Source organism: Cupressus sempervirens, chromosome 5 (assembly GCF_028749045.1).
Source record: "Cupressus sempervirens isolate cs-2001-9-10 chromosome 5, ASM2874904v1, whole genome shotgun sequence".
NCBI lineage: Eukaryota > Viridiplantae > Streptophyta > Pinopsida > Cupressales > Cupressaceae > Cupressus > Cupressus sempervirens.
This window is the reverse complement of record NC_143122.1, coordinates 528691364-528763452: the sequence shown is the minus strand read 5'-3', so window position 1 is coordinate 528763452 and position 72089 is coordinate 528691364. Positions and strand designations below refer to the sequence as shown.

Here is a 72089-nt window from a genome sequence, read left to right as displayed (position 1 = left end):
AATATCCAGTACTGCAACCACATGTAATTTATCTAACGTCATGCCACAGTTAGGGAGAAAAGCTAAAACATCTGAAAAGAGTTGACAAAAACTTAGCACTTCCTCCATTGACATATATCATAATGAACTAAAAAGTATGAGTCATCTACACCCTTCAAAAACAAGTCCTTAAGAAATTATGCTTCAACAAAGAGATCAATTCAAACATCCAAGTGACTTGGCACTATTTCGTAGAACATCAATGTCAAAGCAACTTCAATAAATCACTCAACCTTGTTACGAAACCAGTTTGAATTTCTTTCCCCATCATTTTCCACAGCATAGCTAATCAACAACATGCGTGCTTAGACAACGGAAAATACTCAAGTTGTAGTCTCCCTATGTGTGCTCCCACGAAGCACTCAGTCATTTCTCATCCACAGGTTTCAATACCCTCATTAGATCATCCACGTTCGAGATAATAATTGTGAAAGACTATAATGCTTAATAATTAATAAATATTATACAGATTATGGCAAAACTTAATAAATTTCTTGTGCTACTCTTTGTTTGAAGGAATTACATTGAGGGAGTGCTCACAAAGATGAAGCACCATGACTTGCTCAAAGGCTCAACCATTCCAGTACTACTCCAGCTCAAGAAGGCTTAACTATGGAGTTTGCTCCATGGTTTAGACCACTCTACTTGGAATCCCATTTGCAAAACCTACAACAAGTGTTGTGCCTTATGAACCATTCATTAGAAAGCCCCTTAAGCTCATCAATAGATAAGCCTAAGATATTTTTCCACAATAACTCAAATTGTGATATTGCTATCACGATTCAACTGTACATTTTTTGAGTCAAACCCATTGACCCATGAATATAATATATGACACAAGAAAGAGGGTGAAATTGTAAATGTAATGGACTATACATCCTTTCCTCCTACTACTAGATGACTAAAGGTGCTTGTGTGTTAATTGTACCCCCTTTTCTTGTAGTTATTTGCAATTTGTACCATCCGATCAGTATAGAAATTCGTCTTACAATTTGTTACAATTTGTACAAATGATCTAACACTCTCAGTGCTTCCAACTATGGAAGCTCATTTTTACTGTTAGAGGATCATTTTTACTGTCAGATTTAGACAATATCACTAGTTGATTGTCATAAAATAGTACTCCATATTTTAATGTATAGGTAGAGGTTATTGACTCTCCCATAACCAACACTCATAATTCCTCATCTTAGATATAGCCAACCTTAATATTTATAGGAATACTACTGGTAGCTACTAAAATTCCTTGCAATTTTACTAATTTAGGTAATTTTGATAGCAATGTTCCATAGGGATACATGATCCCTAAATCTCATCATTTCTAAGAGGAGGGGATCCTCAGAAGGCCAATATGCCAAGGAAATGCCATCTCCTCTCCTAGGATGTGTTCCTCAAAGAGGGGATATTTCTGAGGTGCCCTCTCCTAATGACAATATTCAAAAATAAATCAGCAATCAATATGATAATATAGTTGTTTTTGCAAGTGTGTAATACTGGTGCATGGAGCTAGATATGATGAGGAACAACAGAGAGCAAAGAATACTTAGGAAAGACTAGTGGAATGCTCAAAATACAAACAAATGAATACTTAGTGCACAAACTTCTTTAAATATAAGGTGCAGAAAAAAATCTAGATAGCTTGGAGTGTTCCATAGACCTAGAGAGCTTTGAGTGCATGTACATCATCTTGTACAGTGTTTTTGGTAGGAAATTTATATAATAGTAATACAAATTTATCATTTTTACTAACTATTATTATATATTGTAGATTATAATTTATTTATTTTATTATCATCATTACCATTATATATAGCAACTAGTAAGTTCTCTTATATATGACTCTACAGAGGTATGCTTACTCCAGGAGAGTCACTTATAGCAACTGGTAAGTTCTCTTTGATGTCAAAAAACAATATTGGAGAGGCTTCTCTATTATTACTCGAGATCCAGCTTGTAATTAGAATACGCTCTGTTGAAAATGATTGATTATACTGATTATATTGTGATGTGGAGCATGTACAACACAGTATTTAAATTTTTAAATTTGTGGAGCCACCTGAGCAGTCTGAGAAACAACCGCAGAAAAAAGTTAAAGACAAGTTCAATATTGTTAGTCTGAAAGTCAAGGACGGAGTGGAATATGATTTAGAGCTGGTAAACTTTTCTGTTTTCAAAGAAATAGAAGAAGGCACATAAATGATTGATAATGTAGAATCTGTTTGAAGCTGCTAGTTAGGTAGAAATATTCTTCATGGTCTAAACATTGATGTGAATTTATTACTAGATTACAAAATTTCTAATTTTGTGAATTTGGTGAGAAGTTTGAAGAGCAGAAGGAACTAGTAGCAGTAGAGCAAATATTGTGCATTGTTTATTTGGATCCACAACGTTCCACTCCTGTAAGTGAAAATTTTGAAGAATCATAAGTAGAAATCTATTAATTGGTTTAAAATAATCTCATGACATGATCACAGTTCAAAATTCTAAACATCCCCTGGTCATACAATAGATTAAGACCATTTTAACTTGGATTTTATGCATAAACACTCCTAGTGAAATGATTGATTAAGACTGTTTTAATTACATTTTGAAAATTAATGTACTGAATTGGTTATCCTCAATTTTGACATTTATAAAGGAGTTGGAAAAGCTCAAGAAGCAATTGGCTGAAGCTGAGGCTACAATTGAGGCATGAAAAAAACCTCCAGAAGATGCTACTCCACAAATTGTTGGTGAAGGGCTTGCCATAGATGAATGGGTATGTGGTCTGCTCTGACCTATTCTTCTCATGCCCTCTATATCCATGAAACTTTAGGATTGTGGATCATGGAAATATGATAATGTTAACTTTAAAAATACAATTTAATAAGGAACCGTTCTTGCTTTGTATCAGAAAGAGCGGAGGGAAAGGTATCTGGCACAGCAACAGCTAGAAGGAGACGATTCCCTTTGACATTCCTACCTTTTTAATGGTTTGATGATCTTTTCTTTCAAAAGTGTGCTTTAATTTTCTCATATTTGTAGAAGCATCTATCAATTTAAAAGATAATCTTACTACTAATTGTCAGAGGCTGGAGCATACAAGTTATTTGTGTGCATGTCCACAAATTGTTAAAGAGAGATATATCTGGTAGATGCCAACTATAGGATATTTACCTTAGCAGTTTATGCCTGAGAAACTGACATTGCCATTGAGATAATGTCATTTTCAATTTATTGTGTGCAGATGAGAAAATGTCTTTAACAGATGTTTCAAGCAAGTTACTAGTGCGCAGTTTTTGCTTATGGTCTTGAATTGATTTTTGTATCTGGGCTTGACATGTTTCGAGGATGTTGTCGAGCTCTTGGTCTCATCATTCTGTAAATAGGCTGAAATACAAATCATCCATGCTCTTAACTCTGTAAAGAGAGGTGGTGGACCATACTAGTCAATCGTAGAAATCTAAAACTTGAAATATGGGGGAGCTGAAGTTAGATAAATATGGTAATTATGAGTTTATTTCTTGCTAGAAAAATTTCTCCAAAGATTTCATGGCCAAATATTAGCACTGTATGCCAACTCTTTGAATTTAGACCATCATGATTGGGCTACTTAAAATGGATGACACTCTATGTTTATATATATATATATATCGATCGCTGGAGACTGTCATCAATAACAAAAGGTAATGCATTAGTCTCAGCAGCAATCATATCTACAACACAATTTGTCTACATTCAATTTAGTTACATAATATAAATTATAGTTTGGAAGTAAAAGATAATATAGAATACCTTGAGTATTCATATAACTGTCATATATTAGAAGTCTGAAATTATTTCAATCTTCCATAAGAGTTACATTTCAGTGTCTTCTCTTTCATATTAATATTAAAAGGATATCACTATATCTCTATCAAAGATCCTATTAAACTTTTACACCTTCTAGTGTAGGCTTATATAAGAAATATAGGCTATGCAGCATAGCCTCCTCAAGTACCTAAATGCCTTTTAACTGCTAGAGGTCAAAATGACACAATTTACAAACAAGAAGCTAAATGGGGATTTGAATTTCTCAAATATATACAACTGGAGAAAAACCCTCCAGCACTGATTGGTCCTTCACAATGGGCAAGGACACCATAGGCAGGAATGAGGACAAACAAGAACTGTAAAGCATAGACAACCAAATAAATGCTATAAACAAAAAAATGTGTAATGGGATGATTGTGTACAGATACTTCCTTTTAGATAGTACTTAACAAGCTATACCATTGCTAATAGTGTTGTCCATATGAAAACAAATACCACAATGGATTTTTGCATTCTAGTCCCCCTCTAGATAGTTCATAACAAGCTATACAACTATTAATAGTGTTGTCTGTATTAAGACAAATATCACAATGGAGTTTGGCATTCTGGCCGTCCTTAAGGGAGCGACCTTTTCTTTTATACTTCTAACAAAGTTAATGGCCCACTGCTCATAACTGAAAACAAAAAAGAAATTAGATATTAAAGTTTATATAGAATATAACAACTTCCACGACCAAGAGCAAAACAATAAATACACCAAGGCAGCTATGTAATGTACCTCTCATGTTTACATTATATTTGTGGAGCATAAGTATTGTGTGCCAATTTGTGTCCATCTACAAACTTTATCCATCAAAATCATCATGAGAGATGTATCCAACAGCCACCTCAAATGAATGAATGCCTCCCAGTCATTCCATTTCAAATTTCAAGCAATTTGTGAACATGAGCAAACTAGATACATCGGTTAGACTGGAAGCAAAAAAGAAGTAGAAGCCTTCTTAAGGAGATACCACAAATTTAAAACTGAAAAAATGTCTTTATGGGTAATGTTAAAATATTTCACACTATCAACATAACTCTAAAGGAGTGCTTATATCAACCTCTCACATATGCAAGTTTAACACATATGTTTTGTCAATGTTCTATTGATCAAAAAATAATCCCATGGTAACTGGTTTTGGGTTCCCTTCAAGTGTAGGATTATATGAGTGATATGGGTTGTGCAACATAGCTTCCTCAAGTACCTAAATGACTTTTATAATAACTGCTAGAGGTCAGAATGACACTCTTTGCAAAAAAGAAGCTAAATGGGGATTTGAATTCCTCAGATATATGCAACTAGAGAAAAACCCTCCAGTACTGATTGGTCCTTCAAAATGGGCATAGACACCACAGGCATGAATGAAGGCAAAGAAGAACCATAAAGCATATACATATAAATAAATTCTATAAACAAAAAAAATGTGCAATGGGGTCATTGTAGGGGGTAGGGGGAGAAGATTGGCTAGTGCCCCAAATGGAGGAAGGTTCCAACACCAATAGAAGGTGGGTTCTCGTTGCATTAAATGAAACTTCAAAAAATTGATTTTGTTGAAGTAGTGAGCGTGCTTATGATGAACTTGCAATCCAAATTTTACTATTGAGTGTGCTTATGATGAACTTTCTTTACCTACTTCATGGTCAAATCTTAGGCAACAAAGACTATGCAAGAAAGGTATAATCACTAGTACACAATGGCTGCATACCAGAAAGAGTGGATACAAGCATAGACTATGACAAGCCAGATCATCATAAATGTCAATCCTTTAGGTTTCCCCATGAGCAATCAAACCCTAGATGAATATTTTTCAGAGTTGATAATTGATGTACTTTGTGCTCGCTTAATAAGATATCCAAAATAATTTTGCATTGTTGTGGAACTACGTTCATCCTAGATCATATAACCATTTTAAAGATTTTAGAAGAAAATAATTTTAAAAGGCAAGAAAGGACTGAACCACATCATATTCATCAAGAAGCTCCTAATGTGGTTCGTCCTTGAAAGACCAAGTGAGTTATCTCAAAAAAGGTTTCATAAATGAAGGAATATTACTGCAGTCCTTGATTTCACTAATCAGTCTTAAAATTTTCATTTTCTAGGTGTCCTAAACTTCAGTTCTATTTTGTATACCATCCTCTCGTTAGTTCTACTTTACGTTGCATTATCGCAAGCATGAATGATTGTATTTTGCACATGGTTCAGTAAATCGTTTAAGAGAACTATAAACACAGGTTAAGAAAAATGTTCAAATATGAAACTCATCATTCTTTAACACTGATCATAAACAACTCCCATGTTTTTTAAGACACAACTCGCAATAAAATAACTAGATAAAAAAACCAAATGCATCAATAGGTAGTGCTTATCATGGCACAAAATATACTGCTTTATTGAAGATTGAGTTAGTAGCAACCATTAAGGAAAACAAGGTCTGAAATCCAGCCAAAACAAATCCTAGACGAGGCTCCAATATGCAATTAAATACCACTGTAAATTAGTAAATTACACATGGATAAATTTAAGGGGATGTTGTGTAATCCATCAATGTGAAATTAAAAAATCTAGCATAGCTATGTTGTACAATAAATTGAGGGAGATACCTATAATCCACTATACTAAAGAGTAAATACCAAGCAATTCCACATAATTTTTGCCCAGAGTCCATTAAAATACTCACCAGAGTCCATTAAAATACTCATGAAATGAATATAATGCCCAAAATTTCACATCATACATGATGGAAAGGTAAGATATACATAAGTTGAATGCAAAATCAAAATCAAAATCAAGTTGAATGCAACAATTAGCTGAAATTCCACCAAAATTTTGGTATGACCATGCAATATTATTTGAAAATAATCCCTGAAGGTGCTGCTATTGGAAAAAATAGGCCAAAACTAGGAATTGGAAATCCAAAGGCCATCTATAACATTCATACATGAAAATCATGTTGCGGTACCATGGATTTTAGAAAAAATTAGCTGTACCACAGATTTTCTCCAAAACTTGCATTGTGGCTTCAAATGGATCTTCAGGTCACAAGAAGGTCAAGCTTAGGAGTGAACTCAATCGGAGGGAGGGGGAAACCTTTGCACAAAGCTAGATCAAATCATCAGAATGAAATTGGAGTGATAGTTCATTATACAAAAGAGGATAACTAGGGAACTGGGTCCAATTTTCCATAAATACATAAGTTTGGCAGTAGTGAAAGTTGCATCCATTTTCCTCAAAATTTGTGATCAAGCACAAGATAGTAATAAATAGACAGACAATGCATATATGGTGCTGATCATGTTATTGATAGTTATTGTCATTTTTAAAAGACAACTCAAATTTACTAATAGTAACAAACGGACAAACAATGCAGTTTTAGCACTGATTAAGTTCTTGAGTTATTGCCATTTTTTTAAGACAAAACTCAATTCAAAGATTTTTGACATTTGATTCTAATGTATGGTGAAGGATGACTAGCATTGAAATGGGTAATGGGTTATCAACACTTATCAGCAACCTTGTAAAGTTAAATGCAGTGAACGTGTGAAGGGTCTCTTTGCTCTTATGTATTGTATCGCTAATATGTAATTCAAGATTAAAATTCATTGATTAGTCTAAAAAACATAAACTTGACTCTTATAAGTGCAAGGTTAAGTAAGGACTTTGAAAGCTCACCGCATTACTGAATGAGGAAATAGCAGCCTCCATGTCAGCTTCTGATGGAAATGAAACAAATCCATAGCCACATGACTTTCTTGTTTGTGGTATACAAATGAATTATCCATCTAAAACATTCCCCTTCTCCGCAAATTTCTTTTTCAGGGTTTCAGTGGTTACAGTCTTTGTTAGATTACCAATGTATATTTTATATGGGCTTTCAATGAATGGGACTTCTTTTTTCAACCGATTTAAAGTGGATATATCCCACTGAATTGAGTTTACGGTGAGTTTACAAAGCAACTTGAGGTGAGTACTTGGCATCTATGTAGGAGAAATTCATGCATGCCAAATTAATTCCAAGATTTTACCAAGTTTTGAATGTAAATATTTTTTTAAGTTGCTGAGCCCAAGTCAATTTAGGTCAGCCAAATTTTTCCTGAGTCTTTGGGAACCATGATTTCCTCACAACTAAATGCTCTTATTTAATGTAGCACTTTTGGAATGTTTATTACTATTATCATTTGTGATATATTTTTTGCACAACATGTTCTGAATGCTCTATGTATGGCATAATAGAAGCTAAACAGGGATGACTGTAACAGAAACCCAGTAAATAAAATTGCCTGAAATAGAATAGTACATTATCTACATAAGACGTGTTGAACTCTTGAGAGATGGGTTCTTGTGAGATATGGACCCTAAGATCAATTCAAAGCTACATAGAAAGCCAAAATACCATATCATATAAGTTGATGCACTACAGAAACACCACGAGTAACATTTTAATTATTATATATGAACATCCATATCTGGCCTCGTGAGAGATTTTTTTTTGTCAAATATGACCCAAAACTCAAAACTACACAGATGAACCACAAAAAACGTGTCACAAAAGTTGATGAGTGCAGAAAAACCACCTATGTCATTTTTATTGTTATTATTATTTGGTCGTGTTACATGATCCCCTTGTTGAGTTTGTATTTTCAATATAGGGAATGATAATCCCTCTAACATTGTGTTTGACATTTCCAATTTGTAGTCATCTTATTTTTCTCCTCTTAAAAGGTTTGAGAATTTGCCATTAGCACACTTCCTTTGGGAAGACCACTAGCCAACTTTGACCTTCAAGTTGTCCCTTTCATCTTGTATTTCAATAAGTTCCATTTCTAACTACAGATGATATTTGGTATATAACACACTATATGCTTCAGTTCCCCCAACCTTTCCATTAAATCACATCCCTCAACTTTTCCAACAACCCACTTCATAGGTCAATTAAAATCGATTTTGCAGGTACTGATAGGTTATAGTTTTACGGTGTGACTTTTGTAACAAAGTTCCATTTTTGCACATATTGTTATGCGTCTCTAGTGTACTTTCATGAACCCTCACCTAGCAACGCCCTCTGGTAAAATGATCTCCAAGATGCTTATATCCCACTCCCCCACTCTCTCTCAACCCTTCAATCAATAGTAAGACACTCTCCCCACTCAACTAATTCCTAGCATACAACTCTGGCTTTTTCCATCTACAAAACTTGCAGTAAATTTTGAATTAGTGAGATGGAGAGATGTAAGGGCTGTAAATGGGCACAAGAGGATGCAGAGGGAAGAACGCTAGCGTACGAATTTGCCTGATCAACTAGATCGCTAATGGCAACTGTAGATGGTGTCATCTCCCCCTACTCTAGTGAAAACTTAGGTAGTTTATTCAATATCTGTTGCTTCAAAATGCATGAACAAGTCGAATGGGAAGGCCATAGCCATATGGTAATACATATCGGGACCTGGAGCAAATAGAAAAACCTTTTAACTCAACCAGTCAATGAGGTCCGTGTATAGATGATCAAGAGGAATCATTTCGATAGATTTAGAGCCGGATGCTAGAGATGGAGAGTCCAGTGTTCCAGATGAGGAGCCGGCGGCAGGAAAGCAAGGTTTTGTAGCTCCATCTCCTTCGTGCAACAATGAAATCAAAAATGATATTTCATTTTAAAGTTAAGCCCGTGTTGGTCAAAATTTTGACCAATATGGGTTGGTCAAAATTTTGACCAACATAGGCTTAGTTTTTTTTAATTCCTTCTACAATCTGACCAACCTAAACCATTTAATTGATGGTCAAAAATTTTGGTCGAAAAATGAGGTCAAATGTAGTAGTGATAGTTTGGTTGACCATGATCCTACACATACCCTAATGACACACTATATTTGTGTAAGGGGAAGTGTATCATATGCAATATATGTAATCATAGTATTTTATTTAATATTTAGTACTATTGGAAAAAAAACAAGTATGATAGAGATGTTTGCAAAGTGTTATACCTTATATGTTTACCTTAATACATGAGTTCGATGCTTATACTTTTAGCAATAGGGTGACCTTGTTTTATATTATTGACCTTGCACTTTCCAAGGAGAATTCTTATTATTTAATCCCTATCTCTGTGCCTATATGCCTTATATGGAAGCCATGTAGTTGCTTGATGAGTATGTGAGTGGAAATGCTTCTATTTGTTCCTTCTACTTTAATTTGTACTCCGTACTGGTGGGATGGATGGTGATGACTTGATGGGCCGATGATACACATTGCTTGTCTTATTGATCTTCCCTCCTTTTCTTTGATGTTCTTTGGTTTATTTACACTTGTCCATCCATATTATTTAAGCCCATATTAACGTGTTCTTCCATCGTGGAATCCATACAAGACACACGTTTGTAGTTATATATATATATTATATTTTTCCATATCCTTATTAAATTCCAAGTCATGGGGTTATATACCCTCCATATCGCTAATGTGAAGGGTCATGAAGTCACACATGACTATCTTTTCATTATATCTTTTAAAGTAGTTTTTAATTATTTTTTTATGTTCATTTGGATAGATAATATTATTATTGAATTATTAGTAGATAACTAATATTATTGATTTGTTCAACATGAATAAATATTCATATTATATAATTAATATCTAATAATCATTTTATTCTTTAATAATTTATTATTCAATTTTATACATACAAATCAATTTTTTATTCCATTTATAAATATCATTTTAATTCATTATAAATATGGTTCAATGTTACATTTCATTATTAGGGGATATTACAACTACATCACTGATTGGCCCATCGGGGGCACACTACATCCTTGACTAGTTACAACCAAGGCTTAGAACCTCTTGGATAGCTTTGAGATCCCAAAAAAAGTCCCAAATCACATACATTAAGCACAGACTTTGAGATATAGTCATTTTTGTGGGGAGAGTACATTCTAAGTAATTAAATGAAGGGAAGAGATGACTTAGTTGGATAGATCCTACCTTGAGCTTTATGCCATGAAAATGAGAGCTTTTAAAGAGGATATGTTAGGTTTTACCCTAATTCCACCTAGGAGAAAGGGCATAAAAGGGAAGAAAGAAGGAAAGGTACAAGGATATTGAAAATATCACATTAAATAGGTGGTAAACCTTCATTAAATTGGAGAGCTTCCAATTTAAGATGACACATTTAACCCCCAATTTAGTGAAAGTAGGGAATACATCTAGACTCTTAGTAAAGTAGAGCACAAAGCATAAGATACTCTCATTATAATAAGGAAGATAGATAATTCAAGTCCCCAAGGAATTGAGTCTTTGCTGACTCCTAGATCATAGTAAGATAGAAATCACTAACTAAGAAGAAAAGGAAAAGAGGAGTGATTATCTTACCCAGTAGAGTGCCCACCCTACTATGAATCACTGAAAGAGCTATTACAAAATATACCATTGAATGGTCTAATAGGGTGGTAACCCACTAGTCAACCCATCAAAAGACCCATCCATATATCAAAATTCTTTGTATCACTGTAACATGGTCCAATAAGACTATTTTACTCATGCATGAGACTTAGCAAATTGTTATGTAGTTGACAATAAATTGATACAGGTATGATAAATGTGTTTCAATCATTGTTTTGTCACTGATGTCAAACCTACTACATGCTGGTAAGACAATTGCTTATATGATTTAAGTACTATCATTTATTTGATTGATGAAGATGATTTGATTAATAAGAGGTAACAATAGCACCTAGAGGAAAGGTTGAGTTATGATATGAAAAAGTGTACAAGGATTAGTTAAGACAATGATATTATAGTGCATTTATATTTTACTTAAGGTTGCAAAGGTTGGTTACACTAAGTAAGTTCAGAAGAATAAGTTAAACAAAGTTTGTCTGCCAAGCTTGACCTTGTGGACAATAGGTGTCGAGCAAAGTTAGTATAAGCCAAGCAAAAAATCAGTTGGAGTTGGCCAAAGTCAATTTTAGTGTAAGTTGAGTAAAACCATGTGAGATGAGTAAAGATTAGTTGATGTCAAGCACTGATAAACTTTAGTTCATGTTGAGTGTTTTGATAGTGGATTCCAAGAAACACAGTATGTGCCAAGCATCAAAAGCTAGTTAATGCCGAGTGCTAGCATTGTAAGAAAGATCGAGAATTCAATGACTTTGAGCCAACAAGTTTTATTCTTGGATTGTGTGAACTATGTGGAAGATAAGATTGATGAGCTGGTGGCACAAAATTCAAGATGAACCATTTTGAGGTGAATTCAAAGAGGAATGAAGGAGACATTTCTAGAAGGGAATGAAATGAAATGAGGGATAGATTCATTGAATCCTATCTAATCCAACCTAATCCTAAAATGGAAAAGGGAAGTTGAAATGACAAAATATTTTAATTCTCTATTTATAGTGATGGCAGTCAGAAGCAAGAATTGATGTGCAAGAAGCTAAGGAAGACAAGGGGTCTAGGATATTTGCTTCATTAGTGATCTAAGAGAAGAGACTACATTGGCAAACAAAGAAAGAAGGCTTAAGGGTATGGATGCTTGAAGGTGAACAAGCTATCAAAGTTGAAGAGTGTGAAAGCCAAGAAGAATGGAGGACTAAAAAAAAGATCTATAATCTACAAATGAAGTTGTAAGTTGTTATAAGATCAAGCCTTACTGTTACTCTCTAATCATTGTATCAGTGTAGGGAAAATCCTTTGGATTAAGGTTGACCTAACAATCATTTGTAAATCCTTTAACTAGGTGACATTCTAGGTGAATGATCTAAAGTCCTCTAACAAGGCTCACTCCTAATAGGGTGATTAAAATCCTTTAATTGGGTCACATTTAACAGGGTGTATTGTAACCTTTAACTGGGTTGGCCTTTCAGAGGGCATTACTTCATAAGAGTGAGAATGGGTAGCATGTTACTAGTTGTTTTTCCCCAAATTAGGTTTTCACATTAAATCGTTATGTCAAATGTGTTATTAAATTTACCATGTTTCATTTTTACATTTTTGCAAATTGATTTGATAGCAATCTACAAGTTTAAGTGATTGCATAATCTATTGGATGCATGCATGATGAAAATGTTTTATGGATATGGGATCACTAAGTTGTGAAAAGTTTTAGTTGTACATCTAGACCTTGGATAATTGATTCACCTCCCCTCTCAGTTATTCTATAGAATTCCAAAAATTGGTATCAAAGCCATTTGCTTAAGAGGACTAGTTTGAAGGTACTAGAAGCACAAAGATCAAGATGTCAAAAAGAGTAGTACCTAAGCTTAATAGAGGTAAATTTAGTACATGGTAAAGTTTGATGAAGCTACACCTAGGAGGTCTTAGAAATCATGCACAGTCTACCATTGCTATTGAGCATACTAATCTTGCTGGAGCCCTAACCGCTGAAGATCTAAAAAAGAAAAAATAACACAACCAAGCAATATTGGAGATTGCCTCTGCCCTAAGCTATGCCAAGTTTGATGATATCAAGGGATGTGATAGTGCAAATAAAATGTTGGATGCTCTACACACTATCTATGGAGGTGACGAAAATGTTCTAAGAGCTAAAGTTGAAAGTCTTAGAGGTAAGTTTGATGATATGAGAATGCAAGAAAGTGAGAATATTGCTCAATAGTGTTCTAGGATAAAAGATGTTGATAATGAAATAAGAGGAGATATTGGTAAAATAGATGATGATATTGTACTAAGAAAAGTTTTGAGAACACTATTTCTCATCTATGCTATTAGAGTTTCTGCAATACAAGAATTAAGATGCATACTGAGGAATAATCTAACTCTTGAAGGTTTGGTAGGTAGGGTCACTGCTTTTGAGCTATCTAATTTTGATAATTACAAACCCAAATTTGATTTCAAAGCTAAGTTGTCATTGAAGGAACCCAATGAGAAGAAGAAGAAGTTAAAATATGTGTCTAGTGGCAGTGATACAAATGAGGAAGATATAGATCAACTTGAAGCACTACTGGCAAGGAGATTTTGCAGATGTAAAGGTAACTTTAAAGGTAAGCTACCTATCATCTGTTTCAATAGCAATGAGGTTGGTCATATTACTACTAGATGTCCTGAGAAGAAGAATTATAGAGGTGGCGACAAGTACAAAAGTAGAAAAGATGAAGACAACAAAGAATGCAAAGACAAATGCAAGAAGTCTTACTATATTGTTGAAGAGGAAACAAAAGATGGATTTGAAGATCATGATGATGAAGTGGTGTATGTTGCAATGAAGGATGAATCTGATGAAGATGAGGCAACTACACTAGTGTTTTGTGTGAACAAGAATGATCGATGGATCATTTAGCAATAGTAGATTTCCACAATCCATTTGTAATAAGTTATTTTTTGGATTTGATTATGTTTTTTTTTTTATCATCAACATTTCATATCACACTACATGATCCATCATAAGGATCATTGACAGTGGGTGTTCACATCACATGATCAGAGATAAAAGTAAGTTTATTACCTTGAATTATTATGATGGAAATAGTGTAAGGTTTGGTAATGATGCACCATGTCTGATTAAAGGAAAAGGTTCTATGAGGCTGACAAATTTTTTTTTATGTGACAATGCTTACTATGTTGAAGGACTTAACTATAGCTTGTTGAGTGTGTCACAACTAAATAATTTGGACTGTAAGGTTGAGTTTGAGAACAAAATTTCTAAGATATATGATATTGATGGAAAACTAATTGGAAAAGGTGATCAAACTAGAGGTAATCTATTCTACTTGTTTAGTTGTAGAATTTGATGATGTGTGGCTATGGAACAAGAGGTTATGCCATGTTAACTTGGTTAGTATTAGTAACATGAGAAGAGTCAGAGGTTTTCCTAAGTTGAAAAAGCTCGACAATATAATTTGCAAACAATGTTAGTTAGGAAAAATGAAAAAGTCAAGTTCTAAAAGTAAGACTCACACTTCTAAAGGAATATTAGAGATTGTTCATATTGACTTGTGTGGACCAATTGAAGTACAAAGCTACAAAGGAGATAAGTATATTATGATGCTTGTTGATGATTATTCTAGAATGATGATAGTTAAGTTTCTTAAATAGATATTTGATGCTTTCCAAATGTTTAAGTGGTACTTAACAAGAGTTGAGAAAAAAAAAGTAAAAGTTTGAAATGTTTGAGATCTAATAGAGGAGGAGAATTTATATCAAGTGAATTTGAGATGTTTTGTAATGATAGAGGAATCAAAAGACAAACATATGCTGCTAGAACCCCTCCACAAAATGGAATTGCTAAAAGGAAGAATAGATCTTTAATGGACTGTGCTAGGATACCCATGATGGAGAAAAATGTTGCTTCAAAATATTGGAGAGAAGTCATAAGTATAGTTGTCTATAACTTGAACCATATACAAGTCAAGAAAGGTACTCATTCAACACCTTTTGAACTATGGTATGGATACTCACCTAATGTAAAATATTTTAAGGAAATTTGGAAGCAAGTGTTATATTCTGAAAGATTTTAAGAATGGTAAACTAGATGCAAAAAGTGAAAAATGTATATTTCTTGGTTATTTGACAAGAAGTAAAGCTTATAAATGTTTAAATACTAACACTAAAAAAGTTGTGGAAAGTGCAAATGTAAAATTTGATAAATATACAGAAGTATATGAGGCTAAACATATGAAAAAAATAGAAGAATATAAATCATTTGTATGCTTTCACGAAGGTATGTCTATTGAAGAAGGTGTTATAAATCATGTTACAAATCAATGACAAGTTTCAATGACTGCCGAGTCACATACTATGAATGTCGAGTTGCATTCACGAACCAAGCTATATTCAGGTGCCGAGTTAGAGAATGAAGTTGGGGCACACTCTAATTCTGATATTAGTGTACATGAAAGAGATGTTGAACTACCTAATAGAGATGTACATAGTGATTCAAAAGTTGAGAGACCAAATGAATAAAATATAGTTGAACCAAGATTGTCTAAGTATGTTAAGAGACATTATCCTGTTGCACAAATCATTGGAGATAAAGATGCTAGACCAATGACAAGGAACAAGTTGAGAAATGATACATGTTTCCTGAGCATGCAAGAACCAAAAATAGTGAAATATGTCTTAGAAGATGTGGATTGGAGTAAGTCCATGGAAGAAGAGATTGAAAAAATTGAGAAAAATAAGACATGGACTCTAATTCCTAGACTAACAAAGAAAAATGTGATTGGTACCAAGTGGGTATAGAGAAAAAAGTTAGATAAAAATGGTGAAGGCACAAGGAACAAGACAAGATTAGTCTATAAAGGATATGCACAAAAAGAAAGGATAGATTATGGAGAGACATTCTCTCCTGTTGCAAGACTAGAAGGAGTAAGAACTCTACTTGATTATTCTACATATTGTTGATCTTAGATTGGTTTTGACAAGTGAGTGTCAACACACTTAAGTTATTTACTTAGTTCATGTTGAACAAGTAGTACATGCCAAGAACAAAATGTGTATTATAGAGCATGCTGAGTTCACAGTGAGTGCCAAACCACTTATGTGCTGAGTCACTCAAGTATCGAGTAGATAGTGTATGGTGAGTGATTTAGGAGCTAAGTAAATAATGTATACCAAGTAATACAGATGCCTTGTCATAGTAGAAATATTAGTATATGCTGAGTATCAGAGACTTTAGATACTAAATAAGACAATTTTTACATATTTGTTTGTAATGGCATAGGCAACTATGTAATCTATTCTTGGATCAACTTAAGGATGAATTATGATATTTTTGGAGATAATGACGAATCTTAAGTTGGATTCACAATGCAACTAAATACAACCAATTAGAAAAAGGGAAGGATTAAGTGGAAAAATGGATGAATCTCAATCATAGATTCATACCTAACCCTAAGTCACCAGTCTTATTAAGGAGGACAAACCCTAAACTCTCTATGAGCTAGTGTGTAAGGTGTTCAACCAGAGTACCGAGGATGTTGCATGCACAAATAGAACATTCATGGTGGCTAAGGAGTTATGATCTAAGACTACATTGCAAGAATTAGATAGACCAGAATAGCGGAAAGAGAAGAGTATGCAATAAAGAGACATCTGATCAAGAAGGATCAAGAAGACATTAGTTTAGAGGAGATCTATTATCAAGAAATCAAGTGCTAACTGTAGGATCAATGTTGAGACATTTTAACAGGTGATTTAAGTCAAAATCTCTTAACATAGTAGTCCTAATAGGTTGTATGAAATCCTCTAACAAGGTGCTTACTTGATTATGAGTTAAAGTCCTTTAGCAAGGAACACTTTCAATAGGGTGTTGAAATCCTTTAATAGGACCTAATAGTCTTTGTAAGCCTTTAACAAGGTAGACCTTTCATAGGGTAGATCATATTTCATGGTCACAACATTGTAACCTTCATTAGATACACTTTGTTACTGTAGTAGTGAAGATTTGTGGGTGTCATCTCCACCCTAGTTTTACCTTCTCACTTGGAGAGTTTTTGGGTAATCATATCTAGTGTTATATGTTTGTCATTATTTACTTGCTTACATGTTTTACATGTTATTTCAATTTATACATTGAATGTGTGGTGAAAATTTTATGGGTCCAAGTTTAAACTGCTGATTCACCCCCCCTCAGAAGTTTACCTTTACTATTGTAATTCCAACAATTGGTATCAGAGCCTTGTTCTCTAAAAGAGAAGCTTTGCAGCTTTGAGGAAAGATCTTGAAATGAAAGTCTAAAAATTAGGAAAGACTATTGAGAATTAGGAGATTCAAATACATCTCATTCTACATCAATTGAATGAAGCAAGAGAAGAATTAAAGAAATCCTTGAAGAGAAGGAAGTAAATTGATATTGTAGAGAATAACACACAATACAAAGAGATAGACACTACTAAGGTATTTGTAGATGGAGGCTCAAATGAATTTGATGTAGTAGTTGCAGATCTAATGGAAAAGAATAGAGCCCAAGATGAGGAAATCAAAAATCTCAAGTTAGAGCAAGAATCACAAGCCATACCGTATTATGTGAGGTGACTAAATAAAAGAAGAAATCTATGGAAGAAAAAGTCATGATTGAAGATGAAAAAAGAGTTTTGGATAAAAAATTTGAAGAGAAATTATCAAAGCTAACCAAGATCTCCAAAATGTAATTGGATACTCTAAGTAAAATTATGAATGCCAACTATGAATTGAATGTCAAGGACATTGAGATAACAACATTGAAGTTGCAGAATGAACAACTACAAAATGACCTAAAGAGGGAAAATTAATTTGATGAAAGTTTCAACAAACCAAATGAAGCCATCAAATACTTTGTGCAATTATTGAGATCCCCTAGCTCCAATAATGATACATCTGGACTGGGATACACAAGTACTGAAGAAGGAGAATCATCCAAAAGTGCAGAAGAAAGGGGCAACAAAGGTAAGAATTCCAAACCTACTTGTGATAATTGTGGTAAGAAATGATATACTACTATTGTGTGCAAGAGTAAGACTGCAAATCAGAATGTCAAGAACAAGAGCATGATTCACTATCAAAAATGCAACAAACAAGGTCATTAGGCACATGAATGTAGAATCAAGACCATGCACACAGAAAGATTTGAAGGATATTGTTATAACTATTAGAAGTATGGACATAGAGCTTTTGAGTGCAAATCCAAACCCATGTGTTAATCAAACAGGCAAAAAAAGGTAAGGAACAATGACAACTCTTATAACTAGGATTATAATACAAGGTATATCTATCATTATTGTCAAGAATATGGATATATTCCTAAGAATTGTATTAGGACACACTTCAAAGGTGACTACAAGAGGTGGTTGAGTCAAACCACATGTTTTAGTTGTTTGAAGATTGGTCACATCTTTTGTTATTATCCAACTAGGTCAAAGTCACTAAGATGTGAGTTTGATAAAGGCAAAGGCAAGGCAAATTTTGGAAATATTAGAAATGAAATGAAAAAGACATGGAAGAAGAAAGATGATTGCAGCACATCAAATGGAGAAGGGATCACTTCATCTAGTGGGTTAAGTGATCACACCTCATCAAACTAGGCAATCAAGAGGTATGTGGGACTAATATTCATAAGGTTATATCATTCATTAGTTCCAAAGGACTTAGTATTGAAAAGATTACATTAGCATGAATAAAGATGCAAGATCTTATTAGAAATCTAGGATAAATCTTTAAGTTTTTCATATTACTGCCGAGCATGAAATATTTCCTATGTGTGTTGAGTAAATGCTAGAAGATATCGAGCTATCAGACTGGATAGTTGATGCTGATCTCATAATGGATGTTGAGTGATTGAAATTTTAATAGATGTTGAGTGTGACTGAAGTTGGTTAATGTTGAGCTTATAGTTGTGTAAGTACTCAACTTTAATTATAGAGTTTCAAAGGGTATTTTATTGATTTTAGCTCATTTCACATCATCTAAAATTTGAGAAACAACAAGGAGAGCATAAGGCAATCTAGAAATCCATTCAAAGTAGTTGCAAAATATTTTAGTAGAAATTCTACACTAGTTTGTCAAATCTTATAAGGTATTTATCAAGAGTCGAGCTATAAAGTTTATATTTTAGTAAACCCTAATTTCACATTATGGCATCTAGTTTGAAGAATGTAGAGGGAAATGAATTTTTGAATGTTCAATGAGTGAGTAATGAAGTTAAGCAACCAATTTTCAAAGCTATTCCTGATATTTCTTACAAGAAAGTCCCTTCTGGTGTGTTATCCATGATACCACCAAATGTTTTAATGGTACAAGATGTTAGAAAATGCTATGGTAGCATTGGTGATATGGAGATTAGGGAAGCATACAACAGATTATGTGAGAATAGTGCGTTGAAAGAAGAATTCAAAATCATAGAGAAGAAAGGGTTAACATGAGCCATAGATTTCTCAAATGTATTCAAGACAAAATGGATTAGGATAGTGCTTAGTAGAATACATGATAGTTCATTAGGGGTCAATTTGCGATGTTAATTTGTGACAGTAAGAAAAGGTAAGGTGGTTTTGGCTTTTTTTTTTTCAATTTTAGCCCAATGTCGTTGCAATTGCGATGGCAGGCATCGCAATTGTGATGCCAACGAGATATAAGAGAAAATAAAAGGCCAAAAACCCTCATTTGAATGAAATCACGTGACACAGGGTTCTTCTGAAAGGAAAGGCGCATTGCGGGATAGCCTTTCGCATAACATTGGAAGTGAAGGTACATGGTCATACACAGGAAAGGAATTACCAAAATCTTCCAAGCAGGTTTTTTTAAATAAATATTTAGCTGTGCAAGAACCAGAGGAATCAAATTTGTGTTCAGAGGATGTTCCATTGGATAGGCATTGTGGCCATAGCTTTCTTGCAAAAAATTCGGAAAGTCTTGTAGATAGAATTAAAGAAGTAAAGCACCCCATGGTTCATAAGAAAAGCTCTCCTGCAAATGCAACAAAGTGACTTGCAAAAGAGATTATTGGAGTGGGAAGCCCTCGGACCCCTGATCGAGTTTTCCCACTCCCAGAGTAAAAATAGATTCTGTAAAGAAGGCACATCTTACTCAAGGCAGGCAATCTGTAAGTTCCAAATTCTTATTATTTCTACAATTTTATTTTGTTATCTTAACTGTAATGTTAACTTGAGTCATAAATTTGATAGCTACCCTACGGAGAACCTTCACCATGAGTTGTCTTGACACCAAAATTGGATGCTAAATATTCACACACAAAATAATCTCAACGTCCATCTTGTGTACCAGGTTTAACTCCAGGTATTTCTAGTCGTAGGGCCTCCCTGCCCCTACCAACAAAGCCATCAGTTTCACGGCCTACATTCATTACTAACATTCCTTAGAATGGAACACCTAAAGTAAAAGCTGTTAACAATGAATGTGTAACACCTAGGCCACGAAAATCTTCTTTTACTTCACGCTCATCAACATCTTCATTTGGAAGAATTGAAGCACTCACTGAGAGATCAAACCTTACTCCAGAAGATGCAACTACTGAGTCACCTTATGTTTCTAAAGCTACTACTTTGTGGTATTCTGACAGAAAAAAATATTCAGGGCTTCGAGCTATGTAGTCTCCTGATGTATCAGTTAATGCACCCAGACTTGATCGAATTGCGGAGTTCTCCATAGCCCCTTCTGAAAATTTTTTGCTCGTTGCAAAACAACGTGTTAAGGGTACTCGCTTAGACATTCCTAGAGAAGAAAGTTTTCATTTGAGAGAAGAGAGTAGCCCATATGGATTATGTTTAGAAAGGTCCACCTCATCAAGCTCAGGTTCAGATAGGGATGATGCAAACTATGATAGAACACAGGAAAAGTGCACGATCCAGATCAATGCAAAAGCTCCTGCTTCTGTTCATGTGAAACCAACCTTCAATGATGTTATTCATGTAATTAGACATAGTGCTTTTCAAGTTGGTACAGATCAAGCTGAGTCAGAGAGAGGAACTGTGAGCAGCTTGCTGCAAGGAAGAACAGATGTGAATTCATTTTTAGATGCAAACAATAATGATCTAGATGTCCTGTCAGTTCCTATGGGGACAACTGTTATTGGCCATCATATTGCAGATCAACACCTTAAGACAACCTCAACCTCCAACAGAGATTCTGATTATTCTCAAAAATGAGTAAAAGGAGGAATAGATCTTAAATCATATCAACAAAGAGCAAAAGCTCTTGAAGGCTTGCTAGAGCTTAGTGCACAATTACTCCAACAGCAGAGACTAGAAGAACTTGGCATAGTTTTGAGGCCTTTTGGATGTGGTAAAGTCTCCCCAAGAGAAACAACCATTTGGTTGACAAAAAGCCAGAAAGGAGCAATGAGTGATGTTCACTACATGGGTTGAGAAATATAGATATTTCAACATGGCACTTGTTTATATATGTTTTGTATCTAGTTTTTTGATGTGTAAATATTACTTGGCCCTCAATTTGGCTCCAAGTAGAACATTTCCTCTTTATATCCGACTTACACTGTCTCATCTATAGCATCTTTTTGTAGATAGATGGATGATGCCTATTTGTCCATATAGGATCTGATTTTTGGGTAGTCATTGATGGTGTTGTTGTATGCTTTTCGGTCGATGGTTGGTCTGACCACTTTCTTTAACTATGGGTTTGCTTGATGGCAACAACCCAATTGTTGAGAAAATTTGGGGGTAACCTAAAAGGGTCAAGAGGCAATGTCCCTTATAGGGATTTGGGGTTAGTACCCACAGTAAGATTGACAAGCAACATCCCTTTTTTAATACAAGCAACATCACACTACTATTTTTCACAGTGATAGGATGAAAATTGATTGTAAATCAGAGTAGATACAATTCAGACATGTCCTTCACAATTACATAATCATGAACGTTGGCAATTAATGATTCATCAAAAAATCACATTTTTTGGCTTCATCAACACATTCCTCGCAGCATCATATGAAGTTCCTTACACAGTTGGCAAATGTGGGCTTAGCAAAAACTTTGGTAAATTAAAAATTGCTTAAGTTTATTTAAAAACAATTTTCTGTTATACATAAAATTTTTTTGGCTATCCAAGATTTTACTTGATGTTGTTTCTAGAAGAGATTGTATATGTTTTTTGAATCACAATGTTTCAGATCTCACTCTATGACAATCATATGGGATCTAGTTATGATCCTCTATATTCATATTAGAGGCTTTGATGTTGAAATTGGCTTAGCAAATAATCATGACGATGACCATAGGGTCTCTTTGATAATTTGTTTGGTGACCAATCTATTTATGTTAAAGCAGGATGTATCAGCATTGACTGTAGCAGAAAAACAAGTTACACAGATGAAAACTTGCATTGTTGCACTTACAGCTGACATTTGACACTTGGAGTTGATATGCACGTTTCTTTGAGGTGGGTGATAACAAAGAGCTCATCAATTTTCACTGTGTTATCTTCTGGCTACAAGTCTACACCATTCTTCACTATTTTTTATTTATACCTAATACAATTTTATTTTTCAAAATGTTTATCACTGCCACAGTTTTTGATAGTTGGCTTCTTTGTATTAATGCCTATAAGGAGCCATTGGATATTAGAAGATAAAGGTTATAAATCTTAGGTAGTTTGTCTGCGAGATTTCTTTTGGATTTGGCTGTGTTACATGAAATGTTGAAGTAAGATGCACTGATTTCAACCCATTCTAATTGATTTGTACAAATTCTTATAACCAGTTCCATATATTTAATTACATTTAGACACTATCTTTTAATGCTTTATTTCAGTGTGCTACATATTCTATTTCATATTTGTGATATATGACGAAAGTATTATAACATATGGAGGAACAGTCCATGAGTGGCGTGGCCAGTTGAAATGGTTTTAGTTTCAATTTTACACCATTTGATACAAATAATCAGTTTACCAATCGACCTCTAGGTTCATTCCATTTGCAGTAAAATCTTCATTACATAGAAAATGTTCACAAAATCTATGTCAATGCTCACACATCTTCTTGGACTTACGCAAATCTATGTCAATACTCACACATTTTCTTGGACTTACGTAGGAACTATGTTGCCCTGCAGCTCTTGTTAAATATGTTATCATCTTGACTTTTCTATTAAAGGCTCTCATGCTGAATTGAAAGCCAGGTAAAGAAAAAGATATTATACACTATTTTGTTGGTACCCTGTGCATCACAACAAACTTGTTCTTACTATAAGAAAATTTTCTTTTCTTTTGTTTCATTGCAGATCTTCTACTTGCATAGGGGTCTCTCCCCATCATTGGACACACTTGATAACATTCGAGCTTTGGATCACATACATGAAGTGCATCTATACACATAAGTATAAACTTCTTCTTTTCCCGCAACACATATAACAACAATTTTAAGTGCTTGCAAGGTATATACTTATGAATAAATATTACATCCTGATTGCAATTCACAAACTCAAGAATAGTGGCTTTTGTTCTTCAGGATACCTTTAGGGGAAGAGTATGTGAATGCCCCCTTGTATCTGGAGTCCAGTTTCGAGGAGATGGCTATTTACACTGCTAAGGTTTGTTGAATCTAATTCTGAATAATATTGCTTGCTATTGTTGAATCTAATCTAATGTATATTTTAACTAGACTTGTAGCTTATATGTTTTCAAATTTTTGTTAGGCCTTGTAGTTTGTATAATTTGATTGCTGGAGAGCTTCTATAGCTAAGCAAGAAGGCCATTGCACGAGTTATAGCCGCGCGCTCGGGTATGAAAATTATTTTTTAAAAAATTCTAATGTATATTTTAACTAGAATTTTAGCTTATATGTTTTGAAATTGCTTTTAATGTCTTAATGTTGTAAGGTCTCTTGAAATAAGACCTTCAGGCGGTTGGTTAAAGTTTTACAAATAATCTTAGGAATAAAGTCAAAGAAAGTATTTTTAAAATATTAAAGTATTTAGCTAGGTCTAAGAAGATTTGTGTACTTTCGACAGTTTTGCTTAGTTTGTGAAAGTTGTAGACCGAAGTTTTCATAGCCCGATTTTTGCTTCCTGCAAAGAACGATCATGTCAAATAATATAAGTGAAGAACAAAACAGGGAGACAATCACTAGATTGTGGTCTAACTTGAAAAGAAAAGGTGATGGAAAATGTTATTGTCCTTGCAATATTTGTAAGGGCTTAAACCGTAGAAGACTGCTAATCAAAACAGTTAAGAGACATTGTAGGGAGAATGGTCACATTGAAGGGGGGCATGACTATCATCCACTGGTAAGTCATTCATTATATCATTTTAACAATTTATATACATATGAAATCACTTGATGATGAGTTGATGATCATGGTTTATTTATGTTGATCAATTTTATATAGGTTGATCTTCCTAGGGAAGTACATGATATGAACCACAACAATCCAAAGAATATGGTTTTCGAAGTGGAGGAACATGGAGGTGCAAATATCCAAGGTGAAGATAATGATCCCATGGAAGATGACAATCATGCGCCAGAAAACACAATTGAAGAGGATGGTATAAATACATTGATCCATGACACATCTAGTCCAAGCGTATCTGATCATGATGATGATGATAGCCTTGATGTACCTCTACTTCAGAAGGCATACGAGCCCCTATACAAAGACTCCCAAACAACTCTTCTCTCTGCTATATTGTTGTTGTTGAACATGAAGGTTATGAATGGTTTATCCAACATAACAATGTCACGTATGTTAAGGTATGTCATATATGTCTTTATAGTTAACAAAGGGTGAATAATGTACCACTAATATTGTTTATATTAACAACTTATATTTTTTGTTGTAGATTGATAGGCAAGTTTCTGTTACCATCATCAAATATTCTACCTTGCTCATATTGAGAATTAACTGCTGTTATGAAGGATATTGGAATGGAGTAAGAAGCAATACATGCTTGTCCCAATGATCATATTATATATTATAAAGAACATGAATTTGCAACACAATGCCCTGTATGTCATACGAGTACATATTGAATAGATCGACTAACAAAAAAGGTGCCTCAAAAGGTTCTTCGTTACATCCCCATTATTCCACGGATGCGACAATTATTCAGGTGTAGTAGCTTGGCTCAATTGATGGATTATCATGCACGCAATAGAAGTCGAGATCACATTATTCGAATCCCTGTGGATGGTTCGGCATTTATGCACATAGAGGAAAAGTGGCAACACTTCAAAGAAGAACCTCGTAATCTCAGGCTTTCATTGGCAACGGACGGTGTCAATCCATTTGGAGAGATGAGATCTGTTTACTCGGTGTGGCCTATTTTTGTTATCAACAATAACATTCCTCCGTGGATGTCAATAAAGAGGGAGCACATTATGTTGGCAATGATTGTTCCAGGTATCTTATCATTTGATAGTTATTAATTTACACGTACTTACAAATCTTGCAGTAAAACGGTCACAATAACTATGTAATGTTACTGTTCATTCAAGTAGGTAAATATCAAGTAAAAGATATGAATGTATATATTGAGCCTCTTATCGACGAGTTGGTGGAGTTATGGAATGGTGTTGCTATGTATGACGTGTCTAGACCAATACGACAAAGACAATTTCAATTCCATGCAATACTTGCATGGACAATACATGATGCCCTAGGGCTAACACATTTTTTGTGGTATGTTATAGTGAATTCAAGTTGCGCACAATAATTCTAATTATAAAAATCAACATATTTAATAATCCAATTACACCATTATCTTGTAGGTCTTCAAACAAAGGGAAAATTTGCATGTCCAGTTTGTGGTCCAAAGATGAAATCTCGTCATTCAAAAAGTTTAGGAAAGTAGGTGTTTGATGAGTGTAGACACTTCCTCCACAGGAATCATAAGTATCGAAGTACAAAAAAACATCTTTTCAATGGGAAAGAAGAGACTACATCAAAGCCACGAAGAATGACACCTCGCCTATGGAAGTTGGAATATAATAGAATTAATCGTCGAGGTAATGCCGTTCCACCTAATGGTTTACGTTTGTAATTTATATATTTCTATTGTGATTTTTGTTGACTAATTATGTAATTGATGATCGTGAAGGTCGTCAAGGCAATACTGACAACCTTCCAAAGGGTCTAAAAAGCTATCCCAGACAATTTAGTAGGTTGCCCTACTACGAGCACTTACAAATTGTGCATTTGTTTGATACTATGCATATTGGAAAGAATATAACAGAGACATTGTGGAAAATATTGGATGGAAGGCGTGACAAAGAAAAAATTGTCAAAATTTGTAATGACATACATGAATCCAATCATGCATTGAAAAATTTCATTCACTCAAATAGCAACATAGATCAGATTAATATAAGTGCCCTTCCATGGTTATTAACGGAGCAGCAAAGTGATGCCATAAAAGAAGTCATACGAAAAATTCAATTTCCCACAGGATTTGCTGTGAACATAAACAATCTCATATAAAAAAAAAGTGAATTTGGGCCAGGGCTCAAAATGCATGATTGGCATACTTTCGTCAAGGTAAGTTATGTTCTTCTGTATTTACAATATATTCATAAACTACGTGAATTGTTCGTTATGTTATGTTAGAAAATAATGAAATGATTGGTTTATAATTACTGCAGTACGTGCTTCCTCTATCTCTCCCAGAGCACTTCAACAATAAAATCAAACAAGTGATATACGATCTTGGAAAATATATGAGGTAAGCAGTAATATCTGTTCAATTTGTTGTATATATTTATTATATTAGTGATTTGTTTTTCTTGCTATGTAATCTATTGTATATTATTTTGTAAAGTCTCATATCTATATATTTTTTGTGTCTTGAATCTCTTAATGTAGGTGGTTGTCATTTAAAGAAATCCATAAAGAAGATATAAACTATTGGAAGAGAAGAATTCCTCATTTACTGTGTGAAATGCAAAAGTGTCTACCTCCAACTTTTTTCAATGCATAGGAACACTACCTCATACACCTAGTTGAGGAGATTGAATTGTGTGGACCTGTACACACTAGGTCAATGTGGATGGTTGAGAGGCATTTGAAATCTTTGAAGGCTTTGGTTCAACAAAGAGCACATCTTGAGGGTTCTATGGTAGAGGGATATATGGTATACCAGCCTATGGTGTACATTACTGAATATCTTCCTAAGTTTGCATCAAATATCCATGTAGATCGCATTTGGGATCTCGAGCCTTTTAAAAAATTAGAAGGGGAGTACTTGATGGGGAAAGGTACATTGAGGAAAGTGAGAGGTAATAAATTATAAGATGTTATTGTAATAAATTATTTCTTAATCTTCAAAATAAATCGGTTGTAAGTTGTCTATTTATTTTTTTGTCCAGGTGCTCGAGAGTGGGATGCACTACATTTGTATATTGCAAACAATCTTGATTGGATGACGGTATGGATTGAACGATGTCAACATTCTGGTCCCACATTAACATGGGAAGGTGTATCTTCATTGGTTAAAGAAGCTCATCGTAATGGAGATTCCAATGTTATGCAAAGGGAAATAGATTTAGCACGTGGTTCAAGAGATTTCTAGGTACGTACAAATTTATTAATCGTCCGTATGTTTATCAACTCACGATACAATAATTTTGATATGTTTCACATATTATTGCAGGTTAAACACCACAAGGCTATGTTATGTAATGGTTAGAAATTTCGCATAAAAGTGTTGGATGACACGAAGAAAACTTGTGATTCAGGAATAACTGCAGTCTTTCAAGTGACTAATATTTCATCTAGAAACGACTTACATCCTCAAGAGTCTGAAAATCGATACTATGGCATTTTGGATGAGATAATTGAGTGTGACTTTAGTTCCTTCAAATTAGTACTCTTCGTTGTCAAATGGTACAGGCTACGACTTAATCCAAATGATCCTGATAGAACTGTTATTGAACATGATAATGGATTTACAATGTTTAATACAAGGTCGTTTGAGCCAGTTGGGGATGAGCCTTATGTTCTTCCAAGCCAATGTGAGTAGGTATTTTACTCAGAGGTTCCACATAAATCGGGTTGGTCATTTTTTGTTAGACATGAACCAAGAGGAAGGCCAATAAAGTATAATGTGATGGAAGAAGAAGATACCGAAGAAGTAGAAGATGATGAAGATGGTGATCACGATCGACAGTTATTGGATGATGTTCCTAACACAAATTTTCAAGAAGAAGAAGAAGAAGATGATGACGATGCTGCTGCTACTGATGATGATGATGATGATGATGTTGATGATGACAATGACAACGAAAATGACAACGATGATGATGGCGAGGAGGATGATGATGACGATGACGATGATGATGATGAGGACGATGACGATGATGATGATGATGATGATGATGATGATGACGAGGATGATGATGATGGAATTTAGAGGTATGCCATCAATCCTTAATCTATTTAATATTCATTTCTTGATAGAAATATGTTTGTCTTATATATATGGTTACATAGTTTATTCATTATCTATTTAAAAGCTACAAGTTTCAACTACAAATAGAATACTGCTAATCTAAATTAACTATTAATCTAAATTAATTAAATAAAACTATTTAAAACACATATTGATGCGTGAATGTATTGAGCCTTATTTTCTTTCAGGTCAAAAGCATTTGTAAGTGTTTAGTTTAGAAAAGGGAATTCATTAAATATCTATAAAAGGGTTCTAAAATTATTATAATGGGTTTTGGAAGAAATTACAGTTATCTTAATTAATATAAAATATCTAACTGAATTTCAAAATGTTATGCAAGTGGCTTTAGTATAGGTGTTTCCTCCACCTCCACACACATCAAACAACTTCAAATAGCATGTCCCCAAGGTGACTAAGCCCTCAACTCATTAGCTGATACAAAAACCTAGTTTTAGCCCTTCACTAGGCCTACTTCCCTAGTAGGCTTATAATGTGAGCCTGATTTAAGTGTTTTATTGTGTACCTTTTAATATTTTTAATTTTTATGTGATGCTAATGATGGATGTGATTATGATTATGATGTGATTATGCTCACGATAATTGAATTACACTTGCAGGAAATTGAACCCCTTTCAGGAGCATCCCGCACAGTCTCATGGATCGACAGGTATAAGTCAATACTCCTTATAGACAGTCTATTTAATACACTTATCAATAGTAAGATTGATGTCTTCTAAGATCTCTCCCATTTGCAGGTACCAGCGAATAGGTATTTGTCAGAAGTGTCTTCCTCGAGTGAGGGAAATATAGGAATAGAAGAGGAAAGTGAGACATGTAGTTTATCTAGAACAGGGAGATTAACTAGAGGTCAAAGGAATAGAAGGAAATTCAATAAATGCATGAAATTTTTCCTTGCTCAAGGGGGGTCATGTTCTTATGATGATGAGATGGAAGGCGACATCGAGGTGCCCTTGAGGTACCAACATCTACAGAAACATTGGGTACCCAAGGAACTTCCTCCAATAAACACTGATTTTTGTGTTAAAGAGAGGATATATCGCATAGCACCATCATCACTACATGGTTTGGGCCTATTTTCTATGGATGGCATAAAGGTGTCTTACAACAAAGTTTCTGAATTGATGGAGTATGTTGGACCTGTAATCACCTAAAAATGGTCATCTAGACTATTAGCCCCCTTTTCAACATTTTGGCTAAATTAATTTAATCACTTACCTAAGCCAAATTGCTAATAATCAATTTATTTGATTATAACCTATAGTTTGACTATGCTATCCTAAGTTCATTATTTGATTAAAAGAACATGTCCCCTTTTAATTAAATAAAAGACCCCATTCTTCTAACCCACTTAAAGTGCACACATAAAGTCCTTTTTCTATTTTGCAATTATAAGAAAAGGTTTTGTGACTTTTGTCTTATATGACAAGTCAACTTATATTCTATTGGTTGATTTGTGTGTGCACATGGATCACTCCTATTTTTGAATTCCACCGTTGATCATCCACCATCTTCATCTTGATCTCCACCGTCCATACATCTTTAAAAGGGAGAGAGCTTTCCCCATCCATCCTGATCTTTTGAATATTGTTATGCTGCAAATTTTCTAACAGGTTTCTTTGGAGCTTTATGGAGAACTTCTATTTCTTGTCTACATTCTCTCATCCATGGCATCCATGGCATTTTAGCTTAGCTTAGCTTCATTTTTACATTTAGCTTAAATCATATAGTCTAATAGTTGGATTGTAACACTCTCATATATTTTTTAGCATAGCTACATTTTTCATTCTCATCTTAGCTTAATCTTCATTTGCATTGCATCCTTGAGGAACTCCTTGGGACATTTGCATTCTTGCATCTTGTCTTTGGAACCTCCCATTGCATGGTTTACTAGCAAGAAGAGTATCTCTAAGGCTCATCTGAGAGCCTTTTTATTCTTGAAATATACTCTCTTGCACTCCATGGATAGGGAGCTCTAAGCCGACATCCAAGCATTCCAAACTCATGGAATCATTTGGATAGAATGGTTTAGAGTGTGACACTTTCGAGTGTACAGGACCATGTTACGAATACAAAAGTTGGATGCATATTGTTAAATATAAAAAAAGTATGCGTAGGTATGCCCTCTCAAAAAATTATATACAACAACAAGACAATAATCGAAGTAAAAATGTGGCTATATACATTGATGGAAGGCCAAAAGCAATAGGGAATATTGCGGGTTTTATAAATAGTACATGACCTGGGTCAACTATAAAGCAACCCAATTGCATATTTGAGGCGCGCGAGGGAAATCGTGTATTCATCTGTGCGATAAAATCAATACGTGCAGGGGAAGAGCTTCTTATTGATTACAATTTGAACCACATAGATACAAATGAGGCTACTATCATGGGGATGGTACATACTATTAAACCAACTTCTAATCAATGACTCCAACATACCATTTAGTCAATAAATTTTTGGCTAACATTTTTATACTTCATCTTTGACACAGGGGCACAATATGGAGCAACCGCCTGGAGGGGATGCTGACGATGCTCTCGGCTCATCTACACATGAGTAGGTAAAACTCATTTGTAATTGTGCAAACTAGATAGAAGCTAAATTTTATTTTTTTAATGTTGTTTTCTTTATTGTTTTGGAGTAATTTTGATAATACTAATACTATTGTTGTCACAGAGGGCTAGTGGTCGGAGGGAGGGAAAGGAACCCTCAGTCCCTCAGCAGGCCCCCCTGAGGAGGACCCTTTCTATATCGATTTAGCAGAGACCGATGACCCGATCGGTTCGATTAAAATTAATTTAAAAAAAATTAGCAAAGAAATTCTATGTTTGGCAACCATAAAGCCTATGACTCAACAAATAAAAGATAGGGCATCTGAATTGTTGCACACCTCTGAGTCCTTAAAAGTAAGTATTAATGAAATTTTTAATTATAACAAGAGTTTAATAATGGTTTTTATGTTATGCTCTTTTATGACATTAATTAAAATATGGATGCGTTATCTTTACAGAGTTTTTTGCATGATTTCGAGCCCCGTTCCCATGATGAGGGTGTTGCAGGTGGTTCAGGTAGATCGCATGTTCCATTCCCCACTTCTATTTTCCACTGAATATATATAGGAATGATCATAATCATTGACAATACATGCTCGAACAATCCTTTTTTTTAATGCTCTAACAATCTTGTCCATGCTAGTCTACGTGTTCTATATTTATGCATGCTCTAACAATTTTATTCTTCAGCTTCACATCAATTGAATCCTACGATGACGCCGCCTCCATCTAGGACAACCACAAATCTCTTTCTGACTGTTGAGTCCGCAACACACAGCTTACATGCATCGACTATTGCACCATCTGCTGGTACACAAATCCCTCTTTTTCTCTCTTATGACAGCAACAAACAGTTTCTTTTTTACAACTTTATAACATCAATTATCATTTGTTCTTTTATACTTCAATTGTGACAAAGACTTACGAAACTTACGAAACTTTTTGCAATAGGACCTGCAAAATCATTTCCTGGATGTTCCTATCTTCCTAGTACGAGAACGGTGAAGGATGTCACATTGATCGTCAGCAATGATGAAGGCATTCCATTAAAAGTAGCCAAAGTTCTAGGTACTTTAAAGTTATTATTATTCTATAGTGATATAATAGTAATTTAGTTTTTGATCACTCTTCATCGACTAATGATCCCATGATTGTTTTGTAGGGAATGATCTTTTTTGGAGAAAACTTGGTGATGAGTGTTTGCGAATATTTGGGCCCACCATGCGTACCTGGTGGAACATCATATCCTAACTAAAAACCCAAACCACTATTTTGATTTCATATCATTGCTATAATAGTTTTCCTTTTCATCCATTTCTTGAACTATATTAAAGGTAGCTTCACTTCATTTATGAGTCTAACATGTTTTTTTTTACTTAAAAGCTGGAATCACCAACGCAAACTGTTGAAGGATGATCTTATAGAGAGCATGACCCAACTCTTTGGACCTCGTGCATTCGAGAGAAACAAGCTCCTTGAAAAAGCTGGTTTATGTTTGAAGTATATTAGGGACCAGTACAGAAAAAATTTACGGGATAACCCCAGGTACGAGCGTCCACCCTATGTTGCTGAGGCTGAGTGGCAGGCTCTGATTTTGGATGGAAAGTATAAAGCTGACAAGAAAAATAATATTACACCAGTGGAGAGTAAGCAAGGTATGTGATACTATTGAGAATCTAATTATGTACTAATTAACCTCCATATTTATACTATCTAACATATTTCAAACTTTTCATAGATTGCCTGACACATCAAAGGCAACGAAGGCAAGACTAGAAAAGCACAGGACACACAAGCTTGGCTCTGGTGGTTTTTCGAAACTTCAAGCAAGAGTTGTAAGTATTAGTAAATGAAAAATTGTATCAAATTTTTTATATAATGTGAAGGGAAATGCTAGGACTCCCTTATTTAGCTCATCAATTATAAATAGGTCAATAGAATATAATAACAGTAGTGGATTTTCATATTCAATATAAACAATTCAACAATTGAAGTCAAGACTCTGCAATCTAGATTAGTGAAGAAAACTTGTGATTCACTAATATGACATTATTTAAAATCTCACCCTTGATTGAATTTTCCTCCAATAGTTGAGAATAAAGGCAGTGATTGAAAGAATGAGGGAATGCAGCAGCACTTGCAGCCATTTTTATTTCCAAAGAGCTGAATTAAATCTTACCCAACTTAAGAATTTGGAGAAAATATGTTGGTACAAGCAAAGCATACAAACATGCAACATTTATATAGTAGATTGCTCCATCAAAACTACTCGATTTTTCTTCTATTATATTGTGATGGATATAGATGATTTGCTGTTGATATTTTAACTACCCTCCATTGGTTGATGAAACAATGCAAGTAAAATTCACCATACCACGCAAAAATGCAGGGCTTAGAGTTCAAGAGATGCCTCACAGAAGACGATAAGAGAATTGGCTTCCAACAAGGCTATAGAGCCGTGGCTGAACGGCTATGAGCTGAAATTAGTGTGGAAGGTTCTAATACTGATGCATCTGAGCCACAGGTAAATAAGCTAAATGAAATTTATTTCAAATTGAATACTTTACCAATTAGTCTATTTGATGTTAAGTTCCAATATAAAGTGAGTATATCTGTTTTAAGCAAGCAATGATAACAATGCGTAGGATGTTGGAATGCAGCCTGACAATCCTTCTACACAATTTGTGGATGTCGAAGGTTCGCATGATGTGCATCCCAGTGGTGGAGGTATACATTTGCTATTAAATTTTTTATATGTAATTGCAATTGGTGTTTGGATTAACGTAACATTTTGTATAGCAGCTGTAGAGGATCGAGGGGTCAATGTTCATGACCGTGTTGATGTTGAGTCCAGACAAAATGATGTGGTCAGATAAGGTAAAGAGACACAGTTATGTTATTTAAAATAATTAAATACTTGTAACAATTATAATAAATTATTTTTAATTTAACTCTTTTATTTGTTATTGCAGGGGACCCCCCTTTGCAACAGCATAGGAATTTGAGATCATCAAGAATAGAGAACAGAACAACTGATGAGGGGGGAATTGATGATGACACTGATGCTCCTCTTAGAGCTTACATAGAAAAAAGAAATAGAAAGAAAAAAAAGAAATGATTGTCACTACATACCTTAATTGATAATGACTGTATTTTATGTCTCAATGAATTTAATTATGTGCTAATGAATGTTCATGAATTATGTGTTAATGCAGAATATTGATGAATGTTGCATGTTAACGAATCTAATGTGTTAATGAATGTTATCATGTGATATTGATTGAATGTTATCATGTGATATTGATTGAATGTTACATTTTATTAATGGTTGAAAGAATGAATGAATGTTAGATGTTAACGGGAAATGTAGAGTGATGTTAGGGGGAGGGGGGTGGGGCCAAATGAGCTTCCACCTTCACGTGGTTGGCCTTGTTTAGTAGAGAATATTAAACTATTCTCGAAACAAAGTGAAACTCAATAAGATACTTGTTATTACCTTTTTAAAAAAAAATTGTGTGCTTTAGCCTTGATTTTTGAGCATGACATTAACCTTTAAAAAACTCCATGGTTAAGAACATTTGGGTTGGAGTGGTGCTTGGGTGGGTAACATCTCGAGAAAGCCCAACGCTTCACCTCCGTGAGCAAACCTAGATGCAATGAGTATTTAGTGTTCTATTCATTCTAATGAGAAAGAAGTTATTGTGAAACACTACTCATAAACATAGACCAATGAGTTTGACCAAAAACTACACAATTGAATCCTGATAGCAACATCACAACATTAAAAAAACTTATAACTTGTTAATGCACAAGAAAATTTTGTGTCAATAACAATAGTTTTTGGCTAGTTGAAAGTAATACTTATCAAAGTTGTTTGTACTTCCTCATGTAAGACATTTGATATTTACTTTATTGATACTAGAAGAAAATATAATGAACTCCTCCTTAGACCGTTGAAGATAATAATGCAACAAAACCAAATCTATAAAAATTAAGAAGAGTGTTGACATAAGAGAAAACAAGAGGAGAAAAGAAACATAAGATATATACTCAAATAACCACCCTACCCCAAAACACACGAATGTGTGTTAATTCTCCATATAGGTTGTGATACACTCATAAACTCCAACGCTTCATAAGAGATCACCACTCTAATTTCTTATGAGTTCAAATACCATTTCCTTAAAAAAGCCAAATAAAATTGTCCATTGAATTTTCATCCAAGCCTTCAATATGTAGGCCAAAGAACCTACATTGATTTTCCAAAGCCATAAGCCAATACTTGGTTGAGATAGCTCAATTTACTTATGTGATCCAATGCTTCATAAGGGATCTATGTTTGATAAGTATGGTGTTTCATAGCATACGCCTGGTATTATGCTAGGAACACCGGTGCATGATGATGTAGTGGACTGAATTTGATGTTACAAAATTTGTTGTAGCTTAAGAGGGGAGACAACCAAATTTTAAGTTGAAGCTTCTGCAATTGTCAATTTTGAGATGACAAAATCTATTATAGGGAATTTAATGTTATTATGGTGAATAAAGCAAACAGGATGTTATTTTTCAAGAGTGGTTTTGAAAGATCTGATTAGAATATGATTGAAAGAATACAAATGGAAGTGCATGTATTTCCATTACTCATTTGTTTGAGGATCTGATAAATTGTCCTAAATTGCTAGATAAGAGAAACATCCCCAAGATACTCATGGAAAACTATCCTCATCCTTCAAAGAATGTTATCACAATGCTGAACCGACATATTCTTACAAAAGAGGTTCAAACTTCCATTACATTCATAGGAAGTTGAGGGGTAGTGCTACTATCGTGAAATCATTCTAGAATGTCATTGGATGACTTAAGAAAATTTTCAGAGCTATTCTTTCGAATGCATTAATTTAGTGATTGCATGATGAGATAATTCCTGTATCATTAACTTCATCAACCCTAGAAGAGGAATGTCAGAAATGTTATTAATGATTGTCAAAGAATGAAAAAAAAATATTGTTCCCATGTTGTAGTGTTTTGTTGAGTGGTTGTCAATTGGAGCATTATGACATATAGGTGATCAAACAAGTCCTCAAGTTTATAAGCAGCACACTTATACTTCCCCTGCAGGCCATTCAAAACATTTGGTGATTCCTTCCAGCTTGAACCTCCACTTCCTCGCAGTTTGACATGTTACTTGGATGGTCTGGCCTTTTAATCAGGCTTCAAATTATTACAAAAATTGTGTTATGGAAAGCCCTAGGCTCATAGCATTGTCTCTATCCATACCTTAATCAATCTGCAAGCTCAATTTAGGATGCAATTTTCTAAAGTCTGCCCAACTAAACTTCCCAAGAAGACCACCCTGCCGAAAGGGATGAGACTCTTTTAACAAATGTGCGTACTATATGCCTAAGACGGAATAAGGTTTTACCAATGGAAGACCTCTCGACACATACAACAATATTCTGCTCCTCCCCACCAATCACAGCAGTGAATGGATCCATTCGTGTGGTCTAAGATCTATAAGCCGGGGTGTAATTTATTTTTGGCTGGTATGCCCACATTCTTTGGCAGCTGCTCAAATTAAACAACAATTGTTTTCAACATCATCAATGGCTACTTCCACGTCAGTTTGGTCCCATCTCCTGGCAATAAGAACTATTTCATCAAAACCCCAAATCTTACATGGACATTGTATTTTTATTCTGCCATATTTTGTGTAGCTTAATCCCTGATTCCTTCACTTGCCACACAAATTGTGCCAATAAGGGCCTGGTTTTCTTTGGTTGTTTCTACATTGATATTGGTTGGTTTCTGTGACATGTCAGCATAAATGTGGGCAACCAATACGCTATTGATTTTGGGAGGATGTAAGATGCTACATGCCTATCAACCCCAAATACTACAAAGCTACATGCCTATCAACCCCAAATACTACAAAATACATTTAATTTATAAATAACAATGTGCATGGTTGGGGTTAACGAGTAGTTCATCCATGTGCTTGGTTATGATTTGATGAAAACTAAATCTCTTAATAATCTGCCTTAAAAAAAAAATTGGCAATTGAGATTGGATATTAAAAACCACATATCTGGCTGTTTGGATGGTTTGCTTGTAACTATGTAATTAATGCATTGGATTCCGGTTGGATCAGAATTTTGCTAATACCCATTTTGTCTAAATTGTTAAGGTAGCTCTTCCACAAGAATTTTTTCTGCTTTAGATAACTTGCATTTCATTGCAGGTTTCTGCGGTGTATTGATTGGAAAGTAATAGTGGCTCATTTCAAAAAATTATCAAATTTGTGGGATACTCAGCCTCAGAACCTGCACAAACATACTCATGTTAAATATTTTTATGGATCTATCCAAAGAGTTCTCTTAGAGATTGCAAGTTCTTGCAATCCATACTACTAAACAGAATTGCTTCTGCGAAGATTGTGCAACAAGTGGATTTAAAGAACTAATAAAATTTAGAATAGATAAGTGTGATTGCTATCGTTTGGAAAGAATGCATGTTTTCTGCTTCTCAATAACTTTTCTTACATCGTTCTTTGTTACCTCTTATAGGAACTGGGACGACGGTAGGAGAGGTGGACAACAATGTTTGGAGTTCTCTTTGGTGATTTAGGTAAAATGCCATTATGCGATTCCATGCTCTATGGTGTTCTGATTTGGTTTGATAGCTTCTTCTGTTGTGAAATTTGGATTTTTAGCCTTTGTCCCTGTTTAATACTGGTGTACAAATTTGTTATAGATTTGGAGTCTCGATTTTACTATTGAGTTTGTGTTCCTTATCTCTTCTGTGCTCTTTAACCTTGAGCAGTCAAATGATGAAAACATTGACAATATCCAGTTAGGGCTGTGTAATATTGTTCCATGCCTTCACTGGCCTAAATTTAGTTGTTGTAGGTATTAGTCTCTTGGATTGTTTAGTTCTACCAATCCACCCTTCTACATCGTTATTCTGCAGGATCCTTGAGGTTGTCAGCCTCTGAAAACTTATACCAAAACCATTCTGCCTTGAAATCCTCACGCTGCTGCTTGTGATGACCGGGAAATTCAGTTTGCCTATCTTTACTGATGGCTGTGTTAGATTGCGTGACCTCCAAGTGAGCTGTTGATTCACACTGGGGTCTTTCTGACGGGATCCATTAAAGTTCGGATAAATTACATCTACATAGGCGGGTGTATGAGTCACTTCATTGAACTTCATATTTTGCATTGCAAAATTTGCTTTAGGTGTTTTGTAATTAATTAGCATCTCATCATCTTATTCAAATTCCATTTTTATTCTTTAATTGTAACAAGCTCGATTTTACATATAATGATGTCTGTGTTTTGTTCTTCTATTTAAGATAGTACGGTCCTATAATTCACTAACTTCAATGTCTGATTCCTGTTACTATGATTTAATTTGACACTTGGTTATTGATATAAATTAAAGCAAGCTTGTATATATCTCTATTGGCACAACCCATGGAGCTTCATCCTCATACTAGTGATTCTTTAGCAAGCTACACCTTATGAGAATTATAATGTTATAGTAAAAAGTATAAATTCTAGAAGCATGGATAGCAAAAAGGCGAGAATATATATTTCATTTAGCTGTGTAATGGAGTCAGAAGATCGAGAGGATGTCGTTACCATCTCCAACACTAGCCAAGGGAGCAAGAACAGGGCACCAGCAAACAATATGTGTACAACCAACCTCCACGATAAGAAGAGCAAATGGAGTGGAAGTTTCTCATCGCGCCATCCAATTGCTTGATATGACTCGTAGGCCCATTGATCTGATGCTTTGGGGCTCAACAGACGAGCAAGTGGGCAGTGAATTGCAACAAAGCTACTACTTGCAAGACACTACAGTTCTAGTGGTTAAGGGAGGCCGTGTTACTGAGTTCAATGGAAGAGTACTCAACACCACAGGTAATACACAACTGATGATCAATCTCCAAATTCCAAAGACAGTGGAGTTAAAGTCATGGTTCGATGACAATGTTAAGGACAACGGTGAGCCATCGATTAGCTACACCCCACAACCTCCTGCAGTATTGAGAATGACAATTCATGACATACATGATCAAACTGTGCGTTCTACTTGTGCTATAAAGTGCATTGTGAAAGAAACCATTATAGAGGTCAACACAGACAAGCTATCCTACTTGGCTTGCCCCAACCAAGCGGTAGGAAAGCAATGCAAGAAAAAGTTGTCTGAAAATGCAAATGAAGAATGGTACGGTAAAAAATGCGACAAGCAATTTACAGAATGCAATTATAGCTACATGGTCCACCTATAATTGCAAGACCACACTGGGGAGCTATGGGCAATTGCATTTGATGATGAAGGAGCAATACAACTGCTTGACATCATGACTGCGAACACATTGCTAGAGCTAGCAACTAAAGATGATGCTTCTGGTGGGGCTGCTGTGGCGACGACGACAGTTGACATCGCCGCCACAGTGGCCCCGCCATATTGCTAACCACTGATGTTGCAATTGCGACGTCCACATGTGCATTGTGACAAAATAAGCATCACATGCATAGCGACGTCGTCGCAATTGATGATTTCGCGTCACAATTGCGACACATTCGCAAACATTGCGACGGCCAGTGGCATCGACAGCAGCGCTACCGCGCCGCTAGCATCGTTGTAAGTTTCCATGGACGTCGCAAGTGCGACGCCCACGGAAGAACTGTAAAGGCTCCTGCCTCAGCGAACCCATGGGCAAATGCCGACGCCACCCTGTCGCAATGCGTGGTGAAGACGTCAGAATTGCGATGGGAACCACATCCATTGTGTCGGGAACAATGATGGGATAGAATGTTGAGCTTGCGATGGATAGTCATCAAAATTGCGACGTCCAAGAATAGACATCGTAATTTGTGACTAAAAAACAACGACGTCTGCTGCCGTTGTAGTGGCAACACATTTGCGTCGCAATTTTAACACTTGGCCGTCGCAAATCGATGCCAAATGTATTAGTTTTATGGCTGGATAATGTACCTTTCAAAATTACTAAGAAGATAATCAATAGGTTACTAGTTACCCAACCCTAGATCGGCCTAAGGCACTGAGAAGTGACTCTAAGGAGGTGATTGAGAAAAACACTAGAGTTGTATGGAATAAGAGAGGCATAACTATTGATACAGTTACTAATCTATTGATAGAGTTTGCTATTAGGGTTATCTCACACAAGTTTTTACCAATCTAGTAGATTAAATAGTGTGCCTTGTATAGCTGTGGATGTGGGATATAAAATTGTTAAGAAAGATTAAACATATGATCTTGAAGAATTGCAACTACAACAACTAGTTGAGAACTTGGAGCAATAAGGAAAAATAAGAGTGCACAATGTAAATTTGGTTCTATTTTGATATGCATATTCTTTTATGTTTAAAACACATTTCCTACATTTGGCATAGTGTCATGGAAAATCAACAGGTCAGTGGTAGTGCAAATTGGTGAATATATTGAGCAATTAGGTGAGAATTTTGAATCTATGATGATAAAGTACTTTGAAGACTTCAAGAAGTCAATGAAGAAGAGATTGAGAATACCAGTATCACTTGTAGAGAAACACTATGATGACATTTATTTCCTAGTAGATGTCGACTATACTTTTGTACAAGCTACTACACCAAGGGTGAGATGGTTGTGGCCACTTGTATATGAAATAAATGTGGATGAGGCCTCTACAAATATTACTGTATTACTTACAAAAGAGGTGGATAAAAAATGCTAAGGCATTTGGGAACTATGAGTTGGCAAAGTCCAAAATTACCTTGGAATTGAAGATAAATTTTGTAATATAAAAGAAAGATAGGTTGGTGAACAAGTTGAAAGCCAAGTTTGGAGAAGGTGTCGAGAAAGAGGAAGAAGAGGATGAAGAGGAAGAAGATTCTTAAATACAAGCACCACTAGCTTTGACACATGGTATGGGAGAGAACCAATAAGAAGAGGAGGAAACTAAAGCTGCTGAAGGTGCCAAGGAAGAAGAAGTTGAGGAAACACCTACTCCCACACAACAAAAGAAGTGGAAGGCCAAGGCACAACCTATGAAAAGGGCTAAGAAGACTATCAAACCAAGCCAAGCCAAGCCAAGCCCATTGCACTTACAACAAGGGCTAGTACATGTGCAACAACTCAAAAGGCTAAAGAAAAGACAAAACTAGAAGAGCAAGGAGGTCAAGTGTAGAAAAAGACAAGAAGGAAATATGTGGCACAAGAAGAATTGGATGAGGAGAAAACAAAGTTAGATGAAAACAACCAATTAAGGTGGTGAGTCACAATCCTTTATCAGATCTTGAGAACCTTTGTGAAAATGTTAAGAATAGTGCAGATCTATCATGATTTTCTCATGAAGATTTTGACAATCTTGGTAAAGTGGAGAAAATCAAGTGGAGGAGGCCATATATGCCATGATGGAAAAATTCAAGACTACCCCACTAGAGATTGCGAACTCAATGCCAAAGAATCTATATGATAGAGTTGAGAAAAAATGGCACTATAGTCTAAACTTGGAGAGACAAATAAGAGAGACTTCACTTGCACAAGTGATGCCTGAACTAAGTAAGGGTCAAATTGCTAAGGAAATGAAGAAATATGTAGTTATATTTGCACCCAAATATAGAGCCTTCATCATTTTACAAAATAATATTGAAGATGTAGTTAAGAAGTCCACATATATGTGGAAACTTACTTATGGGTTGACTTCAGTCAAAGAAGGAGAGCCAAAACCCATTAAAGTGAAGGATGATGAAGAAGATGATAATAATGAAGGTACTATTAAGGGAGGAATAGAAATGAACATAGATGACAAGCCAACAACTAAGCTGGAGCAATAAGAAGGATAGAGTGTGCAAGACACACAGTTGCCTAGTGTCAACCCCCAACATGTAACAGGTGAAAATACTAAAACAATAATAGTTAAGGATGTTTATGATGTTATAGCTTAGAACATCAATCCCATTACAAAGGAAGACCTCAAGAAGATACTAGGTCAGTCCACACTACAAGCAAAACTTTGTGATAATCTCATACTGGTTAGTGTGGATGAATTGCAAAAGATAATCAATGACACCACAAGGGTAGATGTGAATCCACAAGAACCACCTCCTGTCATCCCTCAAGTCACCCATGTGCAAATTTTGGTCAAAATACTAGAAGATACATCTAAAAAGGTTGATACACTTGCAAAGGATACAGTGGAAACACTAGTCACTACTAAAGAACAACAAGAAACAAGTCAGGTAGTGTTATCTGCACCTACAACATAAGATCAAGGTGCATCACAAGTCATTGTGGAAGTCAAGAGAAAGCATGAAGAGATATAGTTGACACCTAAGTTGAAGGAACAAGTTTCCATCTAAGTCTTAGTAACCTTACTAGCATCTAGCACTCCTTCCACTCAAACTCTTTAGAAGCCGAGCATAGATGCAACACCATTGTAGATCTCAGTACCAAGCCCAAGTTCATCAAAGGTAGAAGAAGTAATTCAATATGGATATGTGAGCCTTGATGATGGAATTGTTCTACCAAAGTATGACTATGATACAATGACTATAGAAAAAATGGCATTCTCCAACAAGCCCTAGCAAGGAAGAAGCATCAAGAAATTCTTAGAAGGGAGCACAGGTAGAGGTAAGCATTATAGGACATCAAAGACATATTTTTAGATGCATTTAGTTTGCCAAATCTAGATGAGACCAAGCCACTGATTGAACAATTGACAAACATAATGGAAAAGGTTAGTGATGTTGACCTAGACACAAATACCAAATTATTAGAATGGTCATAAAAGAAATTTCAGATCAAAGTGAATGAAAAGATATCAGGTGATATAGCACTAACACAGGTTACATTGGAAAATAAGGTTGAGGATGTGAAGAAGGTACTTGAGAATATTTTCTCATTGTACACTAAATTGTGTAATCCAACAATCTTCACCCAAGAAACCAGAAGTCACATTTTGAGTTTGGAAAGTCATATCAAATCATCAAGTGCAAAACTACTTATGAATCTAGCTCAAAGTGAAAAGCACTTTAGGACATTGCTTCAAACCTAGAGTCAATTAGCTGCATTTTTAGTAAATGAGTCCAATATAAGGGCCAAATTGATTAGCATCTAGATAACTTTGATCCACTATGTGGAAATTTTGCACAAAGAACTAGACTATGTCAAAACCCTAATTAAGAAAGATGTAAATCTTTCTACACTAGATGGTCTAGTCCACCTTGTTGTTGAGCTAGCTATCCAAATCAAGTCATTGGATGTAGCATGTGAGAACTAGGATGTAGCTCTCAAGATAATCTTAGATGTCCATAAATCTTTTTTGGAAAAACACACTATAAGTGTATAGCCCATTGACATAAGTGTCAAAAAGGGGGAGAAATATTTTGGGGGAGAATAAGAATTTTGGGGAGAAATAAAGATGAGAGATACAAGAGGGAGAGTAAGAAAAGGGATAGAGAAAAGTTAGATTAAGTTAATGGGGAGCAAGCACAAAACAACATAAAGTAAAGAATTTTGGATACAGAATAGACATAACAACTCAGGGGGAGTTATCAAATTTTGAGGTATACAAGTTGTTACAAAATTATGAAATTTTGAATTTTTGTACATAAGTTGAGTTATAGATATGTTATGCTTGAGAGATTAAGGATATTATTGCATACTTAAGTGTTTTTGAAACTCATGTCAAAGGGGGAGATTATTGATCTTAGATTGGTTTTGATGAGTGTCAACACACTTAAGTTATTTACTTAGTTCATGCCAAACAAGTAGTACATGTTGAGCACAAAATGTATATTATAGAGCAAGCTAAGTTCATAGTGAGTGCCAAGCCAATCATGTGCCAAGTCACTCAAGTGCTAAGAAGACAATGTATGTCAAGTGATTTAGGAGCCAAGTAAACTATGTATGCTAAGTAATATAGATGCCAAGTCACAACAGAAAGATTAGTATATGCCAATCATCAAAGACTTCAAATGTTGAGTAAGACAATTTTGACATATTTGTTTGTAATGGCATAGACAACTATGTAAACCATTTTTGAGCCGACTTAATGATGAATTATGATATTTTGGAGATAAGGATGAATCTTAAGTTGGATTCCCAATGCAATTACATGCAATCAATCAGAAAAAGAGAGGGATTAAGTGGCAAAATGGATGAATCTTAGTCATAGATTCATACCTAACCCTAAGTCACCAAAGTCTTCTTAAGGAGGAAAAACCCTAAACTCTCTATGAGTGAGTGTGAAAGGTGTTGAAGCAGAGTACAGAGAAGTTTGTATGTGCAAATAGAGAATTCATGGTGGCTAAGGAGTTATGATCTGAGACTACATTGTAAGAATTAGTTAGACTAGAATAGAGGAAAGAGAAGAGTATACAAAAAAGAGGCATTTGATCAAGAAGGATAAAAAAGACATCAGTTTAGAGGTGATTTGTTACTATGCAATCAAGTTCTAACTATAGGATCAATGCTGAGACATTTTAATTGGTGATTTTAGTCAAAATCTCTTAAAAAAGTAGTCCTAATAGGCTGTATGAAATCCTCTAACATGGTGATTACTTAATTGTTATTAGGCAATCAAGTGCTAACTGTAGGATCAATGCTGAGACATTGTAGTAGGTGATTTTAGTCAAAATATCTTAACAAAGTAGTACTTATAGGTTGTATGAAATCCTCTAACATGGTGCTTACTTAATTGTGAGTTAAAGTCCTTTAGCAAGGCACACTTCTAACAAGGTGTTGAAATCCTTTAATAGGGTGAGACCTAACAATCTTTGTAAGCCTTTAATAGGGAAAACCTTTCACAAGGTAGATCATGTTTTATGGTCAAAACATTGTAACCTTCATTGGATACACTTTATTACTATAGTAGTGAAGATTTGTGGGTGTCATCCCCACCCTAGTTTTACCTTCTCACTTGGAGGGTTTCTGGGTAATCATATTTAGTGCTATATGTGTGTGAATATTTACTTGCTTACATGTTTTAGATGTACATGATTTACATGTTAGTTCAATTTATAAATTGAATGTATGAGATGAATGTGTGGTGAAAATTTTATGGGTCCAAGTTTAAACTGCTGATTAACCCCCCCTTTCAGAAGTTTATCTTTTCTATTATAATTCCAACACATACAAAGGTTTCAAAGTTTATCAAATGGATGTTAAGTCTACATTTCTGAATGGCATATTAGAGGAAGAGGTTTATATAGAACAACAAGAAGGATTTGTTGATGCTAACAACAAAAACATGGTATGTAGACTACACAAAGCTCTTTATGGTTTGAAGCAAGCACCAAGAGCTTGATATGAGAGGCTTCATAATTATCTTGTAAAGATTGATTTGAAAGGACTGATGATAACAACAATTTGTACTTGAAGATAGAGAAAAGAAAAGGTATTTTTTTATCTAATTTTTTTTTATGATATCATAGTTGGAGGTTGAGATACTTTATGTAAGGCTTTTGCAAATGAAATGAAGCAAGAATTTGAGACGTCTATGTTTGGAGAGATCAAGTTCTTTGTGGGTTTTCAAGTACATTAGATGAAATATTGTATATACATCACTTACTCAAAATATCTTAAGGAGATATTAAAAACTTTTGGATTAGAATATTCCAAGCCAGTAAGTACACCTATGGTGATAGGACATAAATTATCAAAAAATAATGATTCAACTAAGGTAAATCAAACATTATATAGGTCTATGATTGGTGAATTACAATATGTAGTACATAATATATCTGATATTACATTATCTATAGGGATAGTTACAAGTTTGTTTACTAATCCTAGAGAGAATCACTTGATGGTAGTTAAGAGAATAATGAGATATCTGAAAGGAATAGAAGAGTATGGTCTATTCTACAAGAAAAATGTTAAAATTTGAATTGAGAGCCTATATTGATGCTGATTGGGTTGGAAATATTGATGATAGAAATAGTGCCTATGGAGGAGCATTTTTCTTAGGCAAAAGACTGGTTACATGGACTAGCAAGAAACAAAACTGCATTTCTGATTCTACTAGTGAAGTTGAATATGTTTCTACCATGGTAAATCATACAAACATTGTATGGATCAAACAAATACTCAAAGGTATGAAGGAAGAAATCATGAATGTGTGATAATTTATTGTGATAATACAAGTGTTATAAATATATCAAAGAATATTGTGATGCATACAAAGACTAGTCACATTGCAATCAAGTATCATTACTTGAGAGAATTAGTTCAAGATAAAGAGGTGAAGATGGAATATGTCAACACCAAAGAACAAATTTCTCATATTTTCATAATAGAATTATGTAAGGATTATCATGAGTATCTAAGAGGTAAACTAGGGGTGATACCCCTATCAAAGGCTATCTAAGAAGCATGAGAAGTGCCCTGCATCAAACAAGTTGATTGACATATGTTACACATGGATGTAGTAGATTTTACTTTAGGAGATTCCTAAAGTAATCAAAGAGATGTAAATAAAAATCAGTCACAAGCAAGGTGAAGGAGGGAGAAATTGAAATATTCATATCTACATATGAAGATGACACGTCTTTGGCATTGTTTTCAAAGAGGGAGAAATTTTTGTCAAGAAAAGTGTGCTAAGTTTCATGAAAAGCTGAGGGAGATAAAGGAGAAATCTTGATTTGCCTTATCCTAAGAAAGATAATGTTGAGGGAGATATAAGTAGTGATCAAGAGGTAGTCATAAGGATAAGCTGATTGTCTGTTGATCACAAAAAAATTTTTGTAACCTATTCAGAAGATGAAAGTTACCGATAGAGGGAGAGATTTCAAACAAGGAATTATTTTCTTTTTGATATTCCTATTGCTCATACTGATTAAGATTGGTTAGTTTGGTTTTCCACCAATGCTAAAGAGGTTGTTGAAAATAGATTGATATAAGTATGATAAATGTGTTTCAACCATTGTCTTGTCACTAATGTCAAACCTACTACATGTTGGTAAGACAAATTCTTATATAATTTAAGTGTTATCATTTGTTTTATTGATGAAGAGAATTTGATCAAAAGAGGTAATAATAGCACCTAGAGAAAAGGTTGAGTTATGCTATGAAAAAAAGTACAAGGATCAATTAAGACAATGATATTATACTACATTGATAATCTACTTAAGGTTGCAAAGGTTGGTTACATTGAGTAAGTTTAGAAAAACAAGTTAAATGAAGTTTTCTACCAAGCTTGACTGAGTGGATAGTAAGTGCCAAAAAAGGTTAGTACAAGCTAAGTATAAAATTAGTTGGAGTGAGAAAAATCAATTTTAGCATAAGCCGAGTGAAACAATGTAAGCTAAGTAAAGTTTAGTTTATGTCGAGCACTAGTAAAGTTTAGTTCATGCCAAGTGTTTTGACAGTGGATGTCGAGCAACACAGTATGTGTCGAGCACCAAAAGTTATTTAATGCTGAGTTTTAACATTATGTGAAAGATCAAGAATTTGATGAATCTGAGTTAACATTTTGTTTTCTTGGATTGTGTGAACTGTGTGGAAGATAATATTGATGAGTTGGTGGCACAAAATTCAAGATCAACAATTTTGAGGTAAATTCAAAGAGGGATCAAGGAGAAGTTTCTAGAATGGAATGAAATGAAATGAGGGGTAGATTCATTGAATCCTATCTAATCCAACCTAACCCTAAAATGGAGGATGGAAGTTGAAATGAAAAAATATCTTAATTCTCTATTTATAGTGAAATCCAAGTAGAATGGAGTACTAAAATAGAGATTTGCAATCTACAAATGAAGTTGTAAGTTGCTATCAGATCAAGCCTTATTGTTACTCTCTAATCATTGTATTAGTCTAGGTTAAATCCTTTTGATTATGGTTGACCTAACAGTAATTTGTAAATCCTTTAATTGAGTGACATTCCAAGTGAATGATCTAAAGTCCTTTAACAAGGCTCACTTCTAATAGGGTGATTGAAATTCTTTAACTAGGTCACATTTAACAGTGTGTGTTCTAACCTTTAATAGGGTTGGCCTTTCATAGGGCATCACTTCAAGAAGAGTGAGAATGGAATGAGTAGCATGTTACTGGTGGTTTTTTCCAAATGGGTTGTCATGTTAAATCATTGTGTCAAATGTGTTATTGAATTTGTTATGTTTCATTTTTACATTTTTGCAAATTGATTTGATAGTAACTTAAAAATTTAAGTGATTGCATAATCTATTGGATGGATGCATGATGTAAATGTTTTATGGATCTGGGTTCACTAAGTTGTGAAAAGTTCTAATTGCACATCTAGACCTTGGATAACCGACTCACCCCACACCTCTCAGTTATTCTAAAGAATTCCAACATTATACAAGTTAGATAATTGAGAGTGGGGTGAATAAGCTATATCTAGTTATCCTATAGGCCTTAAAAGTAGTTGAACACCAAATTTAACTTTATAAAATATCATAGCTCTAATTTGGTAACCAAATTCAACATCTTAATTCATACTTATGATCATTTAACTTCAAAATGTTAACTCACCATTTATAACAATACCAAGTATCAGAGTTCTTATTTATCTTAATAATGAGTTACAACATAAAATATAAAAGATAAATAAACTTTACAATACATAAGAAATCACACAATTGAGCACATAATTTTAGTGGGGAAACCTTGTATAGAGACAAACCACTAAGGACTAGAAACCCAAATATTTTACTATTCTGAAATGAGCTTTGTTAGGAGACAAGCTTATAAAAGGTTTACATGCACATTTTCTATGTGATCTAGTTAGAGGATTTTAACAAAAGATCATGTAGACCTTATCACTCCTTGACATTTCTAAAGAGTGTTTCTTTTTGAATGACTTACAAACATCACTAATTGATGCTACCATATAGGATTTCATAGACTTGTTAGGTCCACTCAATTAATAGATTTTCTATGCTAAAATGGAAGTAAAGCAACAATCAAATGATCTATTTAGGTTTACACACTACCTTTTCTTTATTAGATCTTTAACCTACTTGATCTTCTTCCTTCTAATCTTTATCTAGTTGATTCACACTCTCTCTTTTAGCTTGTACTTCCTTTACTTGATCTTCTCACCTCTATTCAGATTGGTTCACTTTTTTCTCCTTCCTTCTTCAGATTCAAGTTTAAATTACATTTAATCAACATTCAACCAGGAACCAAAATGGTCTCAGTTATCTCCTTAAAAAGTTAACTTTGGCCTTCCACATCCTTCCAAATTTTTCAACTGAATTACTTTTGTAGATCTCAAATTCATTATATTTAGACACTTAGAAAATGGAACTTCCTTGAAATTTGTGTTCATCTTCAACTTGCTTAAATCTCCTAAATCATATTTTCATTATATTTTTCTAGCGATAGATCTTGTAACAAAATTTGACTTTATCCTTTGAACTTCTTGTACATTCTTTATTTTCATCATAGGTTTACCTATATCATCTTTCTTAACTTTTTCTTCTATCTCATATTCAGTGAATATTACAACTTGACTTGGGTAACACTATGCTCGGTTAATAATAAAATTGCTCAGTTAACACAAAAATCACTGTTTACTTTTCCAAGGGCTCAATTAAAACTTTAGTATCTCAAGAAATACTACTCTCCTTCTTTCACTAACCAAACAACTATGAAATTAATCACAACATTACATGATTGCAGAATAATCAAACCAACATTAAACTATTAGGGTGTAATTCATTCAAGTGCCCATTGAATACCAATACTTATCAACTTTGCCATACTCATTCTTTCTTCAAATCCTCTTCATTGATAAAATGATATGACACTCTAGTGAAATAGCATAATGTCTAACAAAATAAGTCTTGACATCAATGGAAAAATAAAAACTAATATGACCCTTTTACATATAATAATAATAGTCTTAGTTATAGTATTAGTTGGGGATAACAACCCATAGACAAGATTTAGTATTAGTGTATGCAAAGGAAAGAGAGATGCAATGTCAAGAATAATCACTTCATGTATTGAAGGTGTGCATGAAGAATCCATTCTTTAGGATTTTGTATAATCTACAAAAGGATTCACAAGATGCACACAAAGAGAAGAGATGAATTAGTAATACATATATTTAAGGATAACTTAGGAAACATACTAAGAATTTAGGGATAAAGTACCCCAAGTCATACTTAAAATTCATATTCACCACCTCATAATTGGAATTTAAAATGAGCAAAGTGTATGTCCCCACATTAAAGACATTATTAACACTTGAACATGAGAAATGAGTTTAATGGAGTATACATACATCTACAAAGAGATGTTTCCACTATGAGATGCTTCTAGGAGAAGACAAATCAAGGGAAATGATCACATAAAATATATAGAGCACAAAGGGATCTACTAACTTTGGGGTCAACATGATCATATAATATTATGTAAATATTATATGAAGTATGAAATATCACTATCCCCAAAGGAAGTATAACTACAATACAATGAAAGAAAGATGCATAAGAGTTGTGAAGGAGAGTCTTTTTGGACTACCATAATGGGGACTGAAAATAATTTGGTGCTAACATGTTGCAAATCCAAGTAGACAACACAAGGATACAAGTACAAAAAATAGCACATGTAAAACATAACATATAACAACATATGGAAGAAATTAGATTCAAATAGAAAAATGAAATGACATTTAAATTCCTTTATCACCTTGCATTAATGTAGAAACAAGGGTTTTCTAAAGAAATCTAAATAAACATTAAGAAAATACGATATAGAGGAAGCACATCACAATAGGAAAATATGGTAAAAGTTACAACGGTAGAGAAATTTCTTCAAGTGCATTGCCCTCCTCCCCTATCTCAGTTAGTAGTAAAAATAGAAGGTGTACAACTTACAAGAGGAGTTATATCCAACACAGTAGGAACAATGGCTAAGTATAAAGAAGGATCCTCTAGAGAGTCATTATTCTAAAAATTACATGTAAGTGTAAGATTCATAGAAAACATGTTAGGTAAATCAACATCAAGATCAATAATCTCATGCTCATCATCATCTAAAGTATCTTCTTCATCAAGATTACTAGCAATATAATCCAAAATAGGAATATCATATATATCTACATCATTAATATAATTAACCTCCTCAATAGACACAAGATGATGAGAGGCATTGATATGAGCTTTAGCATGATCTTGAAAATTCTTTTGATGTTTATGAGAACGCCAATTATGATTAGTTTTACTAGAAATTTGTAGAGAAAAAGAAGAATCAACAAGCATAGGTTCCTTTCCAAGGTTAATAAAAGGAAAAACAACATGTTGAGAAGTAGGAGGAACCACACTAGGAGGAGTAACCACACTGGAAGGAGGAACCACACTAGAAGAAGGAATCACACTAGAAGGATCAATGAATATAAGAGGTGTAGGAAAAAAATCATGAAAGATATTCCTAGGAATACTCAACTCAACAATATTTCAACATTTATGAGTTTGACAAGATTTAATAATATAATCTAAATGAGTAAGAGGTGTAGTAGGAATAGAAAGCCAAAAGAAATCAAGAGTATAATAATGTCAAATACTAGAAGGATGATAAATACTATGATCATCTTAATCTCACCATCATAGGGAAATTTAATACATTGATGAATTGGAAAGGTGGTGGCATGCATTGAAGTGAACCAAGCTTTACTTGGAATTGGTTAGAAGTAGGAATGACAACAAAGGTACTATTCACCACTTTACTATAGAGCTCAATAGGCAAAGAAATGGAACCTTGAGGAGGATACAAGAAATCATTACAAGTTTGAATCCAAGTATCAGTTGAATCATATAAACTATGATTTTTTTTCTTAGTTCATAAATGTTCCTTAGTAATAAAATTAACCATGGAAGTAGGATCAACAAGATACACATAAGAAGGATACTTAGAAATCTAAGTAGCAATATAAAGAGGACCATTAGGAACCTTCAAAATATTATCATTAGTAAATGAAATAGAAAGGGCTCTATTATGCTTACAATTAGGTTGATCATTAGATGTAGAGGGAAAATATTTCTTAGGTGGAGCTTGAGGTTGAACTACAAGTTCTGCAACATTAATAGTATTATCATTCTTTCTCCATAAGTTATCATAAGAAACATTCACAATAGGAGGAGAAGAAGAATGATGTTGAATAATGGTAGTAGTAGTGTGTTGAGGAAAAGTATTGGTATACATTTAAATATTTTGATTAGGATGTGCTACATATTTATTTCTAGTGTCATGACCATCAATATATAAGGAATTAGAATCAATAAAATCCTAAATCTTATGCTTCAAAGAATAAAATGCTTTAGTATCATGGCCAAGTTGGTGATGCTATTGACAAAACATTTCAGGATTAAAATTTAGACCTGATGTAGTAGAGGGAAGAAGCAATTTAATAGGAGGAAGTATAATCATATTAGCACTAACCAACCTAAACATAATTGAATGTAAAGACTTAGAATGAAGACTAAACTTATGATTCATCCAAAATAAAAAGGAACAAGTAGTGACACCTCAAGATGTAATAACTACTTTTTCATCTATTATATTTTTGGCTTTGCTAATCTTGACATAGTTGTTAGATTTCTAAAATTTTCTATTTTAAGTTAGTCAATTTGCACCATGAAAATGATAGAAATTCTTACAAAACCCTCTCTTGAAAATCAAAAAAGAAAATAATTTTTTTGAAGGAATTGAGGAGGAAACCAATGAAATCAGGAGCAATGCATCCTTAACTCCACCAATGCGATCACTGAAGGAAATAGTAGAGACTATTTAATGTTTCACCATTCATCAGATTGTGTAGCCACATAAAGTACATGCACACAAGAAAAATTACTACGAAAAACTATAGAATGATCCCTTGTCTAATTCATCACAATAGACGAATTATGCTACTATACATGAGAAATTTAAGAAACTAAATGATCACATGAGCATTAAAACACAACAAGGATATTGTCTCTATCTCTACTCATGACCATAAATTCATAAAGTAAATGCTCATTCTAGAAAGAAACACTGCACATGTAATGATAACAATAATATCATAGCTTAATTGCATCAAAATATTGGCCTCAAGTGCATATTACATCCTTAAATTTATAGGAAACCTTCTCCTTCATGCAATTTTCAGAGGTAGGACCTTTTTGTTGCAAGAAAGCATGTTTTTTTAAAAAATTTTTAAAGAGGGGTAAACGCTTTTGACCTGGAGCTATGAACCAGTAAGGCCACAAACGGGGGACCTCATCCCCATTAGATTTGAACCTTGATGGCAAGGATAACAACTCAACAACTTAACCATCACAACATGCCACTATTGGCAACAAGAAAGCATGTTAAAATCACTAATTTTATGCAAATTATGCATAAAATAACTCCTAATATGGTGTTAAGTAGGCTTGCACTCTTATTTTTATTTATTAAATGGTGTATAGGTATTTACATAACTCAAAATTGATATAGAATAAATAGATAAGGGAGAAAAATATGTCTGGAACTCAAGTTTCAAGACCTCCTAAAAATATAATCTCCTTATTTTCCATGTGTTCTCATTAGTTTTATATGTTTCTAGTATGAGGGTAATCAGAATCCACATGTCCATGCTATCTAGAGACTGACCTTTTGCATGTGTAGAAAATGATCTGTATGCATATAAAAGGAAAAACAATGTTATATATAATCCCACCTACCCTATTATTCTATGGATAACCAACCAAATTCTAATGGGGGTGGAAGGTGAACTCACATTGACTATCAGTGTTAAGGGGGCACCCCCTTTTTCTATAAAACTTGGTCACCCACTTCAAATCAAAGAATGAGATGAGATAGTAGGAATGGCATTTTATTGTTGCAAATGACATAATTGCCTCTCCTCCCACCCCAACATGAACACCCACTATAATATCCCACAATTTTCTATCCAGGAGGGAACCATTTTTCATCCCACTTCATGCACTATATATACCCAACCACCTTGACATCAATCACCAACCTCAAAAAATGTAGAATTGGTGCATGAAAATGGTAGATCTAGGAATTGGTAGTTGACTGGAAACATAGTTGTGAGTTACCAAATACTATCACACTTATGAGGTTGTAGACTTGTACACTGCAGATATGTAGAGGTAAAAATTATGCCTTCTTCAAAATCTTCAAAATTGTGGAGTTGGAGACCTATAGACTTGAAAACCTATGAATCTCCTTGTGGCCAAAATTGCAAAATTTTAAACCCAAAATCCTAATTTCCAAGATCTGGGTTTTCTCCCCCTTTGATCAAAATGATGTTTGGATATGATACTTTGAATCTCCATATGGCCTCAATTATCTTTCAAGGATTCATAAAATTTAGGTTCTTATACTTATCCCTTACCTTGCCTTAATAATTGTGGACTTCTTGGTGCATTTCATTAAAATCGAGCATCCTCCTATCTAACTCTTTGAGCACTTTTTTGCCTTGAAACTTCTTCTTAGGTCATGCTAAGAATAAAATAACTTGTAAATGGTCTAGAAATATTGCATCACTACCTCTAAGGAGAACAAAGTCTTCCTAGAGTCATCTTCAAAAATTGCCAAGATAGCCCTGCTATATAACTTATCAGCCTCCAAAAATTTGGCCTCTACCTTATTTTGCATACCCTAGATGTCATTGAATATTATCATCATGAATTTATTAATAGTTTCTGTCTTCTCTATCCAAGCATCAAATTTATCTATCTCTTTGGGAGTAAAAATGGCTAAAAGTATATTATATCTCTTTCCTTTGATATTTTATATTTTACCTAGATCCTCTGACCATGACTGAATCTTATTGGTCAGACAAACTCTTGACTAATCATGCCTCCTAATTTATATGTCTTTTCATAAATATGATGCAGTGGGTGCATATTTACTTCTATATATTTTATTCCTTTCTCCTCAAATTGTGTCATTGTCTATAGTAGACATCCCAAAATGAATCCCTAGGTGGTTGAGTTGGAGCTCATTTATTGAGGGAAGCCTTTACCTGTGACCTCTAGGTTAATTGGGTCCATGAGACTTGCTACCTCTTTAACATATTCTGATAATACCTCATTTTGATTTCTCAAAACTTGGATGTCCTCCTTGTCCTTATCCAACTGATAAAATACTTGTCTTAAACCCATAGTGGTCATGACCTTCTTAGTATCCTTTTCAATCTTATCTAGTTCAATGTTCTCCATTTGGTAGTCCTAAGGATTTACACTTTGGGTATCAACATGTAGTGGGTGAATAGAAACCCATCCAACCAAATTATCTTGTTGGTACCTCATTATGAAATCCACTTGTTGAAGATCTCCTTGAAGAGGTACTGGAGGCTGTAAGACATAAGTAATTATTGCAATTCCCTCAATTGTGCTCATTATATACATCCTCTTTTGGGTTTCTACCACTTGAATCAACCACTATGGAGTATTTCCTACTTGATATAGTTATTTTCTTGGTGATGGAGTTGTCACCATTGCTAAACCATTTCCTTTTTCTATACTTCTCTTTAGGGTTTTCTCAACCCTTGATTAATCTTCTTCCTATACAACCACTCTTTCTTTGGGAGGGAATGGAAATGTTTCTACCTTTGGAGGATTTTTCTCTCATGTAGGAGATTTTTCTTCTTGTAACCATTTCCCTTCTTGTTCCTTATTTATCTCTTTGATCTACATGGATCTTGAAGATCTAAATTTTTTATCCCACTTAGAATCTCCCAAAAGTGGTATCAATGTATAGAGCATGGAAAAGAGTTTCTAACACAACTTGAAGCATGTAAAAAGGAGTTTATTTTCTTGAGATATGATTGGTCAAACCAGATATAGATGCCATCAAAAAGGTAAAAATATCATCATTCCAAAAGTGGTCAATATTAGTCTCAAGTTAAAAAGCCTATCAAGAGATTTCCAACGATGTTCATTTTGTCAAAAATAGATTTCATACGTGAAAATTATGGTTGTTTGAAGTTGGAGGAAAATTGAAAATATTGATGACTTGTTGATGACATCATCGTAATTATGTGGTACCTAAAAAATTGGTTGTTTGAATTTGGTTGGTTGAATATGTGATTCACATTGAAAAACCCATCTAACTTGCCTACTAGACCATTAGTCTTCCTTGTCTAGAAGTAGGCAGTGCTTGTTTAAATATAATTGCAATCATTCATGCTATTAAAGGGTGGTCAATGGGAGTTGAAATCTTGACCACTACTCTCCTAAAAGGGAGTACCACTATTGCACCATTTAACGACCTTAAGAATTTTTTGGAGGTGTTATCTAATTAAACATCAATTTATCTCAACTACATAACAAATTAAGCTTTATAGCTATAAAATAACCCCCCAAATTATACATGACGAAATTTGAAATAGGAAAAGGTCATAAATGTAATATACAAGATTTCTAAGGGGTATTATTATTCAAACCTTATTTGGACATATTTTTATGTAGTTGGGCAATATGGTTACAATTTTTTTATTTGGTTTTAAACTAAAAAAAGAAATACATTTGTATAAAAGGGGACTAATTTTCCTTTGAAGGAGACTTGGAGAAGTCTTTGTTATTCTAGGAAAGGAGAATTTGGTAGAATTCTATAGAAAATTAAGTGGTCTCATAATATGAGATAAAAAATTAGAGTTTTCTTGAGAAGATTTTTCACGACTTTATATTGTTATTATAAAGGCTTAATTCCCATTGAGTTCATATGCTCTTGTTGAGAGAGAGAGAGAGAGAGAGAGAGAGAGAGAGAGAGAGAGAGAGAGAGAGAGAGAGAGAGAGAGAGAGAGAGAGAGAGAGAGAGAGTTGCAATGCCATTGCTCGGCATTATAAAAGTGATAAAGGGGCTAGGCACAAACATGCTTCTAGTAAGTTCATGTCAATAAAGTGTGGAAGTAGAAAGAAGATTGTAACTCCATGGAAGACCATGGTGATGTGAGATTTTTTACATCATAATAATGGAATCAATCTTTCAAGTTTGTAGATCTAGAGACTTAGCCAGAGTCTGGTGAACTTCAATATCAAATCCTTTGTCTCTTGTTCTTTCTTATGCATGTTTCTATCTAATTAGTTATTTTTTGAATTTCTAAGTATTATTTTCTCAGCTCACAAGCAATGTATTGATCAATCATCATTTTCAATTTGTATATTGGTAAATCTAAAAATTATGTGATTCATTAGAAGGAGTTTATATATCACTCTCCTTCCTCCAATTCTTGGCTCTAAGAGATGGATGCATCAATAGTGTCTTTCTCATGCAGAGGAGTAGATCCTAAATTAGGAGATAAAGTATTAGTTTGTCTTTGTACTAAGATTTGGATCTCTATAAACACATTTCTTCCATGTTCTTCCCTTGGAGTATCTCTGATAAATCCTCCTTGCACATAGGTTCTTGTTAGAAGGAAGTCAAAATCAGAAAAATCAAAAGTATTAGTATATCCCCAATTGTAGTTTTAGTTCATTCCTCATTCTCTAGATTTGTAGTGTCTTTAACCACAATATGTTTCTCTTGTGTTGAGGGAGGAGTTTGAGTTTGACTTTTCCTTTTAGGCTTGCTACCCAAGGGAAGTTGTGCATTGCACTATGGTAGTCACATAATATCCTTTTGGACAGTTGTACAGGGGTATAACCCCCCCATTTAATATTTATTTTAAAAAGAATATAATTTTTATATTAAAATAATTTATAATTATATATATATATTTAAAAAATTGTTTACAGGTACAGGCCTAGAGGAAATTTGTTTTCTAGAAAACCTTTTTTTTCCTTAAAAAAAAAATACAAAGACATTTAAATCAAATTGTAAAATTCCAGTCAAACTTTAGCCTCAAAAATTATTTTCTCCCTAATATTTTATTCTATATAAATAAATAAGAATCTAATTTCATTCCTAGAGATTTGGGAAAAATGACCAAAAAGATAAACATGTTTCAAGCACCCAATCAAAAACGAAGCAAATAGATTTTTTCAAATGAAACGTTCAATCTTTGGTTTTCAAAACCTACCTCATGCTAATGCTAACAATCTAGCAAGAAGGCGAAACTCCTCCTACAATCAAATCCTTCAAGCCAACAAAATTCCCTTCTTTTCCAAACCCCATAATTGCTATTCAAAACCTTTGTGTGTAATAATGACCCAAAAACCCTCTAATATATAATTCTAATTCCCTTTTAGGGTTTCTGTCTCCACAAGCTCTAAATTATAATTATTTTATTTAAGTATTCTTTTCATGCACAATTACTTAATTCTTAAATTAAAAAATTTATTTTTAATTTTTTTCTCTACTGTTATTTAAAGAAAATTGATAAAAAGATATTTATTTATTATTTAATTGATAAAGATAACTTAAGTGCATTATTCAAATGCTACTAAATTTTAAATCTTTATTAATTAAATAATGTTACACAATATTTTTAGTTTAATATTAAATATATAATATTAAAATCCTTTTAATGTAGTCTTCTAAATTAGGACTTTAAATCAAATCTTTTAGTTTAACTAAATATCCATATAATTCCAGTAATTCCAATAATGAAAAATAATGCTATTTTATCATTTTTCTATTTTTAATAATTTTTTTTTAACAATTCAATATCAATGATTAATCCAAGAATCATAAATAAGTATTCTATTATGAAAATCACAAAGTCAAATCATATGAAATGCGTAAGAAAAATCCACCACAACAAAAATCAAACCACATACACACAAAAGACTCACGTGTTTAAAAGGGTTAGATAGTTAGTTAGGCTATGGCTAAGACTGGACCTGATCATTATCTTCCCATTCTCACCATTTGAGTATTGTAATAGGGTAGACTCATCCTAGATTTTCAAGGAAGTTGATGTCTAGTACCTACATCCTACATAAAAGATGAGCATGTACATGTACATAAATATATCTAAACTAAAAATGCAATGATAGGGAGTGCTACATCATGTAGATACTAACTAGTAGGTGACTTCAACTCCCTCCCTTAACCACATTAGACATGTTGGATACAAAAGTAAAATAGACATGCAAAACATACACATGCAAGTATGGGGAAAGTACCAAAATAAATCACAAGTCAACATGTAAAATGCTTAGATATAATAATGCATCTCTATGAATACAAACATAGTCATCATTAAAGACATCTTATTTAACATCATTATGAAAGTAACTATGTTCACTAACTAGGAATCATTAAAGCATCATTAACACATAAGTAACCATAATCATTAACAACATGTGAAATACAATTAACTAAATAATCATCATTAATATATATGTAATCTAAGTTATGGAATAATATTGTATTACTATAAATCAAATATCTCTAAAGCTAACCAATGCATGAAATAGGCTTAAAAGAGTTTGGAAATTAGCACAGAAAAATAAACTACAGTTGGGCATTTCAGTCATTTACACTAGAGAGATTTTTTGTCATCTTTTTATTTTTAATTTTTTTTTTGGTTCTCTTTTTATATATTTTAAATTTGGATACTATACAAATTAGGCATGGAACCATTTGAGATGCACAATTTTAATGGTTTTTTTTGAGCTCATGATCAATAGGAGTGGCTAGTTGTTAAGCAACAAAGTTCTACTTAGAAATAATGACATATGCTCCTAACCAATTGGGTTGAAAATTCCTTTCTAGTTTGATCTTTGAGAATTCACATATTTCGTTTAAGCACAATTCCACCAATCTAAAATTCACTAGATTTAATTTTTTTATTATAACTATAAATAAGATAATTTTGATATGATTGTAAATAATAAAAAGTGTTGATATGTCACTCATAAAATATATAGGTCCTTAAGTCATGCAAATTTATACTCCTTACTAGGAATAAGATTATCAAGGAGATGTATGATTATGATATGTCAATATTAAATATAATGATAGATTCAGAGCTTAAGATTAGGGAATATGGAATTATGATAGTGATGTATGGATACTAGGGAATAAGCCCTTAGGAAAGGATTGAATTAGAGGTTTCAAGTATGATCAGCATCATTGTAAGTCTTCTTGAATATTTTGAGCAATACTTTATTGGATGCCTTTTCTTGATCATTGAAATGATAGTATGATCCTATAGTAATAAAAATTGTAATGAAGGATGAATTTAGACATGTTCTCCTATTGTGCAAGGGAGGGAGAAACATCAAATCATCCAGCAAAGTACACAATGGAAGTGTTGCTAAGATTATAACAACTAGATGAAGACATGTATCTTTCCAATGAGATTGAAGTCCCATTATGCAAGATACAAATATTAGAGATAGATCACAATATCTAGAATGGTACATGAATGTAATCTTGATGTTGTTAATAATCCTAATACCATTTGGTATGTTGAACTATATTAGGAACCATGGTGGGCCATTAGTAACTTGTTTTAAGAGATAAATTATGACTAATACCTTTGACAATGGAAAATGAAGATACCATTATGAACTTCTTTGAGTGTGGGAAATTATTTTAAGTTTGGGCATCATAATAAGACACCATCAAACCTCTTTCAATATTGTATAATGACAGTGGGATAGAATGAATACTAGATAAATGCTTGTATTGATTGTGTGACAGGTTATATGGTAGGGTTTAATCATGGAGGTGAGTTTAAATGACATGTTATCAAGGGGAGTTAAGAATAATAGAATTCCATACAAGTTCAATGTTCAGGACATAATGCATGATAATCCATATAAATATCTTATGATATACCCAAGAGGAAACTAATAGCATCCTAGTGTCTACAAATCTATTATTGAAGTGATATACCTATTAAAATAATGCACATGAAGTACCCCTTGAATTTATCTACCTACCATCCATTTGTAGATAATAAGTTTTCCATCCTTAGTTTGATATTAACTAACCCATCTGATTGAGATGTGAATTTTTAGCATGAATGTTGAAGGGGATATTGTTAACATGTTTGGGGAGATGACTAATTTGTTGGCACTTATATTGATTTCTTATGTGTTGCATTCATGACTTGATATGTCATTAATGTTAACATATATGTATTTTGGTTATGAAAAGTCAAAACTATAGAGGTAGATTTGCTTATGAGGTCAAAGTATGAAGGCCTTAATTTTTTTGGCTTATACTCATGTCTAAGGATATGTCTAGATGTTGTATCTACATGTATATAAAGTTATTTGGAGGATTGCATGAGTTACAACAAATTATGTGAAGACTAGTCACAAGACAACACACGCGATATTGTTTATTGGCAAATTAATAATACCCATCAAGTGAGATGGAATTAAGTTGAGTAGGCATGGGTTATAGTTGAATACATGTTCTTGATGATGAGTCCAAGCTAGAAGATTCTAAAGTTCACTAGGTGAAGCTCATTGAAGGACAACCTATGATGCATTTACTATCAATCAACATTTTTGGTTTTATTATTTTGCGATGTGTATATGTAATGTAACATTTATTATAGTATCTTAATGAGGTCCTATATTATTCATTATACATTGGGTAAACCTCAAGGCCGACTCAATTAGTTATTAGGAAAAAGTATAAAGGGATGTTTTTTCCTTGGTTGTAATTGTCATTATGAAACATTGCGATGCATTGATGTTGAGGATGCAAATTTGATTAGAGAAGAGGAAAATATAATAATGAGATTGCATTGAGAACTTCAAAGGAAATATATTGGATTTTTTTTTTGTATTGGTCAGTTTACCCTTGAATATGTTATCCTAAAGACATGTTAGTGCAAAGATTCCAAAGCAATTTGGGAAGTGGGTGTTGGAAATGTAAGAGAGTAACTGAGAGGGGAGGGGTGAAACAGTTACCACAAAAACAAACCCTTATCCCTTAGATGTCAATACAAACTTCCACTAAAAATGCAATACTAAATAGCTTGGTTAACACTATGATATTACTAATCCTCGGTTAATAAAGTAATCTTAAGATTCATTAATATGTTTCAACCTTTGGTAAGTTAGTTATAGAAACATAAAGCATAAGAAAATAACATGAACATATATGAAACCAAGGTTTAACGTGGAAACCCAATTTAAGAAAAACCACCTTGCAACTAGTTACAGTAATTTTCACTCTTATGAAGTGAGTCCTATTAGGTGCTAACCCTATTAAAGGTTACAAAACATACTATTAAGTATGACCTTGTAAGAGGATTTAGATCAACCTATTAGGAGTGTTAGATTATATAGTCCACCAATAACTAAGAGGAGGGGGGGTGGTTATCTAACTAATATCCCAAATATCAATCCCTGTTAGGAGATTTTGAATCCCTATTAGGAAATTCCAACCCTATTAGAAGTTATGGAAGATAGTTGGACCCACTGCTTAAATAGCGTCAAGGGAAAGACCATCGAACCCATTGCCCAAATGATCCCTATATTATTCCTTACAGAATATTAGAAAAAAATAGGACTTCCTTCCTCTTTCTTTGTCCTATCAACTGAACTTTTTCTCCTTCTGATCTTGTAACCATATCACAAATCTCACATCCAATAATCCCTTGGATCACTTACTCACATTCAAAAATACTCTGCTCCTTTTCACACTTCACATTCAATACAATAATTAATACTCTTTACAAACAAGGAAAACATCTTTCCTTTATACTGTATGTTTAAAATAATTCCTTAAGTCAGCCTTGAGGCTTTCTCAATTAATTATAGTAAGCTAATTAATTAATTACGATTACAATAGTACTTTTAGCTCACATTATATACAAAAAATTACATGTGCAACTTCAAGACCTATGCATTTGCTGACATCACCATCTAATTGTCCTCTATCATTGGCTAACCAAACATCTCCTTATTACATCTTAGATGAAAGATGTAATACAAACATTAGAAACTACTTTCCAAGCACTTTGTCTTTGTATTGCTCTCAGTAAATCAAGTACAACTTCCATACATCTTCGACTTAGACTTTGCACATGTAACCTTGTCATTAGGACATAGTGTAGAACATGTCCATGAAAACACATCATTAGACAAGAAAAGCCTTGTCTATACAACTAAGATCTCTCTTTTCTACTCTTCCAATCTTTAGAGACTTATTGTTATGTTGACATCAATGATAAACATAGTCATAAATGGAACATGTCAATACTCTTCAATGCTTAGGATACTCTCCCAATGTAGTATCATCAACATTCATCCTAACAAGGAGTGGCCTAGTTAGAGGTCTTTAAACACTTTAATCATGAAATGTCACCTTGTTAGAGGATTTAGAACATAACTATTAAGTCAACTTTGTTAACATATTTCTTTATTGTTACAATGGTCAGAAAGAAACAATAGTTTGACTTGATTTGTGAAGCAACTTCCTTTGCACATTCAAATCTCTATTTTGGCTTGACCTCTAGATCCCTCCTAAATAGATATTTCTTTGTAACTTATCTTTCACATATTCCTACTCTACCTTTTGCCTTCGCTTACATATTCATATTTTTCATATTCTAATTGTTACATTTTATCTTCTCAACTTGACCTTTCCTATGTAACATAAGCTAGGTAAATTTAACTTGAATACCCTTTCAAAGCATCAATAAACATCCAAATTATTAGCCTTAATAATGAAATATTTGACAATTTCATTCTGTTGTCACTCAGTTAACACTAGGATGAAACACTCAGTTGACATTGTGACTTCTTCATTGCCTGACCACTCGGTCAATACTGATCACATTTGATGCTTGACCACTCAGTTAATACTACAAGCATGAATCCTTTCATTAAACAACTACTTGATTAATACTCGAAAGTCTTCATTACCTGACTACTCGGTTAATATTGAGATATACAAGGTTAATACTGCAAAATCTAATTTTCTCAGTTAATACCAACATTTAAGTAAACATCAATGAAAATATATAATTGAATAATTATTTCCAAAAAAATCTCTCTTTGGCATTGATGGAAACACAACATGTCAACATAAATTGGGAGAGGCATGAGCAATCAGATAATATTCTTAGTTTCATTTTGATTCTCATCCATACTAACTCCCTTTGAAATTTTGCTTAGATTTTTTTTTACTACTTTCTTGACAATATTCTATTGTACATTTCTCCCTCTTAGCTATATATTCCTTTATTTTAATATCAAGACTCTCCATTGAACTTTCCTCAATCTTACATGTTACTCTTCCATCTTGACATTAAAATCTCACTCTTTGACATCAATCACAAAAGGATAGAGATATCTAAAATTACAATGTACCTTTTGTATTGATTCACATGCAATATATTTTTCATTACACTACATCAACTTAATTGATCTTCAATGGAGCTTGGTTGATGCCACACTATCTTTTGCTTTTAGTGAGCATCTAATAATGGAATAACCCCTAGTTTACCTCTTAGATACATAAATACATCCTTAGGTAATGATTTGGTAAATGTTTCTACTCCTTGGTGTTTACATATTCCAATCCCACCTCTTTGTGTTGAACCAATTCCCTTAGGAAATGATATTTGATTGCAATGTGTTTTGTCTTTGTATGCATCACTATATTTTTGGATATATTGATTACAATTGTGTTATCACAATAGATAAGCATTGGTTCCTTGATTCCTTCATTTTTTACATCAATTTCTTGATCCACATTATGTTAGAACAATTAACTACTGCAACAACATACTTTGCTTCTATTGGGGATTTAGAGATACAATTCTACTTCTTTCTTGTCCAAGACACTAGCCTCTTTCCAAGAAAGAATGCTCCTCCACTAGTGATTTTCCTATCATCAATGCTCCTACCTAATTTTCATCAGTAAAGGCACTTAACTCAAGGTTTTCTCCTTTCTTGTACCATAACCCATAATAGTGATGCCCCAAAATTGGTACATTGTCATATTAACCAATTTTGGTCTATTTTGATCAACCCTAAGTCCTATTTTAGTAGGAAATTCTTATTTTGATTATCACTATTTGACTTAATGGTCAGATGTAGAAAACCCTAATCTGCGTTAATCATATTCTCTATTTAATTCCTAAGTATCGACTCAGATTAGCCACATTAAACCTATTTATTGGATTTAATTTAATTTAAAGTATTCATACTTTGGTTAAATTAAATTATCTCTTAAAGCTAATGTTCAAAGGAATTAAATTTATTTAATTTAATAATATCCTTATCTTAATTATTGGGTTTAATTACTTAATTAATTAAAATATGCATTTATGAGGTCATATCTCATTTTATTAAATTAAAATAACCTTCCAAATCCTTCTCTTCAGTTTAGGAATGAGAATTCTAAGTGATCTATCTCTAGAATTGGAATTGACTTAATCAACTTATTCTCACACTTAGGTGAATTTTAGTTAACTCTTCATTATACTCAGGATTCAAGTTAGTTAACCTCACCTACACTGGGAATCTTCCATCCTGACTAAATCTCAGCTTCAATCCTGACCATTCATTTGAGTTGATCTCAACCCTTGATTGATTTTGGGAATTATATTAAAGAGTCTTCTAATTCCTCATTACAGAGGTGGGAATTGAATTGCATCAAATTACCATCGAAATAATTACTTGCTTAAAATTTTCATAACTTTCATGATTGCTTAGCATTAAATATCATATAGATTAAAATGCACTCATATAGCTTAATTTTCTTTTATCTATTATTAGATTAAATTGCATTCTAATTTAGATTAATTGCACTATCATATGGCCGCATAAATCCTTCATACTAAAAGGTCTGGTTGCCTACTTCTTGATCTGAGATCAAAGCCAAAATCCTTCTAGCTAGAAGGCAACATGTCACACTGATTAGATTATTTAGATGGACAATTCAATGTTCATTCTGGGATGATCTCTCAAGTAAAGATCGTGTTGAAGTGTGTGTGAGAATCCAAGGCCCACAATTCACATATACATTTTTGGCGCCCATTGTGGCGCTGAGAAATCAATTTTTCTAGGCCTCATCTACTCTATTTTACGTTCTTTTAATGGCTCTATCACATTTGTCCATACAAATTTTTAGATTTTTGCATGAGAAATCTTATTTTTACGCAAAGATTTGAAGATTTTGCCCTTTTCATTGTATTTCCTCATGCAAAAAGTGCATAATTGTGTAGTTTCTCACAAGGTGCACAACATTTTCTCATTAAGGCCTGTGCAAGATTTCATGTGAAGTTTTGCAACAACATGCAAAATACAGTTTTCCAAAATTTAGTTTATCATTATATTCAACTAATGAGTTTTCTCTAAAGCATTTTTCTTTCAAATTTCTAGTTTTCTGTAGCATAACAATGGTTCACAAGATGCTTGATGAAGACACCTTTATCAAAACAACTTCAAATATGTACTGACTATATGATTGTAGGATGATTTCCAAAGAAATACATGTCGAAGACCAATTTTAAACCCACTCAAAACATCATGTCTTTCTTTTTCTTTCCACATAGTATAATTAGGGCTTGTGAATTTCATAGGGTAAAGATAGGGGAATATGGGAGTGTTCTCTTTAGCACTTAGAAGTCATGACCAAGGATAAATAAAAAACCTAGAAGCCTTTGAAAGATGACATCCAAGGGAGGCAAGCAAGTTAGTGGTTCTCTAGTATGAGTCCTCTTCTATGAAGGGATGATGATTTCCTTATAGGGAATCAAAATATTGAGAAAGGACAAGTCTGGATCGATTAAGCTAACTTAGTGATTATCATGTCTTGCATGTTTGGGTGAGGTGATGAGGTAGAGGAGTATGCTCTTTCCCCTTGAGGGAAATAAAAAACTCAGACCCTTAGATCTAAACCACTAGTCCAATTCAACCCTTAAAGGGCCTACCAAAGTGATCCAATGTCCAAGAACGACCCAAGTGAGCACACTCCTTTTGCCAAAGATTCCAACTCACTATAATAAAGAAGATTTTTAGAGAAAAAGACTCCAAGCCATGTTAATTTCTTCCTCTTGATTCATGATATCGCATATCAAGAGGAGGCTCTATCTATTGCACTAGCTAGTGCCAGCCCTAGTCTTGCTAGTCAAGTGTGTGCACTTTTAGATGTTGGTGTGGGCTGCTAGTCTTAACTTCACTTGTGAAGCCACTAGGGATTAATATGAATGAAAGCCAAGAAAAAACTTCTTAGTTAGTTGCTACCTGGTTCCCCTCCGAAAGGGGGCATAATCTTTGTGCAAGGAGGGGGAAGAGTCTGTCTTGTAGAACTCACCATAGGCATCTACCTGGGCATTGGAAGGTGGTATACATGCTTGACCCCTGCCAAAAGGGCATTCATTTAGTGTACATGTTATTGAGCCCTTGGAATATAATAAAAGCCTTTGCACCCTCTAATGGGTTGACACAATTGTGTGAGGTGAACACATGTGCATAAGTTGTGGGACAAAGGTTTTGCTTCCTCTACCATTTTTGGTTATAGAGATAAAGCGTGTTTGTTATTGAGTCTTAAACTTGTCCAAGCCTATCACAACAAACTAAAAGTCAAGACTTCCCCATCTCTCTAAGTTTCTTTGTCCTTGGTTGGATTGTTTGCAACTACTACTTGCTTCTGGTGTCTTTCTGAAAACAAACTATCTTGTTCAAAACCAAAATATTGTTTAATAACTTGAAAACCATCTTTCTATCTATCTGAAACTTGTCAAAACAACCAACAATCTATCTAGAATTGTCTGAGCCTTGTAAATCTCTTCAAAATTTAGTCTCAGTTATCATTCTAGTCTCTATTTTCACACCTAGTTTGGCAAAATTTCAGGTGAGTACCTTTTTGGCCAACACTTCTTTGTGTGGACCTATCCAAGTTTTTGCATGGTCCTATGCAAATATCCATGTCAGATCTTGCAAGATTTTTTCTTTTGTCAGAATCCTATTTTTTGTTAGTCTAGTAAATCCTTGCACAACCCTATATAAGTCTTTACACGATAAAATTTGTTCAAAATTGCTATTCTGAGTCTTCACCTGGTTCTTTTTACTTTCTTGTGCAGTTCCTAAGAATCTTCATGTGGGATCTTGCCTTAAAACTATCAAACTATTTTGGTAGAGCTATCTACGCTCTAAGTCTAGTCTATTACCTACAACAATTTACCTCTTTTCTATCTACAAACAGTTTCAAATAGCAGCATCTTGCTTAGCTAACAACTTGTGACCTACACTTAACTTAGTCTTGTCTTTTAGTTATCTTGTTCTTTTCCTTTAGTGCTTGTCATATTTTGTGTCATGATAATCATAATCTTTGGCTATTCTAGCCATTACTCAGATGACTCATACCTTAGTATACAACACTCTTATCTTGTTTCTTTGAAACTGCATTCTAGTGTGGTCCTTGTCTAGGTTTTTCTTTTTGTCCTTATCTACAAATATGGCAACAAGAAGTGGAAACATGTTTTATCCCCTTAGACCTAGACAAGGTAGAGCTAGGCATCATAATCATGGTAGAGGTCACTTTCTAGTTCATACATGGTCTATGTATGGTTCATCTAGTGAGGAATCTTCATGATCTCCTTCACCTATTAGATCACCTCGTGTCCAAAGACTGTTCTCTATCAACTTACAAAAAACTAGGAACCTCTTGTGTCAAGAGGATCCCAAAACTAGCAAAGGTCATACATCTCCAAAAAACACAAAAAAATTATAATACAAAGGACCTTTCCAATCAAAAGATACTGAAACCATTCGCATTCCTAGAAATCCTGATCAAGAACCTGAATAGGGAGAAAATAGTAGAGACCAAGATCAAAACAAAAATGAAAAAATAAGGAACCTATTCTTACTAATGAGAATGAGGAAGAGGTAGTCTTGAACACATTGAAAAGTGCCACAAGGACAAAAACTTCTAGAAAGTTATGGAAATCTTACTTAACGAAGAAAATAAGAAATACTTTCTCGAACTTTCCCAAGAGGGAGCTAAGCTACCTCATCACTTTAATGTTGAAATTATCATTACACTTGAAGAGAAAACTAAAACTTCCAAATTGCAAAAATAATTGAGGATCATGCAAGATGAACTAGCCCAAATGATGCATGATAAAGACAAACTTGCAAAAACATACACCTTAGATGCTCTTTGTCCATTCCCATTTGAAAAGAGTATAGACATGCCTCCTTTTTTGAGAGGTGTTAAATTACCTAAATATGATAAATACTTTGGAACTACCTATCCCCAAGATCATTTGCAGAAATTTAGGGCCTTTTCTATGGAATTTATGCATAATTAGACATATCTCATGTGTCTATTCCCAAGAAGTCTAGGTGGTTAGGCTATGGAGTGGTTTTCACACTTACTTATTGGTATAAAAAAATTTGATGAGATTGTTAACCTGTTTGTCCAATAGTACTCTCACAACATGCAACACCTAGTTAACATTTGAGACTCGTGTAACCTTAAATAGAAAGTTGGGGAACCTTTCCTCACATTCCTTTAGAGATGGAGACAACTTTACACCAAATATTCATGAAGGATTCCTGAAATAGAAAAGAATTGATATCTTCGCTAATAACCTCCTACTTGATTTTGGGTACAGAGTTCCACTTCAAGGTCCACACACCTTCGAAGACATGGTGAGACAAGCTATCCATATAGAGGAATTCATGGTAGAAAAGGGTGAACTAACCCTTTAAAAAGACATTAAATAAGGATCCACCTCTAACAAGGACAAACCCAAGTATGTGAAGAAAAATTGAGAGGTCATGCATGATGGAGTTGTTGACAATATCACTCCTAAACTGGCTAAGGTAGCCTTCAATATTCTAGACAATCTCAAAGCATCCGAGAATGTTGAGAAACCTCCTTCTGACAATAAGATGTCTGGAAAAAAACCAAAGAACACCTCTTGGTGAACCTTTGGATGTGGTCTATAAGATCTTGTTACAAAACAAGCTCATTTATCCATTGGATAACTCTCGACCTTATGATCCAAAACTGTGACCACCATGATAGAATGAAATCACATTTTGCGAATATCACCAAAAAAAGGTCCCAAACTAGTAACTGCATAAACTTGCATCACAAAGTCCAAGACTTGATTAACAATGGTGACATTACCATGGATGGACATAACAAGAACTTAGATCACAAGGCTTTCAAAGAGCCATTCCCATCTTATGAAAAAGGAGAAACCTCAAAACAAAAATCTCATAACAAGATCAATTATATGTACTCTAATGATGATGATGAGATAGTCCACATGGTTGAACCCATGGATGCTGAGTATTGTGATGTCATCACCATCAAGGGAAAACAAGACAAAATTAAACCTAATACATCATTTGTATTAAGGGGCCCTTCTTCCAATACATCTGACAATGAACCATCACAATCTTGTGCCAACAATGTTACACGTTCTCATGTCAAGTTGGTACTCAAAGGCCTTGCACCTTCTACTCCTAATCTTAAACAACATAAAGACAAACCTCTTGCTGATCCTTCTAGAAAAGGAAAAAAACTTGCAACAAGTTCTATGGTTACTAGCTATAGTATCCCTGATCAGTTACAGTGAACTAATGCTCAAATCACAATCTTTGAGCTGCTCAAAATCTTGCTTGCTCATAGGTAGATTCTTGACAAAGCCCTCACTAAGGAAAATGTCCCTCAAGATCTTGATCTTGAGTGGTTCCAATCTATGGTAGGTCATGTGACCTCACCTTACTATATGTCCTTCTCTAAGGGGGACAAAAATTCACTAAGTCATCTACATAATCAACCTTTAATATGTTCGTTGTGTGCTCATCAATAATGGATCTAGTTTAAACATTGTGTCTACTACTCTACTCAGGCAATTGGACTATTCTAAAGAGTCCACTGATCCCCATCGCAAGATAACTATCAAACCATATGATGAAGTTGAGCAAAAAACTTTAGGTCTAGTGGTGTTGCCTCTCCACGTTGGTCCTGTAGAAAGGGATGTCACTTGTCAAGCCCTCAACATTCCCTTGCCTTACAATATTCTACTAGGAAGACCATGGATAGATGAGATGCATGCTGTGCCATCTACTTACCAAAAAAAAAAAAAATCAACTTGGGAAAAGAGGAACAACCTCACATGATACATCTTGTACAGTCGCTATCTCTAGAAGAAAAAGATGAATTGATTGCTTTCTTCCAAGAAAAAAGGATAAAATTCATGTGGATATACTTGGACATGCCAGGATTAGATCCTAATCTCATTATGCACACTCATCTATCAGACTAGGAGTTAAACCAATAAAAAAAAACTTAGGAAAATGCATCCTCATGTTGCATTTCTTGTCGACACTGAATTGGAAATTTTTTTGAAGATTGGTTTCATCCATGCTATTGATTATGCTAAAAGGATATCAAACATTTTTCCAGTCTCCAACCATCACAAATCTATTAGAGTCTATACATATTTATGAGATTTGAACTTAGCATCTCTGAAGGATTATTTTCCACTCCCTAACATTGATATAATAGTGGACATAACAATAGGATATGAGATGTACTCACTCATGGATATTTTTTTTGGTTATAATTAGATCAAAATTACACTAAAAGATCATGAAAAGACTACTTTCACTTGTGCATGGAGAACTTTCTATTGGAACATGATGCCATTTGGTCTAAAAAATGCTAGTGCTACATATTAGAGGGTAGTCACTATAAATTTTCATGACATGATACATAAAACAATGGAAGACTATGTCGATGATACTCTGGTTAAGAGCACAAAATGCCACACTCACCTTCAAGATTTGGGACCTATCCTAGATTGCATGGAGAAATTAGTCTAAGACTTAATCCCAAGAAATGTGCATTCAGTGTGACATTTGGTAAATTACTTAGCTACATAGTGTCTACAAAAGGAATTGAGGTCGATCCAAAGAAAGTTCAAGCAATTATGGACATGCCTCCAC

General features: G+C 34.0%; 2 pseudogenes; both read left to right on the top strand.

The window, feature by feature from the left end:
- Positions 1-1890: 1890 nt before the first annotated feature.
- On the top strand, positions 1891-2992 carry LOC149557029 (vesicle-associated protein 4-2-like; annotated as a pseudogene).
- A 16876-nt stretch (positions 2993-19868) lies between these two features.
- On the top strand, positions 19869-21672 carry LOC149557028 (uncharacterized; annotated as a pseudogene).
- The last annotated feature ends 50417 nt before the right edge of the window (positions 21673-72089 follow it).